Genomic DNA, 72,089 nt, shown 5'->3' on the forward strand with positions numbered 1-72,089 from the left:
CGGTGCTACTTGGGGTCTGGCAAGACCATATCCTTCTGTCATGATTGTTGGCTGCCTGTTGGCCGGCTCCGTTTTGTTTTGCCCACTCTTTTCAGCTTCACTCTCGATGGTTGCTGCATTGTCGCCTCCCAGTTCCTTCAGGGAAGTTGGCGCTTCCTGCTGCACCCCAACCTATCTGCTATGGCCGTTCAGGAGCTGCATTTCCTATGTGATCTTCTGGCTGCTCTTGCGCCATCCTCCAGCCTTGTTGATGCACGCTCATCTGCTCTCCAAAATAAGGCAATCTCTACATCATACATCTATAAGCTGCTCACTTTCAGGGGGATTTCTTCTGTTGTTAGTCCTTGGATCTAGGACCCTGTCATCCCCTTGAAACACCGCATCTTCGTATGGTTGGCTTTTCGGGGACGACTAAACTCACGCGACAACATGGTCAAGAAACACTGGACGTCCATTACCACACACCAAGACTGTGATATTTGCCCTGCTTGTGAATCTACTGATCATATTGTCCTCCGTTGCTCTCCGGCTTCAATACTTTGGGGCTCGTTGCACATGACGAACCTTGCCAATAGTTCCACAGATCTCATCAACTTCATGCAGGAGGCGCTACATACCTGGCCACCCTCTAGCAGATTTTCTTTGATGTTTGTTGTGGCCGCTGTCACGCTCTGGCACGCAAGGAACGATCGTGTTTTCTGCAGCAAGCAATGGTCTCCTACCTACATCAAGCTATATGTAGTGCAGTTGCTAACTTTGTGGAAAAATAGAGCACGGAAAATAGCAGATCAAGATGCTATGGAGGCTTGGATCCAATGGTTGTCCCCTGCTTAAACGAGCCTGCTATCGTTGCCTCCCTGATGTTTTCCACCTTCTAGCCTTTTCTCTTCTTTCTTTTTCTCTGCTTAAACGAGCCTGCTATCATTGCCTCCCTGATGTTTTCCACCTTCTAGCCTTTTCTCTTCTTTCTTTCTCTCTCTTATCTGGCTACTTATAGCCAGGGCACCATGGTGCTGAATATGAGCCTCATGTACTTGACCTTTTGGTCCTCAGGCTTGCGCCTGTTTTGAAATATATAAGGTAGAACCTAATCTACCTTTCATTTAAAAAAAAGGTTTCAATCTGGTGGTTTTCTGCAATTCATATGTTAGAATAACATCACAATGCAGTTGAGAAAACCGGAAACCGAGCCCGAATGCAAACGATTAAAAGCTAGTCGCAGTTTGGATTTGTTATCGCAGAGGGGCGAGAATGAGTTGTATTTGTCCGCTGAGAGCAGGGTGCAGGCTCCCTATATGATCTCATAAGAGCATTTTAATTTTGGTGTCCTATATTGGTGATGCCAAACCAATCAACAATGGTAGCAATAAGTACTCTAATTGCCAAGCTTGACTAGAGCAACAAAGAGCTGGAAGCCTGAATCAATGGCATCAGTGCAGCGGCTCGAAGACCTGGGAGTAGGGTGACAGGACGGCCTCCTGCACCATCTTCCCCGGGTCGCCTGGATCGGGCCCCCACCTCACCTCGCTCATGTTGGGTGTCTCAACGAACGTTATGGTGAACTCACCCACCTTCTCAGCGCGTCCTCGCTTACCAGCCCGTAGGAAGAGCTTGTTGCCCCTACGGTAGGAGAAGATGCCGCTTGTGAGCCACACGATGTCTCCGGGCTCGAAGGCGTCGCACTCGGTGCCCCATAGCAGGAAATGTACCGCCGCCGTCTCGTCGGCCACCAGGCATGTCTCCTCCTTGCACGATGAACTTCATGTTCACAGGGTTGGTCGATGTAACAAGGTCCTTGAGCTTCACCTCCATCATGCCACCGCCAATAGTTGCTTCAGCCTGCAACATGTTGTTAACACCCAGAGTAAGCGCACCATGAACCATAGCTAAGTTTGCAATGCAAAATTCTTGTTTTGCTGCGTTGGATTCATGCTCAGTGTTGTTGATGAGCATCGTTCGGTCTGCACCAGTCATTTTAACGAACACGTTAGTGGCGGAGGTAGGATTGGAGTTAAAACCGGGCCAAATTCTTTTTATGACAACATGAAAAAACTACTTTCTACAACAACCCATGTGAAAACATAGTACAAAATATGGTTTAGTTGTTCAATAATTTTATAATTTATTTGCTACTCTTTTCCACCATTGATACAAATATGAAATATATGCCTCCCAAAATATTAATTATCGTTGGTACAAATACGGAAACTTAGCAGCGTCTCTTCATCTTCTATTTCTACAAACAAGAAATGCTATCAAAATGCAACAATTCGAGTTCGATCAATGCATAAACGCAGTTCTATTTCAGTTCAGTTTGAGCTGGCCATGGTTTAGAAATAGAAATTACCCTGTCCTTTGTCCAGCTGTGAGCACTCCTCTCCTCCCTATCCGAAAGTTCGGAAACAACAACTACTGATCATTACCGCCCGTCACCCCCAGCCCGCGTTGGACATTGTCGAGAGGGGAAGATCATCTACCTTGGTGATGGAGAGCGACGTGCGTTGGCTCGTCTACTACGTGGCCAACCTCACGGTGGCACGCACGCTTTCCTTCGCCGACGGCGAGATCCGTCTCCGACACGACACGCTCCGGATTGCCCTGATTGATGAGAGGGGGTGACGGTCGACGCGTGATATCTCAGGGACGGCGAGCGGCTCGACATCGGGCAGGCCGTCTCCTTCCCCTGTCATATCGCCAGGGTGTGGGACCAGATTCCGGTGGGGCACACAGCGGCGCCGAGCCAGATCCACACACATGATGGTGCGAATGGTGTACCGCGGTACACCACAGAGAGGCGGCGGGACCGGGGCATCCTTGGGCCACACCCAGGCGCGGGCGGGTCGTCCGCCATGGATGCTCGACACGTGGATGAGGATCTCGGGCGCCATGACGGGGAGGCGAGACGCGCAACAGGTATTAAAGCCCACCCCACCCCCGCCCGTGACCTAGACACCGCGTTCTCTCACTTCTGGGAGGAGCCGCGAAACCCTACATCCAAAATTTCTTCCTCTTTTCTGTGGTGGGAGGGGAAAGTTGGAGGGGATTGCAGATCCTTTGCGGCGGTGGTGGCCTCCAAGCCGCGCGCTCCGGCGGAGATGGATGGACGTGGGGATCGCTTCTTCCATGGCAATCGGAGGGACGGCTTCGGGGCTGGGCGTTTCGGGTGCGGCGTCGGGCGTTTCGATCGGGGCCGTGGTCGAGGTGGGTTCTCCTGGTCCAGGGAGGCGACCGGCGACAACCTCTCCACGAACAAGCAGAAGACATCGGCCTCGGACGACACCACGCACTGGGACGACGCTGCGGAGCGGGCCAAGAGGGCCAGATCTGGGGGGGTATGGGTGGAGAAGCACCCGAACTCTAATCCCCCGGATCTCGACATCGACAACGCTCCTAGAAGGAAGCAGATCCCTGATGCTGCTCAGCGGGGTGAATCTTCTACTCAGGTGCCCCCAACCAAAAACTATGATCCATGTCTGATTTGCAAAGCCACTAGTCATACTCCTGCTAGTTTCCCGCAAGCTTTTTGTGAGAGATGCAGTAAGATGGGGCATTTGGCTTCGATTTGCACTACTTCTCTGCCATGGGAGTGTGTGGCTCCTATGTGCGCCTTCCAGGGCAAGGGCCAGGGTTTCTTTTACATTCCAGACTCATGTACTGCTAAGCAGCTTAAGGAACGTGCCACGAGTGTAGTGATTACTGTGATTGAGGGGGAAGCTAGTGTGAAGGAGCTCGAAGATGCTTTCTCTGATTATATTGGGACCAAGTGGCATTGTACTGCTCGTCCTATAGGTCCTAAGACTTATGTTATGCGCTTTCCTAATCAAAGAGATGTGAAAAAAGCATGTTACAATGACAAAATGACCTTACGATCTTGCGGAGTAGTGGTTAAGATTGTTCCCTGGTCGGCTAATGTGGGAGCAAAAGGGGTGATGGAGGTTGCTTGGGTGAGAGTGGCGAATGTTCCTCTGGAACAAAGAAATGAAAGGAATGTGGCTTATGTTGCATCTTTGGTTGGCGTTCCTCTTGAAATTGACATGGCCACTCTGCACAAACCTGAATATGTGCGAGTCCGGCTGGGATGTCGCAATGTTGATGAGCTGCCTGGTGTAGCTGAAGCTATCTTGGGAACACACTTTTTTGATTTCTTCTATGATATTGAAAAAATTCTGGTCAGAGATCCTGAGAGATCGAGCAGTGTGAACCAGGTTGAGTCGACTGGAAAGGACTCATCCCATGGGAAACATTTTACTCGAGTCACTCCTCGGGATAGTGAGAAAAGAAAAGAGGGGGGGCTTACATGAACAACAAAGATGAGAAAAATAGCCCTAGTGACAGTATGGAAAAGGGGCAGGAGGAATCAGATGGAACTGCAGATGATACTCTCCTGATTGAATCCATTGCCAGAGAGGCTTGTGAAAAGGAAAACTTGGGTGGATCTCAAGCACTACTTGTTGTTGATAACAACAGGCTGAGTGTGGATGAGATTCAGGTAGAACAAACTATGCTCGATTCTATTGCTGGTAATATATATGATATCTGTACTTCTCACTTGGGGGTGCATGAAAAATCCCATGTGGAAGAAATAATGGAGGATGACACTAGCAAGGCTGGGGTGCGCTCTGAGTACATGGTACAGTTCCCTGTCTCATCTGAGGAAATGGAAGAGGTGATTCCTACCCCTCCACTTAGAACTAAAGATGAACTGAGATTCAGTATAAGAAATATGCAGAACATGGGTGACAAGATTCAAGACAGAGATGTTGCAATTTCAAAAAAGAGAAACTTGGAAGGTAACTGCAACTTTAACTCATTTGATGTGCTTTCCAATAATGATCTTATGATTAGAGCATCTAAAATGGGTGTGATTATCCCTGATAATAATTTCTCTACTATTGATATCCTGAGAGAGTTGGAGAGGGTCAGAAAATGTGACAATAACAATAATCATAATTCCGATGTCATGATAGATGAGAAAACAATGTTTATAACTAATGGGAAGGGGGATAAAACACCCATCAGTTCTGATTGGGCTGATGGGGAGGAGGACTTAGAGGAAAACTTTATCCTTGTGAGGTCCAGGAAGAAGAGAAATCCTAAAATACAGGTGGCAATATCCAGGCCTTTGACCAGGAGCCAGAAACCTGATTTAATGATGAAGAAAGAAAAATCTGGCAGCCCTGTCCATAATACCAGGGCCACCAAAGGGGAGAGGAAAAAGAAACCTGGTTAATATGATTGGTCTTTTTTGGAATTGTAGGGGGCAGGAAAGAAAGGGATGAGTTCCTGCCTTTCCCATATTATTAGAGATCATTCCCTTGACTTTGTTTGTCTGCAAGAGACTCATAAGAAGAAGTTTCAGGATGGTTATTTTAGGAAAATTGACCCTTGTACTGCTTTTGATTGGGAGTGGATCCCATCTATGGGAAAATCCGGGGGAATACTGTGTGGAGTTAGAAGAGAGAGATTTGAAGTGGTTGCTTGGAGGAAAGGCAAATTTATCCTCCAAGTTAATGTATATGATGTCAATATTAAGAAAATTTGGACCCTATGCAATGTATATGGAGCAGCCCATGATAAGGACAACCAGGAATTCCTCGTTGAATTAGCTGACTTTTGCGCTCATGTACAAAACCCCTTGTTAATTGGGGGTGATTTTAATATTCTTAGGCATGAGGAAGAGAAAAATAAAAACTGGCACCGCTCCCCTTACACAGATATGTTCAATTCTGTGATTAACGCGATGTGCCTTAGTGAAATTCACATGAATGGGGGGATGTATACTTGGACTAACAATCAAGTCCATCCGACCCTGGAAAAGCTAGATAGAATCCTTATGAGCAGTGATTGGGAGGACCTTTTTCCTCAAGTTAATGTTAGGAAAATTGTTAGAGACATTTCTGACCATAATGCTCTTTTGATGTCCTCTGATAACCATGTTGTCAGAGTCCCACAGCAAAAAGAGTTTAGGTTTGAAATTAGTTGGCTCAAATCTGAAGAATTCCTACCTTTGGTAGAAAAGATTTGGAACCAACATGTTAAAGCTACAGACCCCATTGATGTGTTAAACATCAAACTGAAACGCTTCAAAAAGTTCTTCAAAGGCTGGGGTTCTAATAAGTTTGGGCATGAGAAGATTCGAAAGAGAAACATCAGAGATGAGTTGGCAAAAATTGAGAAAGAAGAAGAGGGGTGGTATGGTAGACCCAGCTATGTTCTGCAGGAAAACTGAACTGTTAGTGGAACTAAATGAAATATTGGTAAATGAAGAACTTTTCTTACTACAACAATCTAAAGAGAAATGGCTACTTAAAGGGGATAGTAACTCTGCTTACTATCAGAAAATAGCTAATGGCAATAAAAGGAAAAGTACTATTCACTCCCTAAATGTAGGGGATACAGTCATAGGGGGGACGAAGGATCTTTTAAATCATGCTACTGGATTTTATAAAGATCTTTTCGGGCTGGCACCTGGAAATTTGCTCCAGGTGGATCCTAATATATGGGGGTGGAGAAGTTAAAAGATGAGGACAATGAAAATTTATGTAGGCCGTTCTCAGAAGAGGAAGTCAAAAATGCTCTGTTTGGAATGAATAGCAATAGGGCCCCTGGCCCTGACAACATTCCAGCAAAATTCTACCAACACTGTTGGGAGATTGTGAAGGGTGATATTATGAGGCTTTTTGAGGCCATGTATGAGGGAGCACTCGATGTTCAAAGGCTAAACTACGGGGTCATTACTCTGATTCCTAAGATCAATGGTGCGAACAAAATTCAATAGTTTAGGCCTATTTGTTTACTTAGATGCCCATATAAGTTGATCACAAAGGTGTTAGACAACAGAGCAGCCCCCTATGCTGACATCTTGTTTAGCAAGCACCAAAATGCCTTTATTAAACACAGAAATATCATGGATGGGGTGCTTACTTTACATGAGATTTTGCATCATACTCATATTAAGAAGAGAGTTGGCATCATTATTAAGCTTGATTTCGAAAAAGCTTACGACAAGGTCAACTGGGATTTCTTGCTTAAGTGCCTTGAGATCAGAGGCTTTGGTAAGATTTGGTGCGGTTGGATGAAGAAAATTCTCCATAATGGCACAATTAGTGTAAAGCTTAATAATACCTCGGGGCCTTACTTTCAGAGCCACAAAGGGGTGCGGCAAGGAGACCCGGTGTCCCCTTTCTTCTTTAATATTGCTGCCGAGTGCTTGTGTAAGGTGGTACTGCAAGCACAAGCAAACGGGTTAATTGATGGGTTGGCCTTGGATTTGGTAGATAAGGGAGTGGCCATTCTACAATATGCAGACGACACAATCCTGTGCATTGAACATAACCCTGAAAAAGCGCTCAACCTGAAACTGTTGCTGTATATGTTCGAACTCATGTCAGGACTGAAAATTAACTTTCAGAAAAGTGAAATTCTTAGTGTGGGAGGAGATGAGAATATTTTGAAAGAACATGCTGATATCTTTGGCTGCCAGATTGGGCATTTCCCAATAAATATCTTGGTGTTCCTGTTAGTTATTCGACCCCGAAGGGCGTAGACTGGGAATACCTAGAGGCAAAATTTGTCAAGAGATGTGAATCTGGACTGAGAAGTAATGCCTCCTTGGGGGGCAGGTTGACTTCATTGAATGCTAATATTTCCAGCATTGCTTACTATTATATGTCTATGTTCCTTTTGTCTAAAACCATCATAGAGAGGTTGGATAAACACAGAAGGAAATTCTTCTGGCAGGTGACTAAAAACAGAAAGAGATACTACCTGGTTAGATGGTCAATGATCTGTAGATCCAAGGAAAAGGGGGGTTTGGGTGTGAAAGACCTCCACAGGCAAAATATATGCCTTTTGGTGAAATGGTGGTGGAAACTTGAGATGAAACAAGGGCTTTGGCAAGATATTATCAGAGCCAAATATTTTGGTAGAGACACGATAGCCTCGGTTAAGGGGAGAATCACTGACTCTCCGTGCTGGAAGGCCATTATGAAAGTGAAAGATCTATATATGGTTGGGAGGAAAGTGGTCGTGCATTCTGGTAACATAGCTAGGCTATGGATTGATCCAGTTGGCGACCAAGCTCCATTTGCTGAACAATTTCCCCAGCTTTTTGCCATCTGCAATAATCCTGATTGTGTCATGAAGGATTGTTTGGATGCTAACCCTATCGCCTTCTTCCGAAGGAGATTGAACTCTGAACTTAATGCGCAATGGAAGAAATTGGTTTTGATGGTTAGGGAAACCTGTGTATCTACAGAAAGTGATAGTATCAAATGGGGCCTGGGTCCCAAGCCTTACCATACCACTAAAGCTCTATATACCTATCTGGAAAGAAACATTGCTGGTTGCGATTATCGCTGGATATGGAAAGCCCGTATTCCTTTGAAAATTCAAATTTTCATGTGGCAGCTATCGCAAGATGCGGTGCTGACCAGAGATGTGGTGAAACATCGAGGATGGAAAGGGGGACCCAAATGTTCCTTTTGTGGGGAGAGAGAAACCTCCCAGCATCTCTTTTTCACTTGCCCCGTTGCCAGGGTTACCTGGAGAGTAGTTGGATGCATGTTTGGCACAGATTTATGCTCTAACAACTTGTGGCAAGCATTCTTTTGGTGTTATACTTTTTTCCCGGGTGGCGATGTCTTTTATACAATGGGCATTGCAGCTCTATGTTGGGCTATTTGGACCTGCCGCAGTCGAGCTACTTTTGAGCACACCCCTCTCAAAACCCCGTTTGAATGCATTTTTTCTGCGTGTGCACTTCTTTGTTACTGGGCAGGACTGATGAAGCAGGAGGATGCGGCGAGTCTGAGGGCTGGAGGAGCTCTGCTGAAGGACAACACGTCTCGCATGATGAGGATCTGCGCAACGGCGCACCAGGATGGAGGAGTGCGCTGAGAAAAAAGATTGAGAAGAAGGAAGAAGATCTGCTGCGTCTTTTTGCTTTATTGCTTTTGGTCAAGATACCTCCTCCGTGAGGTTGCTGTGGAGCATGTTGCTCTGATGTGAGCAGTGGTCTTTTGATAAACTGTGAGTTAGATGTTGGGGTCCTGGATTTATAGTGTCGTCAGGTTTTCGTCCCATGATGAATAATCTCGATGGCGAGTGCTCATGGTAGGTTTGCGGCGATGCTTGAACCCGCTTTCTTCTTTCCCGTCTTATTTACTAAACTTGGTTGTATTTCCATTATGTTCAAGTAATGGAAAGGGGATTCGCCCGGTTCAAAAGAAAAAGAAGAAACAACAGCTACTGCCTGTGCTAGTCGGCGAGCAACAAGCAGGCGGGAGAGCAGCCGAGGAGGGTAGGGCGGCGGGCCGGCTGGCCGGCGGCGCAGCAGAGGCGGCGGCCGCCGCCGGGGAGCACTGCCGTGCGGTAGGGGCCTGGTTGGGAGGAGCCGGGAGGGGGAGCAACGGAGCGGGGGCAGGGCGGTGGGGCGGCGCCTGGGCGTCTGCTCCCGGCTTTTGTTGGGTCGGAAGTCGGAACCCGTTTTGTCCGACCGGGCCGGGTCCGTCAGACGAGCCGCGTCCCGCTTCCACGGCTCCACCCCGTCTAGCCCGAGCACGACTCCCCACCTTGCTCCACCACTCCGCAACTCCGTCCACCACCGCCTTCGCCGCCGGCCGCCGCAGCTGCAGCCGCCCTCCGTCGGAGATCTGGGCTCATCCGGTATATATTCATCACCTCACCCTCTCTCCCCTAAACCTCCGCCGATCCGTGCGATCCCGCGCTATCCTTACGCCCTCGCGCTCACGACTAGATCCGGCGCGGGCGATCGGAAACGAAACCGACGTGGACAGCGATGTTCAGAATTTCGATAGGGTAGCTCTTGCTTAGCATTCGGTGGTGGTTGGGAAATGACCAGATGGACGGATGAGTTTTGCATAGCTGTAGATGATTTCATTCGTAACTCGCTTACTTAGCTTTGCAGATCGAATGCATAGACTAAATGAATGTCAGCTCAGTTCAGTTGGATGCTGCCTGAGCAAACCACCATAGTCATAGGTACAGATCCCATTGGAGCTTGAATGAACTATGCTGAATTCTGATCATCTTCGAAAAATTCCTTTTCCCCTTGCTCGGATGTTGACTAATCAACTGCTGGCAGTTTGTAAAGATCAATGCTGATTCACTTGGAGCTTCCATCTTGCTGTCATTCTTAAGCTGGTGCTCTTTAATTTTGTAGCAGGAGTGCTCAGCTGATTTCACGAGGATAATCAAAGGGGACAAATTACAATAGAGTGCATGGTTGTTTCTAGCAATGAAGCGCTTTGTCTACATAAATGACGAATCGTACCAGAATGACTACTGTGATAATCAGATTTCTAACACAAAGTATACCTTATGGAACTTCCTGCCCAAGAATCTATGGGAGCAATTCAGGTTCGTATTTTCTATTAGCATTCATTCTGTAATGACTTCAGAAATGTGAGTACATTTCTGGCTTTCTTGGTGGAGAAGCCCTGACTGAAGTTGTGTTGTCTGTACTTTGTAGAACTAATGCTTGATTTGGTGTTTCAGGCGTTTCATGAATCAATATTTCCTATTGATAGCATGTCTCCAACTGTGGTCACTTATTACTCCTGTAAATCCTGCAAGCACATGGGGCCCACTTATAGTAATTTTCGCCGTTTCGGCAACCAAAGAGGCCTGGGATGACTACAATAGGTACATTTCAGACAAGCAAGCAAATGAGAAGAAAGTGTGGATTGTAAAGAATGGTGCACGCAAACATGTATGTTTTTCTTGGAGGCTTTTTTTGGTTACGTTGTAAGCATATAAAATTATTACAAATACCACTTGGATAGCCAGGGAATGCTTCCTTAGGGGTAGAACATGAGACTAGAGCTATGGATGAACCTGTTTATTATTAGCTTTTCTTAATGCCAAGTATTGCAGTAGGCCTTATTATAAAGATGGCTCGCCTGAAAGATATAGTAAGACCAGTCTAATAATAACTTACCTAGCTAATAGATAAGATGGCAACTAAAGAGATAAGATGCTAACTAATGCAATCTCAACTTGGTTACAGAGTGGCTGCTGCCGCTGGCCCTAGCCAGTGCAGTTGTGGGTGACATATATCGTGAAGCCTTTAATTGTATTATGCAAATAATGTAGAAATGGTGTGTGTGTATCCAAATTTGAAAATAATTTGTTTGAGATGTCTGATTTTCTTGCAAACTCAATACTTGTTTTGGTTCACACTGTTTAACACTATAGATGTAGATCAAGATGCATACCTATTTGTCAATAACCACTACTTTATGTTTACTTTTTGTTGTCATTTCCAAGTGTATGGACTGGGTACTATTTTGAAACTTACACCTGTGATATGGTGTTCTCCAATTCTTTTATGTAGATTCAAGCACAAGATATCCGTGTTGGTAACATAGTATGGATTCGAGAGAATGAAGAAGTTCCATGTGACCTTGTTTTAACAGGAACTTCTGAACCACAGGGCGTTTGTCATGTTGAGGTAAAACACGCTGAAGCCAACACTGCTTAAATTCCACCTCCCACCTTTGTTTTATGATTAACCTTCAATTGCATTAACTTTTGGACTTGAGTAACCTAAACGCATTTTGCTTAAAAAAGGGAATTCTGTTGTGTATGCAAACTGATATGCATGCTATATGTCCAACTCGATATTCCAATATGAAGTGCTGTCCATGTCTAACTTAGTCTGTACGAGAATAGTGGGTATTCTCTCAGCTGAGGTGAAGCATGTCAAGTTGTTCAGTGATTTTTTTTATGTACAAATGATGACGTAGGCATCTTGATCAACAAGAGCCTCAAGTATGGAGTGGTAGACGTCAAGAGATGTGGGGACCGGATTATCCTGGTCAAGCTGGTAGTTGAGGACTTGGTTCTCAATGTTATCAGCGCGTATGCCCCGCAAGTAGGCCACAATGAGAACACCAAGAGGGAGTTCTGGGAAGGCCTGGAAGACATGGTTAGGAGTGTACCGATTGGTGAGAAGCTCTTCATAGGAGGAGACCTCAATGGCCACGTGGGTACATCTAACACAGGTTTTGAAGGGGCGCACGGGGGCTTTGGCTATGGCATCAGGAATCAAGGAGAAGATGTCTTAAGCTTTGCTCTAGCCTACAACATGATTGTAGCTAACACCCTCTTTAGAAAGAGAGAATCACATCTGGTGACTTTTAGTAGTGGCCAACACTCTAGCCAGATTGATTTCATCCTCTCGAGAAGAGAAGATAGGCGTGCGTGCCTAGACTGTAAGGTGATACCTGGAGAGAGTGTTGTACCCCAGCATAAGCTGGTGGTTGCTGACTTCCGCTTTCGGATTCGTGTTCAGCGGGATAAGCGTGCCAAAGTCGCTAGAACGAAGTGGTGGAAGCTCAAGGGGGAGGTAGTTCTAGCGTTCAAGGAGAGGGTCATTAAGGAGGGCCCTTGGGAGGAAGGAGGAGATGCGAACAATGTGTGGATGAAGATGGCGACTTGCATTCGTAAGGTGGCCTCGGAGGAGCTTGGAGTGTCCAGGGGAAGGAGAAGCGAAGATAAGGATACCTGGTGGTGGAATGATGATGTCCAGAAGGCGATTAAAGAGAAGAAAGATTGCTTCAAACGCCTATACCTGGATAGGAGTGCAGACAACATAGAGAAGTACAAGATGGCGAAGAAGGCCGCAAAGCGAGCTGTTGGTGAAGCAAGGGGTCGGGCATATGAGGACCTCTACCAACGGTTAGGCACGAAGGAAGGTGAAAGGGACACCTATAAGATGGCCAAGATCCGAGAGAGGAAGACGAGGGATATTGGCCAAGTCAAATGCATCAAGGACGGAGCAGGCCAACTCTTGGTGAAGGACGAGGAGATTAAGCATAGATGGCGGGAGTACTTCGACAAGCTGTTCAATGGGGAGAATGAGAGTTCTACCATTGAACTGGACGACTCCTTTGATGAGACCAACATGCGTTTTGTGCGGTGAATCCAGGAGTCTGAGGTCAAGGAGGCTTTAAAAAGGATGAAAGGAGGCAAGGCGATGGGCCCTGATTGTATCCCCATTGAGGTGTGGAAAGGTCTCGGGGACATAGCGATAGTATGGCTAACCAAGCTTTTCAACCTCATTTTTCGGGCAAACAAGATGCCAGAAGAATGGAGACGGAGTATATTAGTACCAATCTTCAAGAACAAGGGGGATGTTCAGAGTTGTACTAATTACCGTGGAATTAAGCTGATGAGCCATACAATGAATCTATGGGAGAGAGTCATTGAGCACCACTTAAGAAGAATGACAAGTGTGACCAAAAATCAGTTTGGTTTCATGCCTGGGAGGTCGACCATGGAAGCCATTTTCTTGGTACGACAACTTATGGAGAGATATAGGGAGCAAAAGGACTTGCATATGGTGTTCATTGACTTGGAGAAGGCCTATGATAAGATACCGCGGAATGTCATGTGGTGGGCCTTGGAGAAACACAAAGTCCCAGCAAAGTACATTACCCTCATCAAGGACATGTACGATAATGTTGTGACAAGTGTTCGAACAAGTGATGTCGACACTGATGACTTCCCGATTAAGATAGGACTGCATCAGGGGTCAGCTTTGAGCCCTTATCTTTTTGCATTGGTGATGGATGAGGTCACAAGGGATATACAAGGAGATATCCCATGGTGTATGCTCTTTGCGGATGATGTGGTGCTAGTTGACGATAGTCGGACGGGGGTAAATAGGAAGTTAGAGTTATGGAGACAAACCTTGGAATCGAAAGGGTTTAGGCTTAGTAGAACTAAAACCGAGTACATGATGTGCGGTTTCAGTACTACTAGGTGTGAGGAGGAGGTTAGCCTTGATGGCCAGGTGGTACCTCAGAAGGACACCTTTCGGTATTTGGGGTCAATGCTGCAGGAGGATGGGGGTATTGATGAAGATGTGAACCATCGAATCAAAGCCGGATGGATGAAGTGGCGCCAAGCTTCTGGCATTCTCTGTGACAAGAGAGTGCCACAAAAGCTAAAAGGCAAGTTCTACAGGACGGCGGTTCGACCTGCAATGTTGTATGGCGCTGAGTGTTGGCCGACTAAAAGGCGACATGTTCAACAGTTAGGTGTGGCGGAGATGCGTATGTTGAGATGGATGTGTGGCCACACGAGGAAGGATCGAGTCCGGAATGATGATATACGAGATAGAGTTGGGGTAGCACCAATTGAAGAGAAGCTTGTCCAACATCGTCTGAGATGGTTTGGGCATATTCAGCGCAGGCCTCCAGAAGCTCCGGTGCATAGTGGATGGCTAAAGCGTGCGGAGAATGTCAAGAAAGGGCGGGGTAGACCGAATTTGACATGGGAGGAGTCCGTTAAGAGAGACCTGAAGGATTGGAGTATCACCAAAGAGCTAGCTATGGACAGGGGTGCGTGGAAGCTTGCTATCCATGTGCCAGAGCCATGAGTTGGTTGCGAGATCTTATGGGTTTCACCTCTAGCCTACCCCAACTTGTTTGGGACTAAAGGCTTTGTTGTTGTTGTTGTACAAATGATGACTGATGCTTGTGAATTCCACTCTCATAATGTGTTTGATAAGTTTTTTTTTCCAATTGCCCTCATGTTAGATCAACATTTTTATCTGGTTTTTACCAGGATAAGAAATGCATCCATTTTGGGTTATGTAGGTGCTCATCCACTTTTGACAGGAAAATTTAGGGAAGGCCTCCGCAGTATATATATATTTTTTCACAATAAAGGAGCATGTTTACAAGAGTATCTACAAACAGGCAGCAAGAATATACACAGCCAGTGCCTACAAAGAAACAGTGCAAAAGATATACAACAGATTGCTCTAGAGAGTCTATCTAGAAAAAGGAAAGGAGTCCTAGACTCCTAAATCATAGAACTGGATGTTTGCGTAGCTTTTATTTCTGTTTCGTGAAATAGTCTTCATGTAACTCGAGATAAATAGTTTATAGTTCAATTCAAATTTTACAGTGTATTGGTAGAACACACTTGTCTCAGTTCACAGTTGCTGAATTGTGATGTGCCGAGCTTATTTCACAATCTGCTGTGGCAAAATAGACACGAAAGGAACCACATGGAAAAATGGACAAAGAGCCCGAGCTAGCATACCACGGAGCGGACCAGGTAGAACACCGCTCCCGCGACGCGCCCTGCGCGCGCGTCACGGGGGCCCTCGATCTGCCGCCGGCGAACTCCTCCCCTCCAGCCTCTCCTCGCCGTCGCCGTCGCCGTCGCCGTCCGCCGGGCGAAGCCCGTGCAACGCGGGCGGCGGCGGGGCCTTTCCTTCCCTCCCCTGTTCGAGGCTGCGGCGGCGCGGGTCAGCCGCTCGTGGGGGCGCGGAGCTCGGCGGGGCTCTCGGCGGCGGGGACGTCGGCTTCAACGACTGTTAAGCTGGGAGTGTGGGTGCGTCGTTGGTGGCGGGGTGTTGGTTGGGCTCCCCCTATCTGGATCTCGATCTGCGGCGGGCGACGCGGCTGGTGTTGGCGGTGGTGGTCCCACCTGCCGGTGGGCGTGTCTTGTGGGGGTTGGTCGCGGCTGTGCGTCGGCGCCATCCCTCCTTGACCTTGTGGCTCGCCATGATGGACCCTGTTCGGCCCCTTCTGGGTCAAGTCGGTGGCTTTCGGCCGCGGGCTTGGCGGCGTGGCGACTAGCCCGAGTTCCGGCGGCGCGCTCGTGTGGTGGCGCGGCGGCGGGGTTGGCTGGTAGTGGTGCGGAGGCTGCGCGGGCCTGTGCCGCGGCCTTGGTGCAGGCGGCGGCCATGGTGGCTGGTGGCGCGGGTGCGTGCCCGGCGGCTCCGACGCTTGGAGCTCGTCGGTCGGCGCGGGTTAGGCAGTGGCCCGGGGTGGCTGCTGCTCCGGCCATGGATGGCTCCATGGCGGCTTGGCAAGTCGGCTACAACCGCGGCTGGCTTGTCCCGGCGTCGGCTCGTCCGTAGGCCGCTTGTGTCGGCCTTCGATCTGTCTCTCGTCGTCCGGGTGCTATTTCCGTTGAAGTGATGGCCCTATCCCAACGGTGGCCCATCGTTAGTCCCGTGCTAGGGCAGCAGGACCGTGCCCGTCTCGTGCCCGGTAGCAGGACCGCGCCCGTCTCGCGCCCGGCAGCAGGACCGTGTTCGTCTCGCGCTCGATGCGGCAGGACAAGTCGATGGAAGCTAGTTTGCCACGGGGTCCGCTCGTCTTTTCGGTTGGGGTAGCGGCGGGTATCGAGTGAGGTAGTGTCGAGGTCTTGGATGCCGGGGCAGCGGCCCTGGTGGTGGTAGCATGGTGCTCATGGGCACAACCCGTCGCTCGGTGCTGCCCGGCGGCCATGGCCGTGTGGACGGCGTGGTAGCCGGGGTGTGGCGTTCGGTGGCGGTGAGTGTTGGCCGGGGTGAAAACCTGCTTTATCTTCGGACGGACCGGCGGCGGCGTTGCTCGTTCCCTTCTTGAAGGCATCGTCGCGGCTCTCATTGCCCGTCGTGTGGCTCCAGGGGAAACTCTGATCCTCGGATCGGGCGATGGCGGCGCTCCGGTGTTGTAACCTTCCTGAAGACATCGTCTTGGAGCTCACGGTTCGTCGTATGTGGCTTCATTTCTTCGCGGTGGCGTGGTCACTGTTGGAGTCCCCGGTTGCTCTTATAGTGCTAGGGTTCGTGTTGCTGCGCTCAGCTCCTATGTATCCTGCCTTGTGTGTGTGTGTGTGTGTTGTGGTGGCGTGCGTTTGTACCGGGTTGTTGTCTGTCATTGCTTTATATATAAAGCGGGGCGAAAGCCTTTTTCGGTAAAATGGACAAAAGCTGGTCGGAAAAGCTGGATTATCATAATCCTCATAATTCCCCTCAATGTGAAGCACAGCTTTAGTTGTGATCTGTGTTCAAGTCTTTTAAGATTCTTCTGTTCATGTTCAGCCGATACATTGTTAGAATAATTCTGCAGTGTTATTTTTTGTTTGAGTTTAAATGGCAGCTTGGATTTTTCTTTCTATGATATGCAGTCTGACTGACCCAACGTTATTCTTGATATAACTGAGGTTAATTTGATGAACAATATTAGCCCTTCCTGTATATTTTGTGGTAGCCACATTTTAAACTTCATTTGTGATATCCTGAAGATTTTATTCCTTGTCCAGTACCTAGCTATATTTTAAGTCTTGTTGTGTACAAAATAAAACACAGTAGATGAATGTCTATTGTAAACCTAACACTCTTGAGTTTTGTTATTTTGTAGACAGCTGCCCTTGACGGGGAAATTGACTTGAAAACAAGAGTAATCCCAACAACATGTGTAGGACTGGACTCTGAACAGTTGCACAAAATAAAGGTTTTAGCATTTTTGTTTCTGCATGCCTATGATCCTGCTTTTATTTATTATTCCTCACTACCTGCATGCATTAATTGACACAGGGTGTCATTGAGTGCCCAATCCCAGACAAAGACATAAGAAGATTCGATGCAAACATCAGGCTGTTTCCTCCATTTATTGATAACGATATTTGTCCATTGACTATTAATAACACATTACTACAATCGTGCTACTTGAGAAATACAGAATGGGCTTGTGGAGTGGCAGTTTATACAGGTAAGTTTTGAATTAATTTTGTCATGACCTTGTCTACCACTACACCAAACGAGATTGTAGTTGAAACATGTAGTATGTTTTTTTACACTCTTGCGTCAGTGTTACCATCAGTTCACTTCATAGTTCATACCCAGTTCTCTCTGGAGGGCAAACATGTTGACAATGTATGTTTGAAGGAAAAACAGTGTCTACTAGATAACACCCTGTGCGTTGCTGCAGAAACTTATAGCAATGAAATTATCATAATAATAATAATTAGCATACATGAAAATAATACCGCACCATGTTCTCACCATATGAACGGTAACAAACCTAGAGGTAAACAGATTGTGGATGCATGTTATATTGCCTTGTGACATTCAAGTTCAGTTATTTGTTGCTGAAAAAATAAAAAATAAAAAATGATGATGTGGAGGGCTTGCATGTGCTTGATGATGTTGAGGGCTTGCATATGGTGGAAAGTGGAAATTGAAAAGTGAAAGGGTTGCATGCGCTTGATGATGTGGATGGCTTGCATGTGGTGGGAAGTGAAAAGTGGAAGGGTTGCATGCTCTTGATGATGTGGATGGCTTGCATGTGCATTTAGATGGGATCATTTACATAGATATTCAGGAATCATTTACTTAGATATATAGGATAAGTAAGATAGAGTTTAACACTAATTACATAGGTATGAACGTGGAACCAGGTGCACAGTTTTCTATTCTAATCCTGACTGATCCATATGACAATATTTGAGAATGTTTATCTTATCTTGATATATTTTATTTCTCTTGAGATTATAAGTCCGACCATTTATTTATCTCAACTTTGCAGGCAATGAGACTAAGTTGGGGATGAGTAGGGGAGTCCCAGAGCCCAAGCTTACTGCCATGGATGCAATGATTGATAAGCTTACTGGCGCGATATTCTTATTTCAACTTGCAGTTGTTGTTGTTCTTGGATCTGCAGGCAATGTTTGGAAGGACACTGAAGCTCGTAAGGTAAATTTGATGTCAATCCCAGCTTCCATATTTCTACTGTTAATATATATATTACTATTTCCTAGGAACCTATGATGAATTATCTTGCATAATGCAAGTATCTTCTCACAAACATGTAGCAAAAGTCATGTCTGTGTGCAAGTCTAAGAAACACCTCTTTCCACGTGCTCTACGTTTTAGGACCTGAAGATTATAAGCAACTTTTCAGATTTTCTTTTGTAACTATTGAAGAACATGCACATTCCATATTCCTTAACTGGGGCTATTTCTATGTTTTAGTGCACTTTCACAGGGGACGCCAACCTGAGTACACTTTTCTCTGCATGGTTCATAACCAACCAAAACATTCCAGGCTGTATCATAGAAAAGAAAAGATTTTTAGATTGGCCTTGACATGTATCTGCATTCTAGTTCTGTAAGCCTGGCACTACGGTTATTGTTGAAGCAATTGGGCTTTCTATTTTCGTGGGTTTCTGTAATGGTTTAAAAAAAAAAAGGGCAACCTGGTGCATGTAGCTCCCGCTTGCGCAGGGTCCAGGGAAGGGTCCGACCACTTTGGGTCTATAGCACGCAGCCTTTCCCTACATTTCTGTAAGAGGCTGTTTCCAGGACTTGAACCCATGACCTCATGGTCACAAGGCAGCAGCTTTACCACTGCGCCAAGGCTCCCCTTCTGGTTTCTGTAATGGTTTATATGCCTTTAATCATTGAGTTAATGTGCTTTGTGTTCTGGATTGGAGTGATTCCTAATCACCATTGCCCTTAGCCAAATAATCATTTTCATTAGTATTCCTCTTCTTTTCGTCCTTTTTAGAAATTAACATAACAACAGTCTTGATCTTAAGCAGCACTAGCACACTAGTCACTAAGTAGCAATAGAATCTGCAAATTCAAGACGATTTTTTTTGTTCCTGAAAACCTTTAGCTAAATCGTTATGGTGCAGCAATGCAGATCTAAGAAATGATCGCTAACCCAGTTCTGTAAAATCCCATCCCCCCCCCCCCCCCCCCCCCCACCACACACACACACATCACCACCTTCCAGATTTGAGCTAAAACCCGCATGAAGAATCTCTAACCCAAACCTCCTAGCAGGAATCAAACACATGGCTTCATTTATTATTGTGTAAGCTCCATATATCTTCATGAATAATATGAGCCTTCTGTTTTCCTTTTCTGCTCCTCTGCACCTATTAGCCTGTCCTTTTGGCGATCATGTGCCAGTTACAGTTATACACTTTTTTATATGATTATCTGACAATGCTTTGCATCATTTCTTAGCAATGGTATGTCAAGTATGACGATGATGAACCATGGTATCAGATTTTGGTTATCCCTTTGCGGTTTGAGCTATTGTGTTCAATTATGATTCCCATTTCAATAAAGGTATTACTCTGCCAGTCCATCTAATTCTGACATAATTCCTTCTCTTCTGTTATGTGATTATGCAACTATTTTCTGTCTCATGTTAATAATTTCGTGGTTTAATATTTGCACCATCAAGTTAGTCAAATAAACAAGTCCACCTTTGAAACACAGCTGAGTGCGTGGGGTAAACCATAATTTGAATTTGAATCAAGCAATGGAATAGTCGGAAGACAAACTAAATCCCCATAGCCTCTTAACCATGGAGTCATAGATAAGGGCAAGTTCCCTATCTTTAGACCCTTACCAACGGCAGCACATGACATTTTTGTTTTAGTAGAGTAAAACGGACCTCCACCGAGGTTGATGTCTCTGTTGAATCAAAAGCATTGATACCGAACTTTTTTAGAGTATGCTATATACTCCCTCCGTCCCAAATTACTTGTCTTGGATTTGTCTAGATAGATGTATCTAGACATGTTTTAGTGTTAGATACATCTGTATCTAGAAAAATCTAAGACAAGTAATTTGGGACGGAGGTAATGGTACATTGCACTGGGTACTAGCAAAGAAGCAAGCATATGAAGATAACAAGGACCCTATCCGTTTTTGCTAGCTGTACTAGTGTTTGAAATCCCATGGTGCTAATGAGTCATGAATTCCCAACCCAGATTAGGATCTCAAAGCAAGTTTATTCAGTGCAAAATAGAAGAAATCTCAACTGAAATACATATATTTGGGGTTCTGCTAGGGACTTTTTCTTGAGTCAAATTTGAGTTTAGTTTAGAAACCAATGAAGTCCTTGTTTGTTTTAACATAAGCTGGGGGCTACTTAATTTCTGCTAAATGCTTCCTCAAAAGTAGTAATACATAGTTGTAAATGCTAATATTTCTTTTAAGTATTTAAAGGAAGTTTTGACAGCAAGTTTTTAAAGGAACTTTCTATGTGTCATGTAGGTTTCACTGGACTTCGTTAAAAGTATGTATGCAAAGTTCATAGATTGGGACGAGGAGATGTATGACCAGGAAACAGATACACCTGCTCACGCAGCAAAGTAAGCGAACATCTGCATTTTTCTTGGAAAGTAAAATGTTTTCCCTTTTTTTTTGTTTTCTAAATCTAATCATCTCACATTAACTTTCAGCACAGCAATTAGTGAAGACTTGGGACAAGTTGAGTATATTTTGACAGATAAAACTGGGACTCTGACTGAGAACAAAATGATCTTCAGAAGGTGCTGTATTGCGGGCACCTTGTATGGGAATGAAAGTGGAGACGCGCTTAAAGGTCATATGTAATCTCTTATGAAGATTTTCTTCTTGATTCTGCCAGTAAAAATCTCATAAACTAGGGCCCTGATCATGTTTGTTAAAATGATTGTCTGTTGAAGTATGATTTCATTAGTGAGCTTAGCATTGAATTCAAGCGGTTGTGAATAGTAGGGTGTCTTTATTCTGGTCACTAAGTCTCTAAAGGTCTTGTTATTAACTAGTAAATCGCTAACCATGTCTTATAAATTACTTTTCTGCTGAATTTGGTTAATTGCGTCCATCCTCTTAAAAGCAGTATTGATGTAACCACTGTGTACTGATGTCATTTTTTCTCTGTAGATGTTGAACTGCTGAATGCTGTTGCCGATAATTTGCCCCATGTCATTAAATTCTTGACAGTCATGGCACTTTGCAATACAGTTATTCCTATAAAAAGGTTATATCTTTGCCTGTGCGATAGTGACACTCCACAATCCATCTTCCTTCCGTTTACCTTACCTTTACCTGTTTTTTGAACTTCAGTCCTAGCGGAACAATATCATATAAAGCTCAGTCCCAGGATGAGGATGCTCTTGTTAATGCAGCATCTAATTTGCATGTGGTGCTTGTCAGCAAAAATGGAAATAATGCTGGTAATTTCTGTACATTTCACCATCATCTCCTGACTTGTAATTGTTCGTTTCTTGTCCTTGTGGTTGTTATGGATAAATAATAAGGAATGCTTTAAGCAGAAATTCACTTCAACAGACGGGTGATTCAATATGAGATACTTGACATTCTAGAATTCACCTCTGATCGGAAAAGAATGTCTGTTGTAATATCGGATAGTCAAAGTGGCAAGATTTTCCTCTTATCCAAAGGCGCAGATGAGGCTATTCTTCCTTTGGCTTATTCTGGTAATCACCCTTTTTTGTTCTTTATTTATTGACTTGGTTTCTTACTCTGCATATGGATGCTAATCCATTCTGTCTTGACTCTTTGCCTCTCTAGAAGCATATAACATAGAAAACTACATAGCTTTGTCAGCAACTCAATCATTTCCACATGCGTTGACCATTAGATTTAATGATCTTAATTTTTCAGGACAGCAAATAAAGACATTTGTTGACGCGGTTGACAAATATGCTCAGCTGGGATTACGCACACTCTGCTTGGGATGGCGTGAGCTAAGTTTGGAGGAGTACCTAGAATGGTCTCGGTTATTTAAGGAGGCCAACAGCGCGTTAGTTGACCGGGAGGTAATTATCATACTCCCTCCGATCCATATTAATTGTTGCTGGTTTAGTACAACTTTAGTACAACCTTAGTTCAAAGCTGAGACACTTTTTTCCGATCGGAGGGAGTAGTAGTTATTTTCTTTATTTACATACGTATATACTGAAACTAAAAACAGTAATGCTTCTTTTTCGCAGTGGAAAGTTGCTGAGGTTTGCCAGAAATTAGAGCACTCCCTAGATATACTTGGTATCAGTGCGATAGAGGATCGGCTCCAGGTGTTGCCTTTGCTTTGATTTCCTCTCTTGTGAAGTATGCTAATATCGTTCATTTGTTTTTGGCATTTTCTTACCCTGTGTCCCTGTCTTCTTGCTTGTTCTGACTATAGGATGGTGTGCCAGAAACTATTGAAATACTGAGACAATCAGGAATCAATTTTTGGATGTTAACTGGAGATAAACAAAGCACTGCTATTCAAATAGCTCTTTTGTGCAATTTAATTTCTTCAGGTAGCTGTCCTTTACTGAATAGTTTCACTACCTAGAAGATTCTTTGGGTTCATCACTTAATAGTTTACTGTTTATTTGGGTGTTGCACTGGTGGTATTAGGTGGAACTTGGCAACCCACTGCACAACTATGAACTATCTCTGCCTATTGGTTTGAAATTTCGTGTGATGAAGCTCTCTATTACTTGACATGTGACATTCTAATCTTCTATGTGACTAAGCCCATATATTAGATCAAGAAGTAAAACATGACTTTAATAAGATTCAAATCATATAAAATGTCTGATGGCACAAATTTCAGGTAGATTATTGATTCCACGAAATTGCTCTGTGTGTGTGTGTGTGTAGGCGAAGGTGTGTGTGCATGCGTGGGTGGGTAAAGCAGCACAAGGTTGTGGAAGAGCAATTCCACCTTGCTGCTACGAAGTGTACAGCACAATTGTTGAAGGAACTACTTCAGCGTGCTGCGCTAGATATCGCTCGAGGCAAATATAGACCGATATGGCAGCAGGAGTTCACAATCCAGAACTCCTAGTGCACAAGATCTAGTCCAAGATCTTAGATAAGAACACCAAGTTCTATTATAGGTAGTGGGGTACATAGTCTGGTTACAAACTAGCGGTGAGGACCTCTATTTATAGGCTTTGGAAGCCTTCACATCTCAACTTCTACTTATAGCTAGAACACAATAGGAAACATTACTTAAGATACAATATTCCACCCATAGCTAGAAGACTCTAGAGAACAGTAGCTAAAGCTAAGAAAACAAGCAAGTACTAGATTGGAGTAGAAGTATCTAGAGGTAGTCAAATGGATTACACTTCTGATTTTATTTTTATTTTCCTTCTCTATTGTTCCTCATCAGTGGGGCGATTGCACTAGTTTAGGTGCAATAACTCAGTTTGAACGAGGGTCCTTTAATACAAAAAAAATCATGTCGAAGGGAACTAATAAAAGACGAAACTGTTGCGTGACTTTTGTTCCATTGTCTTAGAGCCCAAGGGTCAACTCTTGTATATCAATGGGAAAACCGAAGATGAAGTTGCCAGGAGCTTGGAAAGAGTTCTACTCACTATGCGGATAACTTCTTCTGAACCTAAGGTTAGTTAACTTGTTGTAGGTAAAAATAATTAGTACCCTGAATGCCTTTCAGTGAAATAACACCCTGAAGAAATTTATTATATTCCCTTCATGTCACAATTCATGTCGTTTTGGACATTGGCAGGGTCTCCAAGGCTACACTTTGCCCATTGATTTCTGTTAAATGTGTTTCTTCAAATAAAATTATTTTTACAGTATGAAAGTATATTTTATGGTGGTTCTAGTCTTATCAATTTGGTATTGTAGATGTTGGCAAAATTTTCTATTTGATGGTCAAACACTCAATATGTTTAACTAATGACATGTATGTGACACGGAGGGGGTATTCATCTTGTGTTTAATTTGTTGACAAACACTTGATATGTTTAACTAATGACATGTATGTGACACGGAAGGGGTATTCATCTTTTGTTTAATTTGTTGATGTAGTTTTTTGCTTGGAGCAGGAGTTAGCGTTTGTTGTGGATGGATGGGCTCTTGAAATTATTCTAACACGCTACAAGGAAGCTTTTACGGAACTAGCAGTTCTTTCAAAGACAGCAATATGCTGTCGTGTTACACCTTCACAGAAAGCACAGGTAATTTTTTGCTGCTGGAATTTTCATGTTTATGTGAGCCAAGTATATAATCACTATTGGCTATTTGATTAATAGACCTAATAAGTAAAAAAAAATTGCAATACATCAATTGTGTCATGTCCTTTCTAAATGAAAAATGGAAAAGAAGAGAGAGAGAATCAACTGGTGGATCTCCATGTCTTTGTTTTGAGGAGGAGGCTATGCAATTACCTCCTTATTGTCTAGTACTGAGCAATTATTTCATGTGTTCTAGTATATCACCCACAGCCAGTAATTTATTCTGTAAGAAGCAGATCAATGTGCACGATCACTCATAATATAACCATCTGTAATCTACCTGGGCCCTATTTTTCCTATTCAATATTCTGCATATTCGCCCGGATTTTTTCTCCATGTGTTGATCATCTTTCATTTCTGGGTAGCTTGTCAAGCTTCTAAAGTCATGTGACTATCGAACTTTGGCAATTGGCGATGGTGGGAATGATGTCAGGATGATACAGCAGGCTCACATTGGTGTAGGGATTAGTGGTAGAGAAGGTCTTCAAGCAGCAAGGGCTGCTGACTATAGCATCGGCAGTAAGTCGTCTTCATATTTGACCTTCATGTTGTCACTATTTTTACATTGATTACATTATTGCTTTGTAGAATTTTCACCTCATCTCGCTTCTATACAAAAAACAAGTTCAATCTACCACGTCTTGTCATTTTTTCTTCATTCTTCTGGATAATAAATTGATTCAACAATTCTGGATAATAAATTGATTCAACAAATGCACTGACCAAATGCCATTGGACCTTGGTGTTGTGATTGTGCCCATTATGTCCACTTTTTAAATTTTTGTCCATGCAAGTAATGAAATGAGTCCCATGCAAATTAATAATGAAATGCCCCCCCCCCCCTCTCCTCCATTCCTTCTCTCCCGTGATACCACTCCCGTTCTTCCTTGCCGGTGTCTCTCCCTTGACCGCTGGATGTTTGGTTGCGGAAGTGGGACATGGGAACATTCGCTTCTGTGGTGGAGCTTCAAATCGATGGGTGTTAACCAGTTGGTAGTACTGACTATTGTTTTTTTTTCTCGAGAAAATGCAAAGGGCTTTTGCATTTCATTGCATTGAAAAGATGGAGTTTTGATACAATCCTCCTAGGAGGTCAGATACAAGTTAGTGCACGTCCCAGGTGGGCGGCAGAATGACGCGTAGGCCGTGGGCGCCCGCTCTTGCCCACTGCTTGGCTTCCTCTTTGATCTTCGAGACCAGGACCTGAACCAGGGGCTGGGCGCCCTCAAAGATGCATTCGTTGCACTGTTTCCTGATCATCCATGGTGTCAACAGAGCAATGGAGGCTAGGCCCTTACGCATCAGTGTTGGCGTGTTTTGCCTTGCCTGCAGCCACCAGTCCATCAATGAATCTTCGTGGCTTGGCCCTGCAGTGGTCATCTGTAGCCAGGACAGGATTTCGTGCCAAGTCTGCCTGGCGAAGGGGCACTCCAAGAGGAGGTGGCGCATCGTCTCGGGAGGCTTGGCTCGACGCGGTCTCCAGCATCAGCCAAGGTACTGACTATTGTGATGCGAGCAATTTGGGAAGAAGTTGGCTGGAGTGGCTTCACAGTGGAGAGGGTGCATGATCGTCTTTGTACTCAGCGGCGAGAATGGGGTCGGAAGAAGAGCTGTAGCATCAGCGAGATGAGGAAAGGCTGTTGTTATTGGCTAAACGTACTCCCTCCGTTCCAAAATAATAGAAGTTCTAGGATTATCCTAAGTCAAGCTTTTAGAAATTTGATCAAGTCTATAAACAATCTACAAAGATCTACAATATCAAATCTAATAAAGGCAAGTTCTACAGGACGGCGGTTCGACCCGCAATGTTGTATGGCGCTGAGTGTTGGCCGACTAAAAGGCGACATGTTCAACAGTTAGGTGTGGCGGAAATGCATATGTTGAGATGGATGTGTGGCCAGATGAGGAAGGATCGAGTCCGGAATGATGATATACGAGATAGAGTTGGGGTAGCACCAATTGAAGAGAAGCTTGTTCAACATCGTCTGAGATGGTTTGGGCATATTCAGCGCAGGCCTCCAGAAGCTCCAGTGAATAGCGGACGGCTAAAGCGCGCTGAGAATGTCAAGAGAGGTAGGGGCAGACCGAATTTGACATGGGAGGAGTCTGTAAAGAGAGATATGAAGGATTGGAGTATCACCAAAGAACTAGCTATGGACAGGGGTGCGTGGAAGCTTGCTATCCATGTGCCCGAACCATGAGTTGGTCGCAAGATCTTATGGGTTTCACCTCTAGCCTACCCCACCTTGTTTGGGACTAAATGCTTTGTTGTTATTGTTGTTGTAGATGTTGATATATTTTTATATAGACTTGGTTAAAATTACTGAAGTTTGAGTTAGGTCAAATTAGAGCGGAAGCCGCCCTCTGGGCTGGGGCTGGGGCCTCAGGCCTTCGGCTGGTACTCCCAGCCACCTGGACGTCCATTAAAACCTTTGTAATCCTCTCTGTAAACCGTCTCCTAGGAGACATGTAACTTTTTCCCTACCTTCTCAATGAAAAGAAACACAAGTCTTTGCGTTTTCTTGAAAAAGAGCTTCAATTATTTCGGAACGGAGAGAGTAGCAGTTTGATGGCCTCGCACCATGCGATCTAGTCATGGACGTCTGCGGCAAATCTTAGAGGTGCATTTGACTGGTAGATTAAGCAGTCGGAGGAAGAGGAAGGCTATTCCGTGGCAGATGGGACCTATTTTTTTTGTAGCGAGAGCAGGGGTATTTGCCTGCTCCCAAGTGTACATGGCAAGTTTGTACTGGACAGTCCTGGGTTAAATGTCCTTACAAACCACCTAAGGGGGTTAAGTGGACAAAAATCAATACTTCAGGAGGGATAATAGATGGTTTCATTCCTGGAGTTGTGTTTGCTCTCTCCTTAAAATATCACTGGGCCATGTTTTAGTTTCTTGAGATGTTTCACATGTAAATGGAGCTAACAGAAGATTTAGCAAAGCCAAAATTATATCCCAAGCTGTGTTGAACGTCTGAGCTGTCACAAAAAAACAGGTATGAATAGGTACTTTAATATGGCGTAAATAGCAAATGCAATCTCTGCTGCCCGGTGTATCCTAAGGAGTTGCATCAATGAAACTCTCAAGTATGAGGGTATGTAGGCAATACCTTTCTAAAGGCAAGAAATTACAAGCAACCCTACTACTCCCTCCGTCCCATAATATAAGAGTGTTTTGTGTTAAAAACACTCATATATTATGGGATGGAGGGAGTACTAAATAAAGATAACATGCTATGAGGTATGTATATGAACCCTGTATCTAAAGAATACATCTGAAGGGTTTAAAAGAATAATCAGAAACTATTGGACAACTTACTACACGATGATGTGCATGACAATGAGAGCTTCCCCTGAAATGCTCAAAATACAATCGAAGTTGTGGGCAAGAGTTTGATAATATGTTGTCCCTAGATAATTTTCGTGTTTTATGAAATTTCTCGATTGATGGTCTCATAATTTGACCACATAATGGTTGGTACACTGAAATTTCTGATGGCTTTCTACTTCTGCTTTTCCTTCTTGGCAGAGTTCAGGTTCTTGAAAAGGCTCATTCTTGTCCATGGACGATACTCATACAACCGTACTGCCTTCCTTTCACAGTATTCGTTCTACAAGTCATTGTTAATTTGCTTTATTCAGATACTGTAAGTCACGACGAAACATCATTTTGGTCGCCTTCTTATTTTACCTTGAGCTCTTATATGTAATATCTTTCTCATATTCCATTTCTCGTTAAAAGCATACAGATAATAGTTGCTCTTGTCAGCATTCTCATATTATATGCATGCAGTTTTTCTTTTGTTTCAGGTATTGCCGGAACAAGTTTATTCAATTCAGTTAGTTTAATGGCCTATAATGTCTTCTACACAAGCATTCCTGTTTTAACTACTGTTCTGGACAAGGATTTATCTGAAAAGACAGTGACACAAAACCCAGAAATTTTACTATACTGCCAGGCTGGAAGGTAAATTTATACCTCCTTTCATTTGTTGTTGACGGCTTCCACAAGTTCTATTTGTCCTGTTAGTATATGCAATAAATTATCTGTAATTTTTTAGAATCAAGTTTGTGTTGCCTTCACTAATATGTACATATTTTTTAGGCTTTTGAATCCAAGTACTTTTGCTGGTTGGTTTGGTCGATCGTTATATCATGTGAGTACACCTTTGTCCCCCCATCCTATGCTTCTAGTCTGCAAGTGCCAGTTGCAAAAAATATGAAAATAAATTTCATGCATTTCACTAGAATTTGTAATGCCCATGCACAGGTGTTGACGTGCCTGATGAGAGCTTCTTTTCTTGGTTGATTCAGGCAATTGTTGTTTTCTTAATCACCATTCATGCTTATGCCAATGAAAAAAGTGAGATGGAGGAGTTGTCAATGGTTGCTCTCTCAGGAAGTATTTGGTTGCAGGCTTTTGTCGTGACACTGGAGATGAGGTGAGAAATCAAAACTTGAATCATAATGCTTATAACAACGTCTACATTGTACACTGTACTTGTTCTGATCTGTCTTTCCATTTTCCAGTTCTTTCACTTTTCTGCAGTTTCTGGCAATATGGGGAAACTTCGCTGCTTTCTACGTCATAAATCTCTGTATCAGCACCATACCAACTGCTGGGATGTACACCATCATGTTCCGCCTTTGTAGACAGCCGTCATACTGGATAACAATGCTGGTAAGCATCACTATAATGTTCTTTTGCTTGGTTTATTATTGCACACACGATCCTCATGACGATGCGATATCAATGTTTCAGCTAATCAGTGGAGTTGGCATGGGTCCTGTATTAGCTCTGAAATATTTCAGATACACATACAGTCCGAGTGCGATTAACATTCTTCAGAAGGCCGAGCGATCTCGTGGGCCAATGTACACCCTGGTAAATCTGGAGTCTCAACTCAGATCAGAGCAAGACAATTCGACCAACTCCATTTTGACAGCGCCAGTAAAGAATAAGAACTCAGTTTACGAGCCCCTACTGTCTGATTCTCCTATGGCATCCAGGAGATCACTAGCATCGTCATCATTTGACATCTTTCAGCCAGCTCAATCAAGGGTTCCTGCTGCTTATCCCAGAAATATTAAAACCAGTTAACCTTTGGTTGTCATTGTAGCACAGGTTACATATACCTTCGACAAAGAAAAATGGAATGACAAATAATAGAGGTCAGTTGAATTAGATGTGTTGTATAGCTAGTAGAAAAAAAAGGTTGTGTTGTATACTTGTATAGCGCCGTTAAGGACTTGCTATATATTGCCCAGAATATAAATGTGAAACTGATTAAATCTACCTGCATTTTACTCAAAATGATAAAAAAAAAAGATTTCTTGCAAAGATGAGGCTAATGATACTAATATGGCTTTATATATAATAAATTAATAATTAATTTTCTCCTCGGTAAACTTGGTTAAAGATTCAGAAGTTTGACTTTCCAAAAAACTAATGCACCTTATATTTTTTTTACTTTGAAATGAGGGAGTAATAATTTGTTTGGAAGAGAAAATTATCTAAGTTGCATGATTCATTACCTTTCAAAAAGTTGTTTGAGTGGATGCAAACAATATAGAAGGTTCACACTTGTGCATGTAAACGAAAGCCTGAAGATAAAATGACTGATTATGATATGTGCACTTTCTTGAACTAAAAACATGACATTTATTTTGGGACACGGGGAGTAGATGCCCCCAAGAATGTTGTTCAAAATTAAAAAAGAGAGACCATTCAGGACTAGCCCTTGGAGGTGTATTTTCATAGAAGAAAATCACTTTACATCAATTGGTTGTATCCATTCGCGGACTACGCAAACAAATTCTTGAGGTTGCAAATTTGAGATATCTTGGAATAGTCTTGTGGGCTGGCTCAAATTAATAATGAAACAATAAAATACCTGCATCGTGTCGGATGGATCAACTTGCCACGATGACGCGCAGCGTTTGTTAGCAGTTTATGTGTATGGCGCGCCACCTGTGACGGCAGCGGGCTGGCCGGAGAAGCTGCACGGCCGTCCTAGCCATGACAGGTTCACGGTTAGGCGAAGCTGGCGTCGAGATCGTCGGTCGTTCCCCTCTCATTATTCCTCACGGGCACGGCACAGGCACCGCACCGCCGGCGATATGGCTGTGCGGCGTTAACTCTGCCTTGGTACCTCTTGGAGATTTGGTCATTTTGAGTGCATTTGTTCAACGTAATTATCTTATTTCAGGTACTCCCATGGACATAGAGCGGACCACCACTGGGAGGAGAAAAGCAAAACAAAAAAAGCTTGAGCATCGTATAGTAGGTAGGCTGTTGGTGGGTCGATCCATGCAGGGATTAAAAGCCTTGTCTGGCCATGGCCGGGTTTTAATCTCGGAGGTACACGCTACACGGCCGGCAATGAATACGAACATGACTAATGATGCAGACCAACTGTTATGGCACCGCCGATTTCTTTGGAGGCCATCATCAGCATTCAGTCATGGCGTTAATGGCGCCAGCAAGCCCAGCATGGGTCGTCTCCTCCTTAGACTAGTCACAATGGGGAGTAACTTAGACTAGTAACATCACATTTTACTAGCCTATGTTACTACCTCCCAGTGGGTAGTAACATATGTGTGTTGTCATGTTATGGTTCATTTATTAGCCTATAGACTCATATTGTCTTGTATGCGTGTTTGGTACGGTAACTACCTAAGTTATCACCATCATCTTTCTCATCATTAAATATGTGTCACATAAGCAAAATTATCTTGAAAGGTGTGATGTTACTAATGATGTTATTCTCACTGTGGCCAGCCTTAAGTTTGATTGGGAGTACCATGAACCGGGGCACATCGTTTTTCGTAGGATCAAAGAAAATATGTAATCAAGGGCAACAATTTGATCGAAATGATTACTCCAAAAAAAAATGGTCGAAATGATTTTTTTCTGAAATAGAGGAAGATTCCCGGCCTCTGCATCTGGATGATGTATGCAACCACTTTATTATTTATTCATATAAGACCTTACAAAGTCATACACCAGTAAGGCTAAAGCCACTGTCTAGGTAACATCTGTCGCTACACCTATCCAGTTGATGAAGGGATGCTGCTAGTATGGGTCTAATACCAAACGGACCTCGCAGCCAAACCTAACATCTAAGACCTAGATCCTAACCAGGACGCCTGCCGGGTACGGGGCACCCACCAGTCCGGCGCACTCCTCAACCAGGACACCTGCCGGGTATGTGGCCGCCGCAACCATCTGCCACCAATCCATCTTCAGTACTGTATTGTTGCATCTACCTTGCCCGATGTAGTTTCCTTCGATGCCACCACGACGTCAGACAATGCCATCATCCTGCACGTATTCATCCACACGCGCCAGTCGCCGAAACTCAGCAGCGCCATGCCGCCGGGATCCGTCGCCGGCCTTGCAATAGATGAAACACCACTCCCCCTCGTCCCCTCCAGCTAGCTCCTGCTCCAAAACGATACCCTCAGGAGGGAGCACGACACCGAAGGCGGGGTCATCGTCCGATCCGATAGACTCAGATTTAGTGTTTCTCCCGGAACATCCCGATCATGTTGACGTAGTTTGCAACGACGATGCCTCAACAGGGGGCGTCGGAGACGCCGTCATCATCGACCGAAGTCGGCGATATTTTCACCATTGTCGAAATGATATACCATCATGTTTATAATTATAAGTACATACCCCAATAGCCAGTGAACTTTTGCCGTGAGGGAGAGGCAATTGCGAACGGTTTAGGTGCCAAGTTTAGTTGTACGAGAGTGGCAATTCTTTCGGAAACGCATGACAATTTCTGAAAAGAATAAAAATTTGCGGGGAAAAAAGGACAGGAATTGCCATTACCAAGTGAAGTTGCCACAAAAAACGTTCGTTTGCCGTCTCGTTCGTTCGTTAGTTATCATTTTCGTTTAATTAAAGACGGAACATGCGTCGTCCATCTGTCAGCCGCGACAGCCTCACGCTTGAATGCCCTTCCGTTCGTGGCATGTTTCGTTAGGCTTGGCAATGGCACATGACGTACTACGTACCGGCGTTATCGGTTGTCATGTGCCGTGTGCTGCAATACAATGATGCCCTCCCATGCTTGCGGTCCTTGCTTATGAAATCGGGGCCCGTCGCTATCTCTATGCCATCGTCTCGCAAGTTGGATCAGTGTCTGCAATGCTTAAGGTGGATTCACGCCTTCACAGTCTAAACTGCTCTCCTTCTACCCTAAGGACATGATATCCCCACGAAAATACTCAAAACGACGACACACGCACATGTTCGAAACGAAAATACTCGTACGATTAAGGAATCATACGAGTTTCATGCTGCAACATGTTCACTTCACACAAAATTCCGAAATGTCCGAGTATGCAAGGAAGTCTCAAATCACAAACAATATCAACCTAGTACGTACATGCACGAGCCAAATGCGAGGCAGGCATTAATGCCATGACAGTCGCCTGGCTGACATTTTTTTTTGCGGGGGGCTGGCTGACATGCCCTGCTGCCTATCCATCACCCAATTAAGTCCAAACCAACCTCTGCCAGGCAACCTACGCCCCGTCCCTGTCCTCCGACCGCCCCAACCCATACCTTTTCCTCTCCAAACAGACACCCAAACAGCCATAGTTGTTGGCAGTGGCAGGGGAACAAGTTGAACAACACCCATGCGGTCGACCAAGTTTTCGATCAGTTCCGTTGGGCTCGATCTTTCTGGGTGGATTCAGGTCTAGGATCAAAAACTCCATCGTGTGTGGTCACGCTGTTGCACGTCTAACGTGCAAGCAACGTGAGCCGTCGATCGATGTCTCTGCATAACCACACAATGGCGAAAGGTTTCCTCCGAGATGTGCTGGACGAATACGACTACTGTTATACTAGCCTGCTATATATTCATGCAGCTCTCGAGGAGAATAAGATGAAAGCCATCACGGTGAAAGTGAACGTTAGGAAACATTCGCCTCAAAGAATTCTTAGTAAGAAGAGGAACATACTACTGTAGTAATACGATCCACTTGGCGCCATGGATCTGGGAGAGCGACTCGGACCACACGACGCTCTGCGGCGAGGTTAAAACCAACCAGTGGTCCGTGCCTGCCTGTTTTTGTCTACCCCGTACGCACGTATACTTACTCCGTCGCACACAGCAGACTTAGTCAAGAAGCATACGCTTGGCAGGGACGACATTATGGCCACCCCTAACCGCCACCTTCCCCGCCACCGTGAGCGCCATCAATGCCGTCCTCGCCCCGCCTTAAATCCCTCCTCCTACCCCCTCCCCTCCCTCCCTCCCTCCATCGCACATTGCCTGCTTACTGGCTCCCCGCCATTGCTGACCAGCGACCGCAACCACCACCTTCCCGCCACTATATACACACTCCCTTGCGCGCGCTGACGCAGTGACAAATCGCACGGGCGGCGCGCGGCCTAGCTGTATTGCACTGTCCACCACCGCCAGCGTCAAATATCTCCGGCGAGAGCTTCAGCGATATTTATTTCCGGAGAGCTTGCCGGGAAGGGGGAGGAGGAGGAGCGGCGGCGGCGGCGGCATGGTGTTCTTCTGCTTCCTGGTGGACCAGCGGCGGAAGGTGCGGAGCAGCAAGCCGGCGGCGGGGATCTGCTCGCGCTGCGGCGGCTGCGCCAGCGTGGCGGACATGGAGACGGCCACGCGGCTCTGCTACCTCCTCACCGTGCACCGCGTCACCTGGCGCGCCATCATCTGCACCTTCTGCGGCGCCATGCTCAAGTCCTACCGCCACTACCGCCTCTACTAGGCCGGCGGCCACCGTCTCCACCCGCGTCCCGTTTCCTGACGGCCGGTGCAGCGTGCATGTGCCAGCTAGTTTTGTTTGCTCTGCTTATTAATTTGTGTTTAAGGCGTGCTCTCTAGCTAGCTTGGAGATTGTTGCACTGGATGGATTCTTGTTATCTTATGTACATATGTTATGCAAGGTTGGATTACCTTCTCTTCTAAATTGGTATCTCCGTCCGTGGAGGCCAATAGGATTACTATTTAGTAGTACTACGATCTCATGCAAGAGAGAAGGGAGAAGTGTGAGGATCTTTGTTATCCATCCCTAATTAGCTCCTCTTGTAATAGTAGTATGGATGTTCATACATTTCCCCTCTCCTCTCCACGGCATTAACGTGTGATTTGATTCCTCACACTTTTCACCTTCTTCTTTTTTGTTGTTGAGAAAATCACACCTTTCATCTGACAAGGCCCTGTTGTCTGCTACTGCTATGAGATATTTCGAAATAAACAAGGACGGGATGTATTTGTGTTGTGTTGTTGGTAGATTTTTTCCCGTCAATTCCCGCGAAAAAATATATTCTGTCAAAACTTCGGTCCGCTGGAGGGGAAAGCTACTGTACAGTATTTGAAAATTGAAACCCCATGGCAGGCCGACCACCAGCAGATGGGCATTAACTAATGTGCATGGCATACGAGGACATATGACACATGGATGTGGACAGCCCATACCAAACTACTCCTACTCTGGTGTAAATTTCGTTGGCCCACGATGTACAATGTCTGCGCCAGCTAGCTGGTGTCTGTTGAAGGAAGTGATTTACAAGTCGCCATAGCCCAGATGCCGTCGACAGGCCATTTCTACGGTCATGGTAATTAAGCACTCGGCACAGTGCACATGTGCAATCAGCGAGTACTCTTCAGGAAGCCCGCAAGGGTCACTTTTGATGGACTGGGAGCGCGTCATTTGGCATGCTCTCAGCCGCCGCCACGTATTGCGATCAGAATGCTTTCTCTGGATCTTTTATTTTTATTTTTCTGTACGCGTTTTTAACATTTAGATGGATTTTTTGATTTTTCGGCTTTTCGGTTTTCCACCTGTTTTGGCACAAAAAAACCCCCGCTATTTTTCTTCTGCGGAAGCCATAGATTTACTTCTTCCGGAGGCACGGATTTCCTTCCGCGATAAAAAAAAGCATTTTTCTTTCTTTTTTCTTCCACAAGAGGCATAGATTTGCTTCCGCAAGATGCATACGTGTGCCTCTCGGAAAAGGAGAAAAATATTTTTTTCGGTTTTTTCTTCTTTTTATGAGCGGCGCAAATTATTTCTCATGTAGGTACGAATTTTTTTCCGCGAGATGCACAGTCGTGTCTTTCAGAAAAGGGGAAAACACCCTTTTTTCCTTCTACAAGAGGCATAGATCTATTTCTCAGGAAGGCATGGATTTGTAGTCGTTCCTCTTGAAAAACGAAAATAAAGGAGGGTTTTCTTTCTTCCGTGAGAGGCGCATCTCTCGGAAAAGGGAAAATGTGTTTTTTTCATTCCATGAAAGACACAAATTTACTTCTCATGGAGGCACGGATCTGCTTTCGCGAGAGGCATAGTCGTGCCTTTCGAAGAAGAAAAAAAGAACACCTTTTTTTTCTTCCGTGAGAGGAACATATCTACTTCTTGTGGAGGCATGGATTTGCAGTCGTGCCTCTCGAAAAATAAAAAAGCGTGTTTTTCTAAAAGAAACCTATTTTTTCATTCCATGAGAGACACATATTCACTTCTCGTGGAGGCACGGATTTGCTTCTGCGAGAGGCACAATCGTGTCTTTTGAAAAAAAAAAGAAAAAACGTGTTTTTTTTATTTTTTTCCACGAGAGGTATAGATTTGCTTCTCATGAAGGCAATGATTTGCTTCCGTGAGAAGCACAATTGTACCTTTTCAGATAATGGAAAAACGTGCTCCCGGTTCGAGTTTTCTGGAAAAAGTTCTCATGCCCCGCTGCCGCTACTGCTGGAAAGCCTTTGGATCCCCTACAGGACTGCCATTAGCCCCTACAAAGAGTCAAAATAAGCCAAAATAAGATACAGAAAGTGTTGAGACATCGAGACCTATCAACATGATATCTAATTTTGAAGATCTCAAGACAAGGAATCTAACGGTGAAAACAGTTCAAGGTTTGGACGCACGGTTTAAGAGATAAAACGTTTTGAATAAACGAATCTACGGAAAATAGGAAACCCCGAATTTCGACAAGTGGTGCGCATGCAGTGCGCCACTTGTCGTAACGTGGTGAGGTGGGAGTGATCTTTGTAAATAGTACTCCTTAGTTAGTGATTTATATATTTTCCAAAGTAAAAAAGCAAACATACCCATTGTGATCGGGTGCTGCTCTCGCTGGGAACAATAAGGCCCGCGTAGCCTACAACCCGCGTTCGGTCGCTACCATAGTGGGCCGGCCCATTAGGGCGCCTCGCTCGCTCGCCTACCAAGGACCTTTAGTGATGTGATCTCCTATACACCACTCTCCGGCAATTCTTCATCGTACCGAGGATCTCATCATATAGTCAACATGCTTTTCCAGCAACGCAAAACTTTAAATATAACACCAACGTAGATCCGAATACTTTTTTAAAACTTCGAACACAAAACAATTTTTGAAATGCAAACATTAAAAAAATCATGTACAATTTTTAAAATGCAAACATTTTTTATAGTTACAAAACATATGGAAACACGAACAATTTTTAGAAACATGACATTTGAAACTCCCAATTTTTTAAATTTTCTTTTAACAATTTTGAAATAGGAACATTAGACAAAACATTTTTTAATTTTTATGAACAGGAAACAGGAACATTGTTTGAAACTGCCGAACAAAATTTGAAGTCACGGGCATTTTTTGAAATCCTAAACATTTTTCTCGAATTTTGAAAAATTTAAAAAAAGACATTTTGAAAAACTTTTGAAAAATACAAACATTTATGAAATCCCCAAAGAATTTTTGAAACATGCAGAAATTTTTGGATTTTATGAGCAAACTTTTAGAACACGGTTTTTTTTTAAGTTTCGAATAAATTTCAGAAACCTGAACATTTTTTGACAAAAACTTGGAAAATCAACAAGAAACTAAGAACAGAAAAATGAAAAGCAATAGAAAAAGGGAGCATGAAAAAGAAATGGAAAAAGAGGAAAAGGAAAATGTAACTAAAAGACCCGTTCGGCAACCTTCTAGAAAGTTCGCAAAACCAGAAAAAAAAGAGTTCCCTAGACTGAAATGTGAAAGCTTTAGGTGGGAATACTAAAAATGGCTCGCTCCGGTCGCTTGTGTGCGTTTCTCCGACATTTTGACGCGAAATGCGTTAAATAGGATAGCCGTTCAGTGATACTTTTTCTGTTCCATATTAGTTGTCGCTGTGAGTATGTATGTGTATTGCACGTGTATTGAATTTGTGGCCCACCTCCTAGTCTTATATAGTTGAGGTAGAGGTCTTCCCTTATATTATATATACGTGCACCAACACCTCATCAATACAATGTCCATTGTATTGCAAACTTTTCTGTCTACATGGTATCAGAGCCAAGAGGTCTCGAGTTCAAGAACCGGCTGGCGCAATTAAAATTGCAGTCCACTTTCGATCCACGTTTAAGACTGAGGGAGCCACACGTGAGGGGGAGTGTTGACGTATAATGTGTTGTCTAGTCTCTTCCATCAGATTGGTTTTTTGATTGCATTGGCTAGAGCATTGTGACGCCCCCGATTCAATCGTACACTAATCATACACGCAAACGTGTACGATCAAGATCAGGGACTCACGGGAAGATATCACAACACAACTCTACAAATAAAATAAGTCATATAAACATCATATTACAAGCCAGAGGCCTCGAGGGCTCGAATACAAGAACTCGATCATAGACAAGTCAGCGGAAGCAACAATATCTGAGTACAGACATAAGTAAACAAGTTTGCCTTAAGAAGGCTAGCACAAACTGGGATACAAATCGAAAAAGACGCAGGCCTCCTGCCTGGGATCCTCCTAAACTACTCTTGGTCGTCGTCACCGGGCTGCACGTAGTAGTAGGCACCTCCCGAGTAGTAGTAGTCGTCATCGACAGTGGCGTCTGGCTCCTGGGCTCCAATGTCTGGTCGCAGCAATCGGGTATAGAAAGGGGGAAAAGAAGGAGCAAGCAACCGTGAGTACTCATCCAAAGTACTCGCAAGCAAGGAGCTACACTACATATGTATGCATTGGTATCAAATGGAATAAGGGTATCATATGTGGACTGAACTGCAGAATGCCGGAATAAGAGGGGGATAGCTAGTCCTTTTGAAGACTACGCTTCTGGTAACCTCCATCTTGCAGCAGGAGAAGAGAGTAGATGGTAAGTTCACCAAGTAGCATCGTGTAGCATAATCCTAACCGATGATCCTCTCCTTGTCGCCCTGTTAGAGAGCGACCACCGGGTTATATCTGGCACTTGGAAGGGTGTGTTTTATTAAGTATCCGGTTCTAGTTGTCATAAGGTCAAGGTACAACTCCAAGTCGTCCTGTTACCGAAGATCACGGCTATTCGAATAGATTAACTTCCCTGCAGGGGTGCACCACATAACCCAACACGCTCGATCCCATTTGGCCGGACACACTTTCCTGGGTCATGCCCGGCCTCGGAAGATCAACACGTCGCAGCCCTACCTAGGCACAACAGAGAGGTCAGCACGCCGGTCTAAATCCTATGGCGCAGGGGTCTGGGCCCATCACCCATTGCACACCTGCACGTTGCGAGGGCGGCCGGTAAGTAGAACTAGCCCCCTTAATACAAGAGCAGGCTTACGTTCCAATCCAGCGCGCGCCGCTCAGTCGCTGACGTCACGAAGGCTTCGGCTGATACCACGACGTCGAGTGCCCATAACTGTCCTCGCGTAGATGGTTAGTGCGTATAGGCCAGTAGCCAGACTCAGATCAAATACCAAGATCTCATTAAGCGTGTTATGTATCTGCGAACGCCGACCAGGGCCAGGCCCACCTTGTAGGAAATATGCCCTAGAGGCAATAATAAATTGGTTATTATTATATTTCCTTGTTCATGATAATCGTTTATTATCCATGCTAGAATTGTATTGATAGGAAACTCAGATACATGTGTGGATACATAGACAACACCATGTCCCTAGTAAGCCTCTAGTTGACTAGCTCGTTGATCAATAGATGGTTACAGTTTCCTGACCATGGACATTGGATGTCGTTGATAACGGGATCACATCATTAGGAGAATGATGTGATGGACAAGACCCAATCCTAAGCCTAGCACAAGATCGTGTAGTTCGTTTGCTAAAGCTTTTCTAATGTCAAGTATCATTTCCTTAGACCATGAGATTGTGCAACTCCCGGATACCGTAGGAGTGCTTTGGGTGTGCCAAACGTCACAACGTAACTGGGTGGCTATAAAGGTACATTACAGGTATCTCCGAAAGTGTCTGTTGGGTTGGCACGAATCGAGACTGGGATTTGTCACTCCGTGTAAACGGAGAGGTATATCTGGGCCCACTCGGTAGGACATCATCATAATATGCGCAATGTGATCAAGGAGTTGATCACAGGATGATGTGTTACGGAACGAGTAAAAGAGACTTGCCGGTAACGAGATTGAACCAGGTATCGGGATACCGATGATCGAATCTCGGGCAAGTATCGTACCGCTAGACAAAGGGAATTGTATACATGATTGATTAAGTCCTTGACATCGTGGTTCATCCGATGAGATCATCCTGGAGCATGTGGGAGCCAACATGGGTATCCAGATCCCGCTGTTGGTTATTGACCGGAGAGGTGTCTCGGTCATGTCTGCATGTTTCCCGAACCCGTAGGGTCTACACACTTAAGGTTCGATGACGCTAGGGTTATAGGGAAAGTATGTACGCGGTTACCGAATGTTGTTCGGAGTCCCGGATGAGATCCCGGACGTCACGAGGAGTCCGGAATGGTCCGGAGGTAAAGATTGATATATAGGAAGTATGGTTTTGGCCACCGAAATTGTTTCGGGCATCACCGGTAGTGTACCGGGACCACCGGAGGGGTCCGGGGGTCCACCAGGTGGGGCCACCATCCCCGGAGGCCTACATGGGCCAATAGTGGGAAGGGACCAGCCCCTAGGTGGGCTGGGGCTCCTCCAACCAAGGCCCAAGGCGCCTCCAAGAGGGGAAGGGGGCAAACCCTAGGGCAGATGGGCCCTAAGGCCCACCCTAGGTGCGCCTCCCCCTCTCCCCCTTGTGGCCGCCTCCCAGATGGGATCTAGGGGCTGCCGCCACCCCTAGGGAGGGAACCCTAGGTGGGGGCGCAACCCCTCCCCTCCCCCTATATATACTTGAGGTATGAGGGCTGCCCAACACACGAATTCTCTCCCTGTTGGCGCAGCCCTACCCTTCTCCCTCCTTGTCTCTCGTAGTGCTTGGCGAAGCCCTGCTGGAGTCCCGCGCTCCTCCACCACCACCACGCCGTCGTGCTGCTACTGGATGGAGTCTTCCCCAACCTCTCCTTCTCCCCTTGCTGGATCAAGGCGTAGGAGACGTCACCGGGCTGTACGTGTGTTGAATACGGAGGTGCCGTCCGTTCGACACTAGGATCATCGGTGATTTGGATCACGGCGAGTACGACTCCATCAACCCGTTCACTTGAACGCTTCCGCTTAGCGATCTACAAGGGTATGTGGATGCACTCTCCTTCCCCTCGTTGCTAGATTACTCCATAGATTGATCTTGGTGATGCGTAGAAAATTTTGAATTTCTGCTACGTTCCCCATCAGTGGCATCATGAGCTAGGTCTACGCGTAGTTACTATGCACGAGTAGAACAAAAAGTAGTTGTGGGCGTCGATATTGTCAATTATCTTGCCGTTACTAGTCTTATCTTGATTCGGCGGCATCGTGGGATGAAGCGGCCCGGACCAACCTTACACATACGCTTACGTGAGACCGGTTCCACCGACTGACATGCACTAGTTGCATAAGGTGGCTGGCGGGTGTCTGTCTCTCCCACTTTAGTCGGATCGGGTTCGATGAACAGGGTCCTTATGAAGGGTAAATAGAAATTGGCAATTCACGTTATGGTTTTGGCGTAGGTAAGAAACGTTCTTGCTAGAAACCTATAGCAGCCACGTAAAAACTTGCAACAACAATTAGAGGACGTCTAACTTGTTTTTGCAGCAAGTGTTTTGTGATGTGATATGGCCAAAGGATGTGATGAATGATATATGTGATGTATGAGATGATCATGTTCTTATAATAGGAATCACGACTTGCATGTCGATGAGTATGACAACCGGCAGGAGCCATAGGAGTTGTCTTAATTTATTTATGACCTGCGTGTCAATATAAACGTCATGTAATTACTTTACTTTATTGCTAACCGTTAGCTGTAGTAGTAGAAGTAATAGTTGGCGAGACAACTTCATGAAGACACGATGATGGAGATCATGATGATGGAGATCATGGTGTCATGCCGGTGACAACGATGATCATGGAGCCCCGAAGATGGAGATCAAACAGAGCAAAATGATATTGGCCATATCATGTCATTTTTGATTGCATGTGATGTTTATCATGATTTTGCATCTTATTTGCTTAGAACGACGGTAGTAAATAAGATGATCCCTCATTAAAATTTCAAGAAAGTGTTCCCCCTAACTGTGCACCGTTGCGAAGGTTTGTTGTTTCGAAGCACCACGTGATGATCGGGTGTGATAGATTCTAACGTGCGAATACAACGGGTGTTGACGAGCCTAGCATGTACAGACATGGCTTCGGGACACATGCGAAACACTTAGGTTGACTTGACGAGCCTAGCATGTACAGACATGGCCTCGGAACACGGAAGACCAAAAGGTCGAACATGAGTCGTATAGAAGATACGATCAACATGAAGATGTTCACCGATGATGACTAGTCCGTCTCACGTGATGATCGGACACGACCTAGTTGACTCGGATCATGTAATCACTTAGATGACTAGAGGGATGTCTATCTGAGTGGGAGTTCATAAGATGAACTTAGTTATCCTGAACATAGTCAAAAGGTCTTCGCAAATTATGTCGTAGCTCGCGCTTCAGTTCTACTGTTTAGATATGTTCCTAGAGAAAATTTAGTTGAAAGATGATAGTAGCAATTATGCGGACTAGGTCCGTAAACTGAGGATTGTCCTCATTGCTTCATAGAAGGCTTATGTCCTTAATGCACCGCTTAGTGTGCTGAGCCTCGAATGTCGTCTGTGGATGTTGCGAACATCTGACATACACATTTTGATAACTACGTGATAGTTCAGTTAAACGGTTTAGAGTTGAGGTATCGAAGACGTTTTGAAACGTCGCGAAACATATGAGATGTTTCGAGGGTTGAAATTGGGATTTCAGGCTCGTGCCCACGTCAAGAGGTATAAGACCTCCGACGATTTTCTTAGCCTGCAAACTAAGGGAGAAAAGCTCAATTGTTGAGCTTGTGCTCAGATTGTCTGAGTACAACAATCATTTGAATTGAGTGGGAGTTGATCTTCCAGATGAGATAGTGATGTTTCTCCGAAGTCATTACCACCAAGCTGCTAGAGCTTCGTGATGAACTATAATATATCAGGGACATATATGATGATCCTTGAGATATTCGTGATGTTTGACACCACAAAAGTAGAAATCAAGAAGGAGCATCAATTGTTGATGGTTGGTGAAACCACTAGTTTCAAGAAGGGCAAGGGCAAAAAGGGATACTTCATGAAACGGCAAATCAGCTACTGCTCTAGTGAAGAAACCCAAGGTTGAACCCAAACCCGAGACTAAGTGCTTCTGTAATAAGGGGAACAGCCACTGGAGCAGAATTACCCTAGATACTTGGTAGATGAGAAGGTTGGCAAGGTCGATAGAAGTATATTGGATATACATTGTGTTAATGTGTACTTTACTAGTACTCCTAGTAGCACCATGGTATTAGATACCGGTTCGGTTGCTAAATGTTAGTAAACTCAAAATAAAAGGCTGTGGAGTAAACGGAGACTAGCTAAAGGTGAGCTGGCAATATGTGTTGGAAGTTTTTCCAAGCTTGATGTGATCAAGCATCGCACGCTCCCTCTACCATCAAGATTGGTGTTTGCGTTGAGCATAGACATGATTGGATTATGTCTATCGCAATACGGTTATTCATTTAAGGAGAATAATGGTTACTCTATTTATTTGAATAATACCTTCAATGGTCTTGCACCTAAAATGAATGGTTTATTGAATCTCGATCGTAGTGATACACATGTTCATGCCAAAAGATATAAGATAGTAATGATAGTACCACCTACTTGTGGCACTGCCACGTAAGTCATATCGGTATAAAACACATGAAGAAGCTCCATGTTGATGGATCTTTGGGCTCGCTCATTTTGAAAAGTTTGAGACATGCGAACTTTTCTATTGGTGTATATGCATGAAGAAACTCCATGCAAATGGACCGTTTGGACTCACTTGATTTTGAATCACTTGAGACATGCAAATCATACCACATGGGCAAGATGACTAAAAGCCTCATTTTCAGTAAAATGGAACTAGAAAGCAACTTGTTGGAAGTAATACATTTTGATGTGTGCAGTCCAATGAGTGTTGAGGCGTGTAGTGGATATCGTTATGTTCTTACTTCACAGATGATTTGAGTAGATGTTGAGTATATTTACTTGATGAATCACGAGTCTGAATTATTGAAAGGTTCAAATAATTTCAGGGTGAAGGTGAGAGATCGTCGTGACAAGAGGATAAAATATCTATGATATGATCATAGAGATGAATATCTGAATTACGAGTTTGGCACAGAATTAAGACATTGTGGAAATTGTTTCACAACTAATACAGCCTGAAACACCATAGTGTGATGGTGTGTCCGAACATCATAACTGCACCCTATTGGATATGATGCATACCATGAAGTTTCTTATCAAATTACCATGATAGTTTATGGGTTAGGCATTAGAGACAACCACATTCACTTTAAATAGGGCACCACGTAATTCCGATGAGATGACACCGTATGAACTATGGTTTAGAGAAACCTAAGCTGTCATTTCTTAAAAGTTTGGGGCTGCGACGCTTATGTGAAAAAGTTTCAGGCTGATAAGCTCGAACCCAAAGCGGATAAATGCATCTTCATAGGACACCCAAAACAGTTGGGTATACCTCCTATCTCAGATCCGAAAGCAATAAGGGATTGTTTCTAGAATCGGGTCCTTTCTCGAGGAAAAGTTTCTCTCGAAAGAATTGAGTGGGAGGATGGTGGAGACTTGATGAGGTTATTGAACCGTCTCTTCAACTAGTGTGTGGCAGGGCACAGGGAGTTGTTCCTGTGGCACCTACACCAATTAAAGTGGAAGCTTATGATAGTGATCATGAAACTTCAGATCAAGTCACTACCAAACCTCGTGGATGACAAGGATGCGTACTACTTCAGAGTGGTACGTAATCCTGTCTTGGAAGTCATGTTGCTAGACAACAATGAACCTACGAGCTATGGAGAAGCGATGGTGGGCCTGGATTCCAAAATGGCTCGAGGCCATATAATCCGAGAGAGGATCCATATATGAAAACAAAGTGTAGACTTTGGAAGAACTACTTGATGGTCGTAAGGCTGTTAGGTGCATATGGATTTTAAAAGGAAGACGGACAATGATGGTAAGTATCACCATTAAGAAAGCTCGACTTGTCGTTAAGATGTTTTCTGACAAGTTCAAGGAGTTGACTACGATGAGACTTTCTCACTCGTAGCGATGCTAAGAGTCTGTTGGAATTATATTAGCGATTACTGCATTATTTATGAAATCTTGCAGATAGGATGTCAAAACATTGTTTCCTCGATGATTTTCTTGAGGAAAGGTTGTATGTGATACAACCGGAAGGTTTTGTCAATCCTGAAAGATGCTAACAAGTATGCAAAGCTCCAGCAATCCTTCTAAGGAATGGAGTAAGCATCTCGGAGTTGGAATGTATGCTTTGATGAGATGATCAAAGTTTTTGGGTGTATGCAAAGTTTATGAGAAACTTGTATTTCCAAAGAAGTGAGTGGGAGCACTATAGAATTTCTGATGAATATATGTTGTTGACATATTGTTGATCAGAAATGACGTAGAATTTCTGAAAAGCATATAGGGTTATTTGGAAAATGTTTTTCAATGGAAAGCCTGGATTAAGCTACTTGAACATTGAGCATCAAGATCTATAAGGATAGATCAAAACGCTTAATGGTACTTTCAAATGAGCACATACCTTGACATGATCTTGAAGGTGTTCAAGATGGACCAGTCAAAGAAGGAGTTCTTGCCTGAGTTGTAAGGTATGAAGTTAAGACTTAAAGCACGACCACGGCAGAAGAAAGAGGAAGGACGAAGGTCGTCCCCTATGCTTTTGTCATAGGCTCTATACGGTATGCCATGCTGAGTACCGCACCTGATGTGTGCCTTGCCGCATATTTGGCAAGAGGGTATAAAGGTGATCTAGGAGTAGATCACCAGATAGCGGTCTAAATTATCCTTAGAGGAATAAGGATATGTTTCTCGGTTATGGAGGTGATAAAGAGTTCGACGTAAAGGGTTACGTCGATGCAAGCTTAACACATATCCGAATAGCTCTGAGTAGAGATACCGAATACGTATAATGGAGCAACAATTTAGAATGGCTCCAAGTAGAACAATTATTTGAAATGGCTCCAAATGTAGCGTAGTAGTTGCATCTAAAAGATGACATAGAAATTTGCGAAGTACATACGGATCTGAATGTTGCAGACCCGTTGACTGAAACCTCTCTCACAAGCATAACATGATCAAACCCAGAACTCTTTGGGTGTTAGTCACATGGGGATGTGACCTTGAGTGTTAATCACATATCGATGTGAACTAGATTATTGACTCTAGTGCAAGTGGGAGACTGTAGGAAATATGCCCTAGAGGCAATAATAAATTGGTTATTATTATATTTCCTTGTTCATGATAATCGTTTATTATCCATGCTAGAATTGTATTGATAGGAAACCCAGATACATGTGTGGATACATAGACAACACCATGTCCCTAGTAAGCCTCTAGTTGACTAGCTCGTTGATCAATAGATGGTTATAGTTTCCTAACCATGGACATTGGATGTCGTTGATAACGGGATCACATCATTAGGAGAATGATGTGATGGACAAGACCCAATCCTAAGCCTAGCACAAGATCGTGTAGTTCGTTTGCTAAAGCTTTTCTAATGTCAAGTATCATTTCCTTAGACCATGAGATTGTGCAACTCCCGGATACCGTAGGAGTGCTTTGGGTGTGCCAAACGTCACAACGTAACTGGGTGGCTATAAAGGTACATTATAGGTATCTCCGAAAGTGTCTGTTGGGTTGGCACGAATCGAGACTGGGATTTGTCACTCCGTGTAAACGGAGAGGTATCTCTAGGCCCACTCGGTAGGACATCATCATAATGTGCAGAATGTGATCAAGGAGTTGATCACAGAATGATGTGTTACGGAACGAGTAAAAGAGACTTGCCGGTAACGAGATTGAACCAGGTATCGGGATACCGATGATCGAATCTCGGGCAAGTATCGTACCGCTAGACAAAGGGAATTGTATACGGGATTGATTAAGTCCTTGACATCGTGGTTCGTCCGATGAGATCATCGTGGAGCATGTGGGATCCAACATGGGTATCCAGATCCCGCTGTTGGTTATTGACCGGAGAGGTGTCTCGGTCATGTCTGCATGTTTCCCGAACCCGTAGGGTCTACACACTTAAGGTTCGATGACGCTAGGGTTATAGGGAAAGTATGTACACGGTCACCGAATGTTGTTCGGAGTCTCGGATGAGATCCCGGACGTCACGAGGAGTTCTGGAATGGTCTGGAGGTAAAGATTGATATATAGGAAGTATGGTTTTCGCCACCGAAATTGTTCCGGGCATCACCGGTAGTGTACCGGGACCACCGAAGGGGTACGGGGGTCCACCAGGTGGGGCCACCAGCCCCGGAGGCCTACATGGGCCAATAGTGGGAAGGGACCAGCCCCTAGGTGGGCTGGGGCTCCTCCCACCAAGGCCCAAGGCGCCTTCAAGAGGGGAAGGGGGCAAACCCTAGGGCAGATGGGCCCTAAGGCCCACCCTAGGTGCGCCTCCCCCTCTCCCCTTGTGTCCGCCTCCCTGATGGGATCTAGGGGCTGCCGCCACCCCTAGGGAGGGAACCCTAGGTGGGGGCACAACCACTCCCCTCCCCCTATATATACTTGAGGTATGAGGGCTACCCAACACACGAATTCTCTCCCTGTTGGCGCAGCCCTACCCCTTTCCCTCCTTGTCTCTCGTAGTGCTTGGCGAAGCCCTGCTGGAGTTCCGCGCTCCTTCAACACCACTACGCCGTCGTGCTGCTGCTGGATGGAGTCTTCCCCAACCTCTCCTTCTCCCCTTGCTGGATCAAGGCGTAGGAGACGTCACCGGGCTGTACGTGTGTTGAACACGGAGGTGTTGTCCGTTCGGCACTAGGATCATCGGTGATTTGGATCACGACGAGTACGACTCCATCAACCCGTTCACTTGAACGCTTCCGCTTAGCGATCTACAAGGGTATGTAGATGCACTCTCCTTCCCTCGTTGCTAGATTACTCCATAGATTGATCTTGGTGATGCGTAGAAAATTTTGAATTTCTGCTACGTTCCCCATCACACCTCTCTCCTAGGTGGTCTCAACCTGCCCTGTCGCTCCGCCTCAAAGTAACAGTCGGGGGCCGTCGGGAACTCAGGCCCACCACTACCTGGATGGAGCCACCTGCCCCTTCATCCCCCATCTCCGAATAGTATCATAAGTAATGTAACAGTATAAGTATATATCATATGCCCGTGATCACCTCCCGAAGTAATCACGACCCAGTAGTATAGCATGGCAGACGGACAAGAATGAAGGGTCACTGATGGTAAACTAGCATCCTATACTAAGCATTTAGGATTGCAGGTAAGGTATCAACAGTGTAGCAACAATGACAGGCTATGCAACAGAATAGGATTAACGGAAAGCAGGAACATGCTACACTACTCTAATGCAAGCAGTATAGAGGAGAGTAGGCGATATCTGGTGATCAAGGGGGGGGGGGCGCTTGCCTGGTTGCTCTGGCAAGAGAGAGGGGTCGTCAACACCGTAGTCGTACTGGGTAGCAGCAACGTCAGTCTCGGTGTCTAGCGAGAGAAGAGGGGGAAGAAACAATAAATATTGAGCAAACAGATGCATAGCAATGCATGACATGACAAGTAGCGGTGCTAGGGGTGCCCTAACGCGGTCATAGGTGGTACCGGTGAAGGGGGAAAACATCCGAAAAAATATCCCCGGTGTTTCGCGTTTTCGGAAGATGAACTAGAGGGGGAAAGTTGCGTGTTTGCTATGCTAGGGACGTGTGGCGGATGAACAGGCTGCGTATCCGGATTCGTCTCGTCGTTCTGAGCAACATTCATGTACAAAGTTTTTCCATCTGAGCTACGATTTATTTTATATTAATTTTCAAAGTAAATTTATGAATTTATTTTAATTCGAAATTAAATATTAAATTGCTAGGGGTACCCAGCATAGTGTACGCAGAATGTGCACCAGTTAACATGTGGGTCCGGGGGTCCCTATTGACCAGTCAACTTTGACTAGTCAACAGGGGGTGGGCCCCCTTGTCATTCTCACATTGCTAATGACAGAAATTAGATTAGTCTAATCATCATCTAATTAATTAATTAACTAAAAATTTATTTTAATTATTATTATTAAAAACCCCTATTTTATTCCATTTTTTGTTATAACTTTTGGGCCATGGCCCACATGTCGGGCTGGACGCGCATGCGAGCACGGCAGGGTCGTCGCTATGGCGCCGCCGGCCAGCAGAGGTCACGGCGGGGGCGGGCCGGCGGAGGAGGGGGGCGCGGGTGAGCGCGTGGCTCGGGTGGCGCGTCAGCCCACCGGCCACGGTGGCCGGGGTGCGGTCGTGTGGGGGGGGGGGGGGGGGGGGGGGGGGGCGTGGGCGCGCGTGGTGCGTGGCCACACTGAGCGCAACACGCAGGGCGCGGACACGGCAGCGAGCGCGTGCGAGGAGGAGGGGATGTGCGCGAACGGCGGCGGTGGGTGCGGGGTGACCGCGACGGGGGGAGGCAGAGCGCGGCGTGCGGGGCATGGTAGGTGCGAGCGCTCCGGGCGGGTGCGGCTTGGCGCGGCTGCGGCGCGCACAACGGCACGCCGGGCGGGGCGTGGCCGCGGTGAGCGCGGTCGCCGCGCGTAAGGTGCAGTGGTCAAGGGCGTGCGCCGGCGTGGTGGTCGGATCGACGACGGAGTGCAGGGGAAGCGGGAGGCCGGTGGCCTCACCGGCGTTGAAGAGAAGCGGGGGGCGAGACTCGATGGCGCTGGTGGGGAAGAGGATGACGAGGCATCCGGCGAGGTGGAGGTAGACGAGGGGGTGGCTCCGGCGACCAGGGACGGCGATGACGTCGTGGCGTCGGCGGGGTCGTGCCCGATCCAGAACGAGCAGAGAAGAAGACCAACAGCGCGGTGGTCGCCTCGCCGACGAGCGGCAGCTGCGTCCCGCCTGAGGAGCACCGGAGAGCCGCGGGGAGCACTAGAGAGGAGAGGTAGCGAGGGGGGTTCAAGCACGAGGGCCTCGTCGTTGAGTGTGTGGCGGCACGCGTGGGAGACGAGGGAGACGTGGGTGAGTGGGGGGGTCGGTTAGGTCAACGGGTGAGGGGATAGGATAAGGAGTGGGGGGCGCGACCGGTTGGGCCGGCCTGGTGGCCAGCTGGGCCATTTGGGCTAGTTCGCCAGGGAGCCTTTTTTTGTTTCTTTCTTTTGTTTTTGTTTAGTAGTTTTTCCTTTCTTTTATTTATTTCTCTTTTCTGTTTTATTAGTTTTCTTTTATTTTAGTTTTATAAAAAATATCACTAGCACCTAAGTTAATACCTTTAAATATACTACTACCACATTAATTCTCAACCCGAATTAAAATAGTTTAATATTTTATAAAATTCAAAAGGCATTTATTTTAATATTTCAACCTCTGTTTTAATTATTTTGAACACTTAAACATGTTATTAAATTTAGGTTTCTCCACCATTATTAATTATGCATTATTTGACACAACCTGAACAATTTAGTTTTGATATTTGAAAACTTTTGTGGTTTGCCATATTTTGAAATTGAATTTTGAATCCGTTTGAACTAACGTGAGGTTAACAACAGTAACCGTGGTGACGTAGCATCATTAGCAGGGAATTACTGTAGCTTAATTATCCGGGCGTCACAATTCTCCTCCACTACCAGAAATCTCGTCCCGAGATTTAGGACCAGGAGTAAGGGGGAAAGGGTCTGGTTAGGTAATTCTAACGAATCTCCTCGGTCTTGGTTGCTTTTCTCGAAGAGGTCAATCCATTACGTTGATGTCTTCATTCCTCTAGTTAGGCCATCATGATGAAGTAGGCATCCTTTCTTCGGGGTCTCCGTCGTACTTACGAAAGAATAAGGGGGTATACCGGAAGAATGGACCTCTGAAAGGTAGACTATCTGGTAGCTAACATCGGGGAAGGTGGCGGAAAGTAACTCTCGAACTGAAACTTAAGAAAATATCGAGAGTAAAGTAAGGAGGTACCATGAGAAGTTTCAAGCAGGTAGGCAATCGTTCGATGCCTGAAACAAAGTGTGAAAGGGGTCCAGAGCAACGGGAATAAGTATTGCGTCTCATACCAGAATAGATCACTAGACAGGTGGTCCATGAATTACATACGAAGTCAAGTACGAGGAACAACCTTGGGAACAGGTGGCGTACATGAGAGTCAGGTTTCGATCCTGTGGAACTGTGGGTTATGGGCCCACCATGTGGGATAAAAGTAGGAGGAGCGGTGACATCTTGCATGGTCATGACAGCAAGGCATGTCAGAGGGTAGCCTGTCGATTATGTCGGCAACGACGTCGATACCAAGGGCGAGGGACGAAGAGAACCATTTTTCTGCTCGTTGAACGAGGCGGACCAATAGGCAAAGTTCTCGTCCATTGGTGTTACCGAAATGTCATCAACAATGGTAACAGGGTCTTGCTGACAGAGTGGTACAACGAGGTGTTTACATGAGCAGGGATATATTACTGCTTATATAATATAGATCACAAGAAGGTTTAAACAAACCAATGAAAAGGAAAAGTGATTGTCAGGTTTAAACAGAACAATGGAAAGGAAAATGTGTTTAAACACATATTTCAAGGGTATATCCTTCCCAAGGACAAGCAGAGCATGATATCCATGACAGGATATAATGTAGAAAACTCTTTAGGTAAGGTGAGAGAAATTTCATGACATTACCCATACAACGGTGTTTGGATAATTGAGTAAGAAACATTTAGCATTGGGCTTCAAATGTTCTTTGTTGAAAATTGGAGTACCACAGGCATTCTTCGAGATATCATTAACATGGTCTTCAAGCAAAGGTCGGACTATGGATACACAAAGGATCCATCAGGCACAACTTATAGAATAAGTCTTACAATTTCCTCATGGGAGAATGGATAACCTTGCCAAAAAGGATAATATAACAATAGGTCCTCCGCCCAGGTGTGCTAGGCATGACATCACCTTACCGGGTCTTAACTCTTGGAAAAATGTTCCAACCATCAAATCTGACCGAGATTCAAATCTGATTGGTGTCAAGATACCTTAGTCTCAGAATGCCTGAGAAAGAAAAGGTGCAACGCAATTGACGAGATGACATTATAAGATTCTCGGGCAATGAACTATGGAAGCAAGTTCTGAAACAAGAGTTCATCATTAAACCAAGGAGAGGATGAAGAGGTGGTTGATGGACTCGGTGACAATTCATTGAGAATTCCAAAAAGATGGGTGCCCTCAATTATGGGAACAAGGAGATAACATTTGTCAGATCAAATGATATAATGATGTATGCTCGAGGAAAACATACACAATTTAAACATTGGTTGAGCGGTGCACCCGAAGTATGGGCTTAGTTAGCAAGATCAATGATAAAAGGGAGATTCGATATCCAATACACAAAGAATGTATCTATCGTTCATTAACTTACAAGCAATAGGGTTGCTAGAAGTTTTGAATTTTTTACATCACAATCCATTTGTCGGTATTCCGGTTGGAACACGGGGGCCATGAAAAGAATGGTGATGGTGAGAAGCATCACTTGCATCAATAATTCATAAGAGGTGGTGAAATTCTCACAACATACTTGACATAAAAGATGGTAATATTCCAAGGTAAAGAAGAATAATTGCTGGATAGCAAGGATCTCAAAGTATAACACAAAACACGAATAAGTTTGTGTTGGAGGGCAGTCAATAAAGTGGTCGATGATAACACAGATCATCGAGGGCAAGGATGGTATTTCTCATAATGAACTCAATTGACATCCTGGAAGAGCTCAGAATGCCGATGATGATCACGACACAATTGTTGAGAGATTTCATGAAGATGTAATCGGTCGGCGATGACATCAAGCCACAGGAATGATGAAGCGAAAGGTTATTGAACCCAAGGGTATGTCACAAACTCAAAACCAAGCTTGTTGTTTAAGGCAAAGTGGTATGATGAGGAAGATCGACGTAAGCTTAGCTCATCGACGAAAGTTCTGCTTCGGGAATAAGGACCAGGTAGCACAGTTAAAATCATCACAGTAATGATATAGCCAAATAGGGTAGGAAGGATGTGATCGGGTACAAACTCGTAAGTAAAGAAAATTACCAAAAGTTGTTGAACCGTAGTGCGGACTCGGTTCAGTTATCGGTTTTTGAGTGTTTAATAACTCAGAGCCCGTGAAAAATTTGGAATCAGTGAGAATGTAGTACTTGATATTATCGAGGTACCATGGTGTAATACTCGACGGAAGATCAAAGTAAAGGTTGTACTGGTGTATTGATCCACAGAAGACAAGTGCTTAAACTTGCCCGTGAAATGGGGTCAAAGAAGAACATATGGTCGAAACCACGATTGCAAAAGGCCGGATCCCAGATATAAGAACTTATACCAAGGGAAAAAATTAATTTAAGAGAAGCTTTAATGATAAGATCTACATAGTGTCCATGGGCATGAACACAAAGTTCAAGGTCGACTCCCACTTCTTCAATGCATAACCTTTCATTCACCTCTCGTATTCTGAAAATGACATTAGTTGTTGAAAGTTTTACCCGGTGCAATACCAGATAAGTATGACCCGTCAAATCTTCCGGGTTTGCACAGATTAGGGAAGGCATTAGTTCAAACCATCGGGTATCTTAGGAACATATATCACAAACTTCAGGAGTAAATAACACAAGCTCTAAAGTAGAGCATGGTTGACAAGGCAGAGGATACAATTTATCAAAGGTATTATATAACAGTGGAAAGGCTCACAAGGTTATTGAATACAATGTCGGATGAAATCCAACAATGGATCTGACGATCCATAACGGAGCTGATGTGAGTATCGGTACTCTACCAGAAAAAGAAAGAATGCAAGGGGATCAGCTGATAAAAACAACTAACTAACTCAAAGCTCAGTGTAAGGAAATTTCATGATTTCCAAATCAAGGGATCAGAAGCAATCGTTCCGATCGAAAATGAATAAGTTCAATAGACTTAGAAGCACAAACGATCAAGGCATTGATTGGTCAAGAACCAGCTCATATCCAAATGACGTCTGAGCCGGAAGGATGAATCCTAGGATTCGACTGAGGAATGCGGGCATCCTCAACATATTGAATCAACGGACTTAAAATGATAAAGACAAGGGAGGCCAATAAGATTAAGAAACTTATGGGATTAACTATAATTCAAGCAAGCGAGAATTTCAAGAGCAATAGGCTGCTCGGGATTTTTGGAAGATCGAATGATATTTTGAAGTCTTTGGCGAAACACATGAACAACTCGGAATGAGCAGATACTCGATAAGTGCGAGAATTATCTGTAAGGGTATTCAGGTGACAGAGAACAACAAGGCAGTAAGCTCAAAGGATTCTCAGAACAACAGAGAGAATTTCGAGGTATCTTGTAATAACAAGATCAGCTGGGAAGCATCGTATGAAAGGCGAGTATACGTGGTTATCCAAAGGGGTTTATCGATGGAAGGGAATTGCAAAAGCGACGCCATAAAGTCTCAAGAGAACATCGGAGAGTATCTTCGGATTCTTCTGGTGCAGCAGACGATCATTTGTAATAAGGGGCTCTCCGGGAGAAAGTATTATCGAGAACCTAGAGTCAGAGTTAGTAAAATCGTTTAACCTGAATAGAAGAGATGTCAGAGTCCCAGAGTATAGGTTGAGGAATAAAAAATCCTACTACCACCCAATGGCGACGTGTGCCCGTAAGACACACAGCCATGTTAGTAAAAAGTTTTGCAATGTCTAGACTCGACTTCGGCCAAGGAGTGTGGAAGGGGGATTCCTACAGGCAGTCGGCTCTGATACCAACTTGTGACGCTCCCGATTCAACCGTACACTAATCATACACGCAGACGTGTACGATCAAGATCACGGACTCACGGGAAGATATCACAACACAACTCTACAAATAAAATAAGTCATACAAGCATCATATTACAAGCCAGGGGCCTCGAGGGCTCGAATACAAGAACTCGATCATAGACAAGTCAGCGGAAGCAACAATATCTGAGTACAGACATAAGTAAACAAGTTTTCCTTAAGAAGGCTAGCACAAAATGGGATACAGATCGAAAAAGGCGCAGGCCTCCTGCCTGGGATCCTCCTAAACTACTCCTAGTCGTTGCCAGCGGGCTGCACGTAGTAGTAGGCACCTCCTGAGTAGTAGTAGTCATCATCGACAGTGGCGTCTGGCTCCTGGGCTCCAATGTCTGGTTGCAGCAATCGGGTATAGAAAGGGGGAAAAGAAGGAGCAAGCAACCGTGAGTACTCATCCAAAGTACTCGCAAGCAAGGAGCTACACTACATATGTATGCATTGGTATCAAATGGAAAAAGGATATCATATGTGGACTGAACTGCAGAATGCCGGAATAAGAGGGTGATAGCTAGTCCTTTTGAAGACTACGCTTCTGGTAACCTCCATCTTGCAGCAGGAGAAGAGAGTAGATGGTAAGTTCACCAAGTAGCATCGTGTAGCATAATCCTAACCGATGATCCTCTCCTTGTCGCCCTGTTAGAGAGTGACCACCGGGTTATATCTGGCACTTGGAAGGGTGTGTTTTATTAAGTATCCGGTTCTAGTTGTCATAAGGTCAAGGTACAACTCCAAGTCGTCCTGTTACCGAAGATCATGGCTATTCGAATAGATTAACTTCCCTGCAGGGGTGCACCACATAACCCAACACGCTCAATCCCATTTGGCCGGACACACTTTCCTGGGTCATGCCCGGCCTCGGAAGATCAACATGTCGCAGCCCTACCTAGGCACAACAGAGAGGTCAGCACGCCGGTCTAAATCCTATGGCGCAAGGGTCTGGGCCCATCGCCCATTGCACACCTGCAGATTGCGAGGGCGGACGGTAAGCATAACTAGCCCCCTTAATACAAGAGCAGGCTTACGTTCCAATCCGGCGTGCGCCGCTCAGTCGTTGACATCATGAAGGCTTCGGCTGATACCACAACATCGAGTGCCCATAACTGTCCCGCATAGATGGTTAGTGTGTATAGGCCAGTAGCCAGACTCAGATCAAATACCAAGATCTCGTTAAGCGTGTTATGTATCCGCGAACACCGACCAGGGCCAGGCCCACCTCTCTCCTAGGTGGTCTCAACCTGCCCTGTCGCTCCGCCTCAAAGTAACAGTTGGGGGCCGTCGAGAACTCAGGCCCACCACTACCTGGATGGAGCCACCTGCCCCTTCAGCCCCCATCTCCGAACAGTATCATAAGTAATGTAACAGTATAAGTATATATCATATGCCCGTGATCACCTCCCGAAGTGATCACGACCCAGTAGTATAGCATGGCAGACGGACAAGAATGAAGGGCCACTGATGGTAAACTAGCATCCTATACTAAGCATTTAGGATTGGAGGTAAGGTATCAACAGTGTAGCAACAATGACAGGCTATGCAACAGAATAGGATTAACGGAAAGTAGTAACATGCTACACTACTCTAATGCAAGCAGTATAGAGGAGAGTAGGCGATATCTGGTGATCAGGGGGGGGCTTGCCTGGTTGCTCTGGCAAGAGAGAGGGGTCGTCAACACCGTAGTCGTACTGGGTAGCAGCAGCGTCGGTCTTGGTGTCTAGCGAGAGAAGAGGGGGAAGAAACAATAAATATTGAGCAAACAGATGCATAGCAATGCATTACATGACAAGTAACAGTGCTAGGGGTGCCCTAACGCGGTAAGAGGTGGCACCGGTGAAGTGGGAAAACATCCGAGAAAATATCCCCGGTGTTTCGCATTTTCAGACAGATGAACCGGAGGAGGAAAGTTGCGTGTTCGCTATGCTAGGGACGTGTGGCGGATGAATAGGCTGCGTATCCGGATTCGTCTCGTCGTTTTGAGCAATATTCATGTACAAAGTTTTTCCATCCGAGTTACGATTTATTTTATATTAATTTTCAAAGTTTTAAAGAATTTTATGAATTTATTTTAATTCGAAATTAAATATTAAATTGCTAGGGGTACCCAGCATAGTGTACGCAGAATGTGCACCAATTGACATGTGGGTCCAGGGGGTCCCTATTGACTAGTCAACTTTGACTAGTCAACAGGGGGTGGGCCCCCTTGTCATTCTCACATTGCTAATGACAGAAATTAGATTAGTCTAATCATCATCTAATTAATTAACTAACTAAAAATTTATTTTAATTATTATTATTAAAACCCCCTCTTTTATTCCATTTTTGTTATAATTTTTGGGCCATGGCCCACATGTCGGTGGCCCCAGCCAGCCAGCCACTGGCTGGACGCGCATGCGAGCACGGCAGGGCCGTCGCTATGGCGCCGCCTGCCAGCAGAGTCACGGCGGGGGCGGGCCGGCGGAGGAGGGGGGCGCGGGTGAGCGCGTGGCTCGGGTGGCGCGTCAGCCCACCGACCATGGTGGCGGGGGTGCGGCCGTGGGGGGGGGTGGCGCGTGGGCGCGCGTGGTGCGTGGCCACACTGAGCGCCACACGCAGCCAGGGCGCGGACATGGCAGCGAGCGCGTGCGAGGAGGAGGGGATGTGCGTGAACGACGGCGGTGGGTGCGGGGTGACCGCGACGGGGGGAGGCGGAGCGCGGCGTGCGGGGCATGGCAGGTGCGAGCGCTCCGGGCGGGTGCGGCTTGGCGCGGCTGCGGCGCGCGCAACGGCACGTCGGGCGGGGCGTGTCCGCGGTGAGCGCGGTCGCCGCGTGTAAGGTACGGTGGTCAAGGGCGTGCGCCGGCGCGGTGGTCGGATCGACAACGGAGTGAAGGGGAAGCGGGAGGCCGGTGGCCTCACCGGCATTGAAGAGAAGCGGGGCGGCGAGACTCGATGGCGCTGGTGGGGAAGAGGATGACGAGGCATCCAGCGAGGTGAGGTAGACAAGGGGGCGGCTCTGGCGACCGAGGACGACGATGACGTCGTGGCGTCGGCGAGGTCGTGCCCGATCCAGAACGAGCAGAGAAGAAGACCAACAGCGCGGTGGTTGCCTCGCCGACGAGCGGCAGCTGCGTCCCGCCTGAGGATCACCAGAGAGCCGCGGGGAGCACTAGAGAGGAGAGGTAGCGAGGGGGGTTTGAGCACGAGGGCCCTTGTCGTTGAGTGTGTGGCGGCATGCGTGGGAGACGAGGGAGACTTGGGTGAGTGGGGGGGAGGGGTTAGTTAGGTCAACGAGTGAGGGGATAGGATAAAGAGTGGGGGCGCGACCGGTTGGGCTAGCCTGGTGGCCAGCTGGGCCATTTGAGCCAGTTAGCCAGGGAGCTTTTCTTGTTTCTTTCTTTTGTTTTTGTTTAGTAGTTTTTCCTTTCTTTTATTTATTTCTCTTTTTTGTTTTATTAGTTTTCTTTTATTTTAGTTTTATAAAAATTATCACTAGCACCTAAGTTAATACCTTTAAATATACTACTGCCACATTAATTCTCAACCCGAATTAAAATAGTTTAATATTTTATAAAATTCAAAAGGCATTTATTTTAATATTTAAACCTCTATTTTAATTATTTTGAACACTTAAACATGTTATTAAATTTAGGTATCTCCACCATTATTACTTATGTATTATTTGACTCAACACGAACAATTTAGTTTCGATGTTCGAAAACTTTTGTGGTTTGCCATATTTTGAAATTGAATTTTGAATACGTTTGAACTAACGTGAGGTTAACAACAATAACCGTGGTGACGTGGCATCATTAGCAGGGAATTACTGTAGCTTAATTATCCGGACGTCACAAGCATGCACTTCTATACGCCGCCGCCGCCGTCCAGCTGCCGTCGCCTGCGCGCTTCTCACGCCGGCCGCCGCTCCTTCCTCTACCTACGCGAACGCATCCCGATCCCATCGTCAGCCCCGCTAACCACTGTCGCTGCGGCTCCCGATCGCAACCGCCTCGCTCAAGCCGCTGCCAGCCCGCGTCAGTGCGTCACTACGCATCGCCAGCGCCCGCCATCGCTACGCATCGCCCGTCCGTACCACTGTTGTTGCGCCAGCGCATCGCCCGCGCCCACCTGCACCCACTCGCCCCATCGCATGCGCCCGCGCATCGCCAGCGCCCGCCCGATCTCTGCCGCCCGCTCATCCCGCCTCGCTCGCTGCTCGAACCGTGCACCGCTACCCGTGCGTCCCACATCCCGCTGCCCCGTGCGCCGCGCGTCCCACGTACCCAGCCGTCCGTTGCTCTTCTCTAGCCAGCGCTGTCTTCCATGGACTCTCCGGGCTACTTCACCATCTACGGTGGAACCGCTCAACCGGTCGCGCCGATCCAGTCGCCTCCCCCGCAGCACCCGCAAGGGGGAGGGGGCCGACGCAACCGGCATGGCGGCGGTCGCCGCCGCCTACAGCAGCAGCAGGCCCAGGACGCCGGGGGGCGCCGCACTATCAGCAGGCGTTCATCAGCGCACCCTTCCAGCCGACTGGCGCCGGCTACGGCGCCCTCCTTGCACCGCCACCTCTCAATGGTTATGGCTTGCGCATCCCAGCGCCGCCCTACGGGGGCCTTCCGCCGCCGCCGGTACCTGTGCCATGGGACCCCACCCTCCTCGCTGCCCAGCACTCCGCGTCGTCGCCGAGTAGCTCTATCGATGGAGGCGACTGGTACATGGACTCAGGTGCTACTGCACACATGACAGCTCATCCCGGTAACCTAACCTCCTCCACCCCCGTTCACACACCCACTCGTATCACCGTCGGCAATGGCTCCTCCTTACCTATTACCCATATCGGTAGCACTAGCTTTCCCTCCACTTCCACACCCATCACTATGTCTCATGTTCTTGTTTCACCTGATTTAGTCACGAACCTAGTTTCCGTTCGCCGTCTTACTCATGAGAACCCACTTACTGTTGAATTTGACGGTGTTGGCTTTTCTGTGAAAGACGCCCGTACCCGGATGGTCCTTCACCGATGTGACAGTCCCGATGAGCTCTATCCCGTGCACGCCAGCGCCTCCACATCCACACCCGTCACCCTTGCCGCCGGCGTTGACCTTTGGCATGCTCGCTTGGGTCACCCCAACCACACTGTCTTACGTCAAATTATTAGGAGTTTCTCTTTCTCATGTGATAAGCTCGACGAGCACTCTTGTGAGGCTTGTCGTTTAGGCAAGCACGTTCTTCTTCCCTTTAGCGCGTCTTCTTCAGTTTCCACTTTTTCGTTTCAATTACTTCATAGTGATGTTTGTACATCTCCCGTTGCGAGTAACACAGGCTATCTATACTACTTGGTGATTTTAGATGATTATTCTCATTATGTGTTGACTTTTCCCCTTCGTCGTAAATCCGATGCTTTAGCCACCCTCACCGCCTTTTATTCCTATGTCACCACCCAGTTCGGTCGCCCCATACTCGCACTCCAAACTGATAACGGAAAAGAGTTTGACAATGTCGCCTTTCGCACACTTCTCGCCTCTCACGGCACCACCTTCCGTCTGACTTGCCCCTACACTTCCCAGCAGAACGGTCGTGCCGACCACATTCTCCGCACTCTTAATGACTACGTTCACATGTTACTCTTTCACTCTAACGTGCCTGCTCGGTTTTGGCCCGATGCCCTCGCTACCGCCACTCTCTTAGTTAACATTCGTCCGTGTCGCCCTCGGTGTAACTACGCCCCTCACCACCTTCTCTTTGGCACAACAACGTCCTATGATGGTCTCCGCATCTTCGGGTGTCTCTGTTATCCTAGCACCGCGTCCACCATGCCACACAAGCTCGCACCACGATCCGTCACATGCGTCTTCCTTGGCTACCCTCCTAACATCAAAGGTTACCGGTGCTATGATCCTGTCACTCATCGTGTGTACACCTCGAGGCATGTGTAATTTGTAGAGACGGTGTTCCCTTTTTTTCAGGTTCCTCCGGCATCGGCCCCTTTAGCGCCGGCCCCCGCGCCCCCTTCGTGGAGCGATGCGTGGCGGCAGCCCCCGGCACGGCACCCTCTGCCGCCGCCACCTGGCTTCGTGACTCCCTCCCCCGAGGTCGAGTCCAAGCGGGCCCCCGGGTCCCTGTCTCCCTCATAAGAGGTTGAGCCCCGCACCCTGCCCGCCCACCCTACGATGGGCTCGACGTCACCCTCGCCCGTCGCCTCTTCCGCCGCTGGCTCGGCCAACACTGCTGCCGCCGCGGCCCCTGCTGCCGCCACCGCGGCCGCTGCACCGGGTGCCCCCGCCACTGCCCTGCCGCCATGACACCAGCCGGTCCTGCTGCCCCGCCACTTGGCGTGACTACCCTGCCCGAGCAGGAGTGCTTCGGCCTAGCACGCGCTACTCCACCGACGCGTATGTGTGCGCCGCCTCGACATTGACACTATCACCCGTCCACACCTCCGCTCGTGCTGCCCTTCGGGATCCCCACTGGCTAGCTGTGATGCAGGAGGAGTTCGACACCTTACAGCGCAACTGCACGTGGTAGCTTGTTCCGCGACCCCCTCGTGCCAACATCATCTCTGGCAAGTGGGTGTTTCGCCACAAGACTCGCCCGGATGGTTCTCTCGAGCGCTACAAGGCTCGGTGGGTGGTTCGTGGTTTTCGGCAGCGCATGGGCGTGGACTTCACCGACACCATCGCCCCGGTTGTGAAACCGGGCACGATTTGCGCCGTGCTTCAGCTAGCGGTCTCGCGCGCCTGGCCTGTGCACCGGTTGGATGTCTCCAACGCATTCTTGCACGGCCATCTCGCCGAGCAGGTGTTCTGTGAGCAGCCCATTGGTTTTGTCGACGCCGAGCACCCCGACTTCGTGTGCTTGCTCTCCCGTTCTCTTTACGGGTTGAAGCAGGCACCTCGGGCTTGGTACCAGCGTATCACAGCCTTCCTGCAGCCTCTCGGATTTTGGTCCACTTGCTCCGATGCTTCACTCTTCGTGTATCATTAGGGAGTTGACACTGCATATCTGCTGCTCTATGTCGACGTCATCATCCTCACAGTGTCCGCCTCGACCTCCTTTAACGGCTGACTGCTCGTCTTCGCGATGAGCTCGCCCTCAAGGACTTGGGGCCCCTGCACTACTTCCTCGGCATCGAGGTGGTCCGACGGACTGACGGCTTCTTTCTGCATCAGCAGAAGTACACCGACGAGCTCCTGGGGCGTGCCGGTATGCTTAACTGCAAGCCGGCGCCCACCCCCGTCGACACGAAGGCGAAGGTCTTTGCTCTCGAGGGATCTCTTGCGTCCGATGGAGCATTTTATCGCTCTATTGTCGGTGCTTTACAGTACCTGACGCTGACTCGCCCCGACCTGCAGTACGCTGTCCAGCAGGTGTGCCTCCATATGCACGCCCCGCGTGACTCCCACTAGACTCTGGTGAAGCGTATTCTCCGTTACATACGCGGCACCATGTCCTTGGGACTCACCCTGACGGCCTCCGCTTCCACCGACCTCGTGGCCTACTCGAATGCCGACTGGGCTGGCTTCCCTGACACGCGACGCTCTACGTCAGGCTACTACGTCTACCTTGGGCCCTCGTTGATCTCTTGGTCATCGAAGCGGCAGCCCACGGTCTCCCGCTCCAGCGCCGAGGCAGAGTATCGCGCCGTGGCTAATGCCGTGGCCGAGTGCTCTTGGATATGTCAGCTGCTCCAGGAGTTGCTTTGTGATGTTCACAAGGCCACTTTTGTCTACCGTGATAACGTCAGTGCGGTCTACTTCTCCGCCAACCCGGTGCACCATCGACGGACGAAGCATATTGATCTCGATATTCACTTCGTGCGCGAGCAGGTTGCCCTTGACCGTGTTCGGGTTCTCCACGTGCCGACGACGCAACAGTTTGCTGATGTGATGACTAAGGGATTGCCTACTCCCGTCTTCGAGGAGTTTCGGTCCAGTCTCTGTGTCTCCGTCGATGCTTCAACTGCTGGGGGGGTGTTGAGTATGTATTGTGTATTGCACGTGTATTGAATTTGTGGCTCACCTCCTAGTCTTGTATAGTTGAGGTAGAGGCTTTCCCTTGTATTATATATATACGTGCGTCAGCACCCCATCAATACAACGTCTATTATATTGCAAACTTTCCCGTCTACACTCGCTAATTTAGTACATTGTTGAACTAAATCAGCAACGACTAATAGTTCTTAGTGGCATTACTGACCCCACAATTCTTGAGACTCTAGCTTGCGGGAGGCATCATCACTTGCCGAGGACTTGGGCGTGTAGCAACTTTGGATCGCCTCAGGTTGTCATGGTGTCATGAAGGATATCACACAACGCTCATGGGAAGACATGGTGCAATTGTACATGAAATACCGAAGCGTAGGGAGGCGTTTGAATCTTTTTATTTTTTAACATGGGAGCTTTAATTTTGGAGCTTGCAATCTCACCAAATTTGCATGTAACTTACATATAGGTCATCATGTATGGTTAGGGAACACTTATGATCCAAACCTATCCCTATGAATATTTTGATGCATTGATAAAATTGCACGAGAATTCTTAAAACAACCTGGACGATCATGTTTCATGTTTTATTTCATAAAAAACTTTTCGTTTTTTTTTCCTTCCGTTCTATTCACAATTTTGTTTTTTACTCTCTAGTAGAAAAAGAGGCTTCCGTCCAGCCCCATTAGTCGCAAAACTATAGGAACCGCGACTAATGAAGTCTTTAGTCGCGGTTCGGCAGACAAACCGCGACCAAAGGCTTGGGCCAGGGCGCTCGGTGGCCAGCTGGTGCACGTGAGGGGCTTTAGCCGCGGTTGGCCAGGCCAACCGCGACTAAAGGTGCCCACAGGCCTTTAGTCGCGGTTGGCCTGGCCAACCGCGACTAAAGCTCCTCCCCTATATATACCAGTTCAGCGCACTCACTTAGCCATTTGGTGCCACTTCTCTTCACAAGGGGGTGTAGGTTTGCTTTTGGTTCCTCTTATGCACACAAGGTGTTTGATGAAATGCCCAACAGCGTGAAACAAACATGATATGAAGTGTTGGAGCCACACTTGAGGTTTCTCCTCGATCGCGGTTAGCAACTTGAACCTTTCATGCATGTGTGTCATTGATAAAATATGCATGTGTGTTGTTCATTGTTTAATTTCTATTGTTTATAGCTAGTTACTTTAACAAATGCATGATGGTTAATTATATATTTTATATTATAATAATGCAGATGAATCGGCAATGGATGTACGGTAACCGACTCTCCCGCGAGTTCACTACGGGTTTGAAAGATTTCCTCGTAGTGGCTAATGCGAACAAGCAGAAGGGTTTTGTTATCTGTCCATGTGTTGACTGTAAGAATCAGAAGGGTTACTCTTCCTCAAGAGAAGTTCACCTGCACCTGCTTCGGCACGGTTTCATGCCAAGCTATAATTGTTGGACCAAGCATGGAGAAAGAGGGGTTATAATGGAAGAAGATGAAGAAGGGGATGATTTCATCGATGAAAGCTATCTTGCTCATTTCGGTGATACTTTCATGGAGGATGCTGAAGGTGAAGGGGAAGGTGAAGGGGCAGGTGAAGGGGAAGGTGAAGGGGAAGGTGAAGGTGAAGGTGAAGAAGAGGCACGTGATGAGACCGTTGATGATCTTGGTCGGACCATTGCTGATGCACGGAGACGCTGCGAAACTGAAAAGGAGAGGGAGAATTTGGATCGCATGTTAGAGGATCACAGAAAGTCGTTGTACCCTAGATGCGATGATGGTCTGAAAAAGCTGGGTTGCACACTGGATTTGCTGAAATGGAAGGCACAGGCAGGTGTAGCTGACTCGGCATTTGAAAACTTGCTGAAAATGTTGAAGAATATGTTTCCAAAGAATAACGAGTTGCCCGCCAGTACGTACGAAGCAAAGAAGGTTGTCTGCCCTCTAGGTTTAGAGGTTCTGAAGATACATGCATGCATCAACGACTGCATCCTCTACCGCGGTGAATACGAGAATTTGAATGAATGCCCAGTATGCACTGCATTGCGTTATAAGATCAGAGGCGATGACCCTGGTGACGATGTTGAGGGCGGGAAACCCAGGAAGAGGGTTCCCGCCAAGGTGATGTGGTATGCTCCTATAATACCACGGTTGAAACGTCTGTTCAGGAACAAAGAGCATGCCAAGTTGTTGCGATGGCACAAAGAGGACCGTAAGTCGGACGGGGAGTTGAGACACACCGCAGATGGAACGCAATGGAGAAAGATCGACAGAGAGTTCAAAGATTTTGCAGCTGACGCAAGGAACATAAGATTTGGTCTAAGTACAGATGGCATGAATCCTTTTGGCGAGCAGAGCTCCAGCCATAGCACCTGGCCCGTGACTCTATGCACCTACAACCTTCCTCCTTGGTTGTGCATGAAGCGGAAGTTCATTATGATGCCAGTGCTCATCCAAGGTCCGAAGCAACCCGGCAACGACATCGATGTGTACCTAAGGCCATTAGTTGATGAACTTTTACAGCTGTGGGGCAGACCTGGTGTCCGTGTGTGGGATGAGCACAAAAAAGAGGAATTTAACCTACGAGCGTTGCTTTTCGTAACCATCAACGATTGGCCTGCTCTTAGTAACCTTTCGGGACTGTCAAATAAGGGATACAATGCATGCACGCACTGCTTACATGAGACTGAAAGTGTACATTTGCCAAATTGTAAGAAGAACGTGTACCTTGGGCATCGTCGATTTCTTCCGAAAATTCATCCAGTAAGAAAGAAAGGCAAGCATTACAACGGCAAGGCAGATCACCGGTCGAAGCCTGCGGAACGCACTGGTGCTGAGGTATTTGATATGGTCAAGGATTTGAAAGTCATCTTTGGAAAGGGTCCTGGCGGACAATCAGTTCCGAAGGGAGCTGACGGGCACGCAGCCATGTGGAAGAAGAAATCTATATTCTGGGAGCTAGAATATTGGAAAGTCCTAGAAGTCCGCTCTGCAATCGACGTGATGCACGTTACGAAGAATATTTGCGTGAACCTCCTAAGCTTCTTGGGCGTGTATGGGAAGACAAATGATACAAAGGAAGCACGGCAGGACCAGCAACGTTTGAAAGACCCTGATGACCGGCATCCGGAATGGTTTCAAGGTCGTGCCAGCTACGCTCTGACCAAAGAAGAGAAGGTCATCTTTTTTGAATGCCTGAGCAGTATGAAGGTCCCGTCTGGATTCTCGTCCAATATAAAGGGAATAATAAACATGGCGGAGAAAAAGTTCCAAAACCTGAAGTCTCACGACTGCCACGTGATTATGACGCAATTGCTTCCGATTGCTTTGAGGGGGCTCCTGCCGGAAAATGTTCGAGTAGCCATTGTGAAGCTATGTGCATTCCTCAATGCAATCTCTCAGAAGGTAATCAATCCAGAAGATCTACCACGGTTACAGAACGATGTGATCCAATGTCTTGTCAGTTTCGAGTTGGTGTTCCCGCCATCCTTCTTCAATATTATGACGCACCTCTTGGTTCACCTAGTCGAAGAGATTTTCATTCTCGGTCCTGTATTTCTACACAATATGTTCCCCTTCGAGAGGTTCATGGGAGTATTAAAGAAATATGTTCATAACCGTGCTAGGCCAGAAGGAAGCATCGCCAAGGGCTATGGAAATGAGGAGGTAATTGAGTTTTGTGTTGACTTTGTTCCTGACCTTAAGCCGATTGGTCTTCCTCGATCGCGGCACGAGGGGATACTAAGTGGAAAAGGCACGATCGGAAGGAAATCAATGACATGTATGGACGGCCATTCTCTGACTGAAGCACACCACACTGTACTGACCAATTCCAGCTTGGTGGCTCCGTACTTTGAGAAACACAAGAATATTTTACGCTCGGACAACCCGGGGAAGCCTGAATCCTGGATTAGGAAGGCCCACATGGAGACTTTCGGCAGTTGGTTGAGAAAACATTTAATGAATGACAATGATGTTGTAGATCAGCTGTACATGTTGGCCAAGACACCATCTTCGACTATAACGACTTTCCAAGGGTACGAGATAAATGGGAATACATTTTACACGATCGCCCAAGATAAAAAGAGCACCAACCAAAACAGTGGTGTCCGCTTTGATGCAGCAACCGAGAATGGGCAAAAGGTCACATATTATGGTTACATAGAGGAGATATGGGAACTTGACTATGGACCCCCCTTTAAGGTCCCTTTGTTCCGGTGCAAATGGTTCAAGCTAACAGGAGGTGGGGTAAAGGTGGACCAGCAATACGGAATGACAATGGTGGATTTCAACAATCTTGGTTACCTTGACGAACCATTCGTCCTAGCGAAAGATGTCGCTCAGGTTTTCTATGTGAAGGACATGAGTAGCAAACCGAGGAAACGGAAAGATAAGAAAACGATCAATACATCATGCGATGATCCAAAGCGCCACATTGTTCTTTCAGGGAAAAGAAACATCGTGGGAGTGGAGGACAAGACAGACATGTCAGAAGATTATAATATGTTTGCTGAAATTCCGCCCTTCAAAGTGAACACCGACCCAAGCATTAAGTTAAATGATGAGGATGCTCCATGGATACGGCACAATCGTAAGCAAGCAGGGACACAAGGGAAGAAATGATGTGTAATAATTTATTGTACCAAACTTTGTTGAATGGATCATGTGAATTATATTACCCGTGATGTGTTTGGTGTCCATTTTCGAATGATACATGAAATTTGGAGTGATGTAGTCCATGACGCTCTGCAGAGTCCGGCCGTACCACCATAGCCGACGACCGGCCTCTGGTATATTATTTTGAATTGAATTAGTTTTATTTTTCTTAATTTTTTGATATATTATTTGTATTTTTAGAATTTTGAATTGAATTAGTTTTATTTTTCTGAATTTTTTGATATATTATTTGTATTTTTAGAATTTTGAATTGAATTAGTTTTATTTTTCTGAATTTTTTGATATATTATTTGTATTTTTAACATTTTGAATTGAATTAGTTTTATTTTTCTGAATTTTTTGATATATTATTTGTATTTTTAACATATTGAATTGAATTAGTTTTATTTTTCTTAATTTTTTGATATATTATTTGTATTTTTAGAATTTTGAATTGAATTAGTTTTTTTTCTGAATTTTTGATATAATATTTGTGTTTTTAACATATTGAATTGAATTAGTTATTTTTTCTGAATTTTTTGATATATTATTTGTATTTTTAAGATTTTGAAAAAGAAAAAGTATTTGGAAAATACCTTTAGTCGCGGTTGGCCTGCCCAACCGCGACTAAAGGTCGTTGCGCGCGGGAACGAAAAACCCGCCAAAAAGCCCTTTAGTCGTGGGTCGCCTCCCCAACCGCGACTAAAGGTTACCCTTTAGTCGCGGGTCGCCTCCCCAACCGCGACTAAAGGGCCCTTTAGTCGCGGGCCGCCTCCCCAACCACGACTAAAGCGGGGGGGCTATAAATACAACGGCCCGACCCGTCGCCTCCATTTCTGCTCGTCTTCTCTGCCGCGCCGAAGGCCTGCCGCCCTCGCCCTCGACGCCGCCCGCCGTCGCCCTCGCCCTCGACGCCGCCCGCCGTCGCCCGCGCCCTCGACGCCGCCCGCCGTCGCCCGCCGCCCCCTCTCGCCCACGTACGGCGCCCGCCGCCCCCTCTCGCCCTCGTACGCCGCCCGCCGGCCTCCCTCGCCCACCGCGCCGCCTCTCGCCCGCCCTCAACGCCGCCGGCCGGCCTCGCTGCCCTCAACGCCGCCGGCCGGCCTCGCCGCCCTCAACGCCGCCCCCCAATCCATCCTCGGGCCGCCGGCCTCGCCGCCCTCAACTGCTCTACAAAGAGCGATGATCGAGAGAGAGAGAGAGAGAGATCGAGAGATCGAGATCGAGAGAGAGAGAGAGAGAGAGAGAGAATTTTTTTTTGTTCTTTTTAATTTTAACTAGTTAATTAGTTTAACAAAAACGGTAAATAACTTAAAACTTGATAATTAACAAAAAAAAACCGTAAAATTTGATAATTAACAAAAAAACGTATATACGGAGAGGGGGCGGCGATGCGCGCGGTGTTTTTTTAGGGATCGAGAGGGGACGGCGAGGGTTATAAATGTGTGTTGTCCTCGCCTTCCTCTCCGTGACGCCGTCGTCTGCCGCCCCGTCTCGCGCTCTACCGCGACACCCTCTCCCACCCCTTCCTCGCCCCTCCTTTTGCCACCGCCCTTTCGCCACCGCCACCGCCACCGCCCCCCTTCTTCACTTAATTAATTTGTTTTTACTACATGTTTTCAGGACTGACATAATGGCGGACGATAGAGCTGACCCGATTATGGACAACTATGATCCGGACGGTGAAGCACATATGTTCGGCATCATAAACGGCGATATTCTATATGTGCCGACCAGACAAGAAGAAGATGATATCTCTTCTTATCTGAACCTTGACGGTGAAGATGAAGGGCGCCGTCAGCAAGATGATGCCGAACAAACGTCGATAAACGACGATCTTCAAATGGAAGTAGCAACCACCTCCGGCGCCGAGGTATATATATATACATTGAGCCTCTGGTGATACAAACTAACTGATTTGAATAAATATGTGTGGACTAACGCGCGCGACTCTCTTTCTTATTTTAGCCCTCGGCCGGATCGTCGAAACAATCGAGTACGTCGTCAAAGCGTGGCGCAACCAAGACGATGAAACAAGGAGAAACATGCACCATCGAGGTTGTCGATAGTGCAACCGGCAGGCCGCTGGAGCCCCGCAAGAACGCCACCAAGTTTGTCAACCAATGCGGAGCCATTGTTAGAGATAACGTCTCGATCACCGTCCAGGAGTGGAATAAGCCAAAGAAGGCACGAATTGCTGGTTTCACTTTCGTCGATAAGAGAACAAAAAAAAGATTGCTTCAAAAAGCTTATGGAACATTTCGTTCTACCTCCGGAATACAACAAATTCGATGAGGAGGGTAACAAGATTGAGGAAAACAAGGAGAGGAGGAGGCTAGTCAAACAGTTCGCTCTTCATAAGATGGCCGACGCATTCCGGAAATTCAAGCAAAATCTAGCCCATGACTTTGTCAAGCAGAACAAGACTCCGGATTTCAAAGGACAATATGAGAAACTGAAACATGATTGGCCAGAATTTGTGAAGCAAAAGAAATCGGAGCAGTTCATTCAAATATCGAAAAAATAAGGAAAATGCGGCTAAGAAGGAGTACAATCATATTATGGGGCCAGGAGGGTATCGCCTTTGGGAGCCTAGGTGGGAGAAGATGGAGAACGAGCTGAGGGCGCGAGGAATCCGTCCAGGTACGGAGGGATGGGACCCAAGGGCCAAAAGCTGGTGGTACGGGCATGGGGGAACGCTGAACCCGGAGACAGGGGACTGTGTTTACCGGGGCAAAATAATTAAACCCACCCAAGCCCTTATTGACGCAATGAGGGATGCTCAAGAGGGGAAGATCGAGTTCAACAGAGAGAACGACGCGCTGACAAAAGCCCTCGGGAATCCTGAACACGGAGGACGTGTATGAGGCATGGGGCACATTCCGTGGAAAATAGGGTTCCCCCAGAACGATGACCCGTACGGTTATAGAAGCCGGAAGAGAAAGATGGATCGGGAAGCAGATGTTGTGGCGCGGTTGGCATCGGAAATGGATGTGATGAAGAAAACCGTGAGTGTACTAGTAGCCGAACGAGATGCAGCTCGGGCGCAGCATGAAGATCATCCAGCGGATCTCAGAAGCCAGCATCGGAGAAGCAGTGTGGCTTCCACGGAGGCCCCACCGGCTGGTGCAGATGCACCGACGATCGAAATTACTGCACCGGAGCCTCTGGTGGTCGAAATTACTGCACCGGAGCCTCTGGTGGTCGAAATTACTGCACCGGAGCCTCCTCGCTACCCCGTGGACGATATAAAGGAGATGAAAGAATGTCATCTGTATTATCCTATCGGGAACATGTCCGTGAAGGTAGCCATCGGCAGTGCTTTACCATGTTTACCTGGAGCACTCCACCACAACACCCCCATTCAAGATGGCTATGCTCGTGTCACGGTGGAGGACATAGTCCAAGGGTTTGAGGACCTGGAGATTGACATTGCTACACCTGAAGGGGAGAAAAGACTTGGAGATGTCAAGCGCCATTTCATTCTATGGCAAAAGAAGTTTATCAAGTTTCCAGGCGAGGCGCCAAGGACAACAAGTCCACCCCCCTACGGTGGTGGCGGTTCACCTACACCTCCGTCACGTCAGCCGACGCCCCCCAGTCCACAACGTCCGGCGGGTGATCAGACGCCGCCCCCCAGTCCTCGTCCGGCGGGTGATCAGACGCCGCCCCCCAATCCACCTCCGGCAAAGAAGCAGAAGCAGTCCTGGATTATTAACCCGGACCCTTATGTACCTAAGACCACAAAGGTACCAGAGCCATCATTGAAGCCTCTCCCCACAAGGCCTTGGGAACGTAGTGCCGAGGAAACTGCCACGGCCGCGGCTGCTAATCATGAGAAATGGAAGGCGGACTGCAAGAAGAAAAGAGAGCCCGAGCCCAAGCCAGTATTTTCTGATGAGCAAAAGAAGTGGGCTAAGTCATTTTTGAGCACACCGTCCCAAGCCGCGAAGAATCTGCCTAACGACTATGCACGTGAACTTCGTAGGCAGGCACTCATGTTGAAGGAGAAGAAAGAGCGGGCGGAGAACCAGGAGAACAAAGCCTTGGAGGAGGCCGAGAAAACGGAATTAGAAAGTAAAAAAAGCGGGAAACAAGTTGCCCAGCTCGGGGAACAAAGTAAACAATCGATTGCCCCGCTTATAGTGAAAGCCGCCGGTCCGGATGACCCCGATATCATAGCAGCTGCGGCAGCACATGGATTGACTGTAACGAGTGCCAGAGAACAAGCGGCCAACTTAGGTATTACTCTTCGTGAACTGTTAGGCCTTGATGAGGCGCCAGTGAAGGAGGTAGTAATTACATATGTGAAGAATGGGCCTCTCGTCGAGCCTGCGCAGGAACATGATCTACCTCCACAAATGAAAGGTCTGCTGAAATGGTACAAGGGTTACATAAAAAATAAAAACGCCAAAGAATATATTTATGTGGAAGTTAGATATGAGCATCACTTCAAACATTACTATGTACAAATTCATCTGAGTGAATTGTTCCAGCTTTTCAATCTGCGCGAGCTCGACAAATCTATCATCAGTTGCTACGTTCTGTAAGTGATTTATTTCTACCCCATCTCGTTCATATTGCCTGCACTATATATATGTCCTAACTATATTGTTGTGTCCGCTATTATACATGCAAAA

General features: G+C 46.3%; 2 protein-coding genes and 1 pseudogene across 4 annotated transcripts; 2 read left to right on the forward strand and 1 right to left on the reverse strand.

The window, feature by feature from the left end:
• Window positions 1-1,430: 1,430 nt before the first annotated feature.
• LOC123185123 (SOSS complex subunit B homolog) lies at window positions 1,431-1,812 on the reverse strand (annotated as a pseudogene).
• Window positions 1,813-9,413: 7,601 nt separating this feature from the next.
• LOC123188249 (phospholipid-transporting ATPase 2) lies at window positions 9,414-29,902 on the forward strand. Of its 3 annotated transcripts, none has more exons than XM_044600287.1 (25): window positions 9,414-9,666; window positions 10,184-10,380; window positions 10,519-10,732; window positions 11,357-11,473; window positions 17,175-17,267; window positions 17,351-17,525; window positions 18,342-18,508; window positions 19,790-19,894; window positions 20,831-20,928; window positions 21,019-21,161; window positions 21,485-21,581; window positions 21,668-21,777; window positions 21,877-22,041; window positions 22,229-22,383; window positions 22,558-22,638; window positions 22,749-22,869; window positions 23,862-23,968; window positions 24,415-24,546; window positions 24,969-25,122; window positions 28,136-28,253; window positions 28,400-28,573; window positions 28,712-28,763; window positions 28,921-29,048; window positions 29,137-29,287; window positions 29,369-29,902. In XM_044600287.1, the coding sequence occupies exons 2-25, from the start codon at window positions 10,259-10,261 to the stop codon at window positions 29,705-29,707; spliced, it is 3,318 nt and encodes a 1,105-aa protein (XP_044456222.1). In that variant the 5' UTR covers window positions 9,414-9,666; window positions 10,184-10,258; the 3' UTR covers window positions 29,708-29,902. The 3 variants fall into 3 exon arrangements, with proteins under 3 accessions (XP_044456222.1, XP_044456224.1, XP_044456223.1); XM_044600288.1 differs by having other exon boundaries at window positions 9,421-9,666; window positions 10,187-10,380; XM_044600289.1 differs by lacking the exon at window positions 19,790-19,894.
• Window positions 29,903-33,871: 3,969 nt separating this feature from the next.
• Window positions 33,872-34,878, forward strand: LOC123185124 (uncharacterized). The gene has a single exon (XM_044597111.1). It carries the CDS (start codon window positions 34,141-34,143, stop codon window positions 34,363-34,365), a length of 225 nt encoding a protein of 74 aa, XP_044453046.1. The 5' UTR covers window positions 33,872-34,140; the 3' UTR covers window positions 34,366-34,878.
• The last annotated feature ends 37,211 nt before the right edge of the window (window positions 34,879-72,089 follow it).

Source organism: Triticum aestivum, chromosome 2A, assembly GCF_018294505.1.
Source record: "Triticum aestivum cultivar Chinese Spring chromosome 2A, IWGSC CS RefSeq v2.1, whole genome shotgun sequence".
Lineage (NCBI taxonomy): Eukaryota > Viridiplantae > Streptophyta > Magnoliopsida > Poales > Poaceae > Triticum > Triticum aestivum.

What these genes read in the sequence shown, in the direction of transcription:
- LOC123188249 (XM_044600287.1), top strand. Translation starts at nt 10,259, where the DNA reads ATGAAGCGCTTTGTCTACATAAATGACGAATCGTACCAGAATGACTAC. An exon ending in TGGAGTGGCAGTTTATACAG is followed by an intron (nt 17,526 to 18,341) that starts GTAAGTTTTGAA and finishes TCAACTTTGCAG; the next exon opens with GCAATGAGACTAAGTTGGGG. An exon ending in ACAGTTATTCCTATAAAAAG is followed by an intron (nt 21,582 to 21,667) that starts GTTATATCTTTG and finishes TTTGAACTTCAG; the next exon opens with TCCTAGCGGAACAATATCAT.
- LOC123185124 (XM_044597111.1), top strand. Translation starts at nt 34,141, where the DNA reads ATGGTGTTCTTCTGCTTCCTGGTGGACCAGCGGCGGAAGGTGCGGAGC.